Source organism: Oncorhynchus nerka, linkage group LG4 (genome assembly GCF_034236695.1).
Source record: "Oncorhynchus nerka isolate Pitt River linkage group LG4, Oner_Uvic_2.0, whole genome shotgun sequence".
NCBI classification, from domain to species: Eukaryota; Metazoa; Chordata; class Actinopteri; order Salmoniformes; family Salmonidae; genus Oncorhynchus; species Oncorhynchus nerka.
The window spans coordinates 82200017-82260964 of NC_088399.1; the positions used below are offsets into that span (position 1 = coordinate 82200017).

At 44.1% G+C, this 60948-nt stretch overlaps 1 protein-coding gene across 2 annotated transcripts; it reads right to left on the bottom strand.

The window, feature by feature from the left end:
- Positions 1-43767: 43767 nt before the first annotated feature.
- On the bottom strand, positions 43768-60687 carry dazl (deleted in azoospermia-like). Of its 2 annotated transcripts, none has more exons than XR_003863543.2 (10): positions 59770-60683; positions 58773-58895; positions 58263-58354; positions 58120-58171; positions 57939-58005; positions 57528-57661; positions 51285-51365; positions 50941-50991; positions 50523-50629; positions 43768-45534 (listed from the first exon to the last, which is right to left on the bottom strand). XR_003863543.2 is itself a non-coding variant. In XM_029658744.2 (10 exons), exons 1-9 carry the CDS (start codon positions 59770-59772, stop codon positions 50545-50547), a joined length of 648 nt encoding a protein of 215 aa, XP_029514604.1. In that variant the 5' UTR covers positions 59773-60687; the 3' UTR covers positions 43768-45534; positions 50523-50544. The 2 variants fall into 2 exon arrangements, 1 of the variants encoding a protein (XP_029514604.1); XM_029658744.2 differs by having other exon boundaries at positions 50523-50589; positions 59770-60687.
- Between the last annotated feature and the right edge of the window lie 261 nt (positions 60688-60948).

Genomic DNA, 60948 nt, shown 5'->3' on the forward strand with positions numbered 1-60948 from the left:
TCAGAACACAATGGAGGGAGTGTAGAGCCATCAGAACACAATGGAGAGAGAGAGGAGCCATCAGAACACAATGGAGAGAGAAAGGAGCCATCAGAACACAATGGAGAGAGAGAGGAGCCATCAGAACACAATGGAGAGAGAGGAGCCATCAGAACACAATGGAGAGAGAGGAGCCATCAGAACACAATGGATAGAGAGAGGAGCCATCAGAACACAATGGAGAGAGAGTGGAGCCATCAGGACAAAATGGAGAGAGAGAGGAGCCATCAGAACACAATGGAGAGAGAGAGGAGCCATCAGAACACAATGGAGAGAGAGAGGAGCCATCAGAACACAATGGAGAGAGGAGCCATCAGAACACAATGGAGAGAGAGAGGAGCCATCAGAACACAATGGAGAGAGAAAGGAGCCATCAGAACACAATGGAGAGAGAAAGGAGCCATCAGAACACAATGGAGAGAGAAAAGAGCCATCAGGACACAATGGAGAGAGAGGAGCCATCAGGACACAATGGAGAGAGAGAGGAGCCATCAGAACACAATGGAGAGAGAAAGGAGGCATCAGACACAATGAGAGAGAGAGGAGCCATCAGAACACAATGGAGAGAGAAAGGAGCCATCAGAACACAATGGAGGAGAGAGGAGCCATCAGAACACAATGGAGAGAGAGAGGAGCCATCAGAACACAATGAGAGAGAGAGGAGCCATCAGAACACAATGGAGAGAGAAAAGAGCCATCAGAACACAATGGAGAGAGAAAGGAGCCATCAGGACACAATGGAGAGAGAGGAGCCATCAGGACACAATGGAGAGAGAGGAGCCATCAGACACAATGGAGAGAGAGAGAGCCATCAGAACACAATGGAGGAGTGTAGAGCCATCAGAACACAATGGAGAGAGAGGAGCCATCAGGACACAATGGAGAGAGTGTAGAGCCATCAGGCCATCAGGACACAATGGAGAGAGAAAGGAGCCATCAGGACACAATGGAGAGAGAGAGGAGCCATCAGAACACAATGGAGAAAGAAAGGAGCCATCAGGACACAATGGAGAGAGAGAGGAGCCATCAGAACACAATGGAGAGAGAGGAGCCATCAGAACACAATGGAGAGAGAGAGGAGCCATCAGAACACAATGGAGAGAGAGGAGCCATCAGAACACAATGGAGAGAGAGAGGAGCCATCAGAACACAATGGAGAGAGAGTGGAGCCATCAGGACACAATGGGAGAGAGAGAGGAGCCATCAGAACACAATGGAGAGAGAGAGGAGCCATCAGAACACAATGGAGAGAGAGAGGAGCCATCAGAACACAATGGAGAGAGAGAGGAGCCATCAGAACACAATGGAGAGAGAAAGGAGCCATCAGAACACAATGGAGAGAGAAAGGAGCCATCAGAACACAATGGAGAGAGAAAAGAGCCATCAGGACACAATGGAGAGAGAGGAGCCATCAGGACACAATGGAGAGAGAGAGGAGCCAATTAGAACACAATGGAGAGAGAAAGGAGGCATCAGGACACAATGGAGAGAGAGAGGAGCCATCAGGACACAATGAAGAGAGAGAGGAGCCATCAGGACACAATGGAGAGAGAAAGGAGCCATCAGGACACAATGGAGAGAGAAAGGAGCCATCAGAACACAATGGAGAGAGAGAGGAGCCATCAGGACACAATGAGAGAGAGAGGAGCCATCAGAACACAATGGAGAGAGAAAGGAGCCATCAGAACACAATGGGAGAGAAAGGAGCCATCAGAACACAATGGAGAGAGAGAGAGCCATCAGGACACAATGGGAGAGAGAGGAGCCATCAGAACACAATGGAGAGAGAAAGGAGCCATCAGAACACAATGGAGAGAGAGAGGAGCCATCAGAACACAATGGAGAGAGAGAGGAGCCATCAGAACACAATGGAGAGAAAGGAGCCATCAGACACAATGGAGAGAGAGGAGCCATCAGGACACAATGGAGAGAGAGTGGAGCCATCAAGACACAATGGAGAGAGTGGAGCCATCAGAACACAATGGAGAGAGAGTGTAGAGCCATCAGAACACAATGGAGAGAGAGTGGAGCCATCAGAACACAATGGAGAGAGAAAGGAGCCATCAGAACACAATGGAGAGAGAGAGGAGCCATCAGAACACAATGGAGAGAGAGAGGAGCCATTAGAACACAATGGAGAGAGAGGAGCCATCAGAGCCATCAGAACACAATGGGAGAGAGAGGAGCCATCAGGACACAATGGAGAGAGAGAGGAGCCATCAGAACACAATGAGAGAGAGAGAACACAATGGAGAGCCATCAGAACACAATGGAGAGAGAAAGGAGCCATCAGAACACAATGGAGAGAGAAAGGAGCCATCAGAACACAATGGAGGAGCCATCAGAACACAATGGAGAGAGAAAGGAGCCATCAGACACAATGGAGAGCCATCAGACACAATGGAGGAGCCATTAGAACAGAATGAGAGAGAAAGGAGCCATCAGGACACAATGGAGAGAGAGGAGCCATCAGGACACAATGAGAGAGAGAGGCGCCACCAGGACACAATGGAGAGAGAAAGGAGCCATCAGGACACAATGGAGAGAGAGAGGAGCCATCAGAACACAATGGAGAAAGAAAGGAGCCATCAGGACACAATGGAGAGAGAGTGGAGCCATCAGGACACAATGGAGAGAGAGAGGAGCCATCAGAACACAATGGAGAAAGAAAGGAGCCATCAGGACACAATGGAGAGAGAGTGGAGCCATCAGAACACAATGGAGAGAGAGGAGCCATCAGGACACAATGGAGAGAGAGAGGAGCCATCAGTACACAATGGAGAGAGTGGAGCCATCAGAACACAATGGAGAGAGAAAGGAGCCATCAGAACACAATGGAGAGAGAGGAGCCATCAAGACACAATGGAGAGAGTGGAGCCATCAGGACACAATGGAGAGAGTGTAGAGCCATCAGAACACAATGGAGAGAGAAAGGAGCCATCAGAACACAATGGAGAGAGAGAGGAGCCATCAGAACACAATGAGAGAGAGGAGCCATCAGAACACAATGGAGAGAGAGGGAGCCATGGAGAGAGAGAGGAGCCATCAGAACACAATGGAAGAGCCATCAGGACACAATGGAGAGAGAGGAGCCATCAGAACACAATGGAGAGAGAAAGAGCCATCAGAACACAATGGAGAGAGAAGGAGCCATCAGAACACAATGGAGAGAGAGGAGCCATCAGAACACAATGGAGAGAGAAAGGAGCCATCAGGACACAATGGAGAGAGAGAGGAGCCATCAGAACACAATGGAGAGAGAGAGGAGCCATCAGAACACAATGGAGAGAGAAAGGAGCCATCAGAACACAATGGAGAGAGAGAGGAGCCATCAGAACACAATAGAGAGAGAGAGGAGCCATTAGAACACAATGGAGAGAGAGAGGAGCCATCAGAACACAATGGAGAGAGAGAGGAGCCATCAGAACACAATGGAGAGAGAGTGGAGCCATCAGGACAAAATGGAGAGAGAGAGGAGCCATCAGAACACAATGGAGAGAGAGAGAGCCATCAGAACACAATGGAGAGAGAGAGGAGCCATCAGAACACAATGGAGAGAGAGAGGAGCCATCAGAACACAATGGAGAGAGAAAGGAGCCATCAGAACACAATGGAGAGAGAGAGGAGCCATCAGGACACAATGGAGAGAGAGAGGAGCCATCAGAACACAATGGAGAGAGAAAGGAGCCATCAGACACAATGGAGAGAGAGGAGCCATCAGGACACAATGGAGAGAGAGAGGAGCCATCAGGACACAATGGAGAGAGAGAGGAGCCATCAGGACACAATGGAGAGAGAGAGGAGCCATCAGAACACAATGGAGAGAGAGAGGAGCCATCAGAACACAATGGAGAGAGAGTGGAGCCATCAGGACACAATGGAGAGAGAAAGGAGCCATCAGAACACAATGGAGAGAGAGAGGAGCCATCAGAACACAATGGAGAGAGAGGAGCCATCAGGACACAATGGAGAGAGAGTGGAGCCATCAGAACACAATGGAAGAGAGGAGCCATCAGAACACAATGGAGAGAGAGAGGAGCCATCAGAACACAATGGAGAGAGAGAGGAGCCATCAGAACACAATGGAGAGAGAGGAGCCATCAGAACACAATGGAGAGAGAGGAGCCATCAGAACACAATGGAGAGAGAAAGGAGCCATCAGGACACAATGGAGAGAGAGGAGCCATCAGAACACAATGGAGAGAGAAAGGAGCCATCAGGACACAATGGAGAGAGTAGAGCCATCAGAACACAATGGAGAGAGAGTAGAGCCATCAGAACACAATGGAGAGAGAGTGGAGCCATCAGAACACAATGGAGAGAGAAAGGAGCCATCAGAACACAATGGAGAGAGAGAGGAGCCATCAGAACACAATAGAGAGAGAGAGGAGCCAATTAGAACACAATGGAGAGAGAGGAGCCATCAGAACACAATGGATAGAGAGAGGAGCCATCAGAACACAATGGAGAGAGAGTGGAGCCATCAGGACAAAATGGAGAGAGAGAGGAGCCATCAGAACACAATGGAGAGAGAGAGGAGCCATCAGAACACAATGGAGAGAGAGAGGAGCCATCAGAACACAATGGAGAGAGAGAGGAGCCATCAGAACACAATGGAGAGAGAGAGGAGCCATCAGAACACAATGGAGAGAGAAAGGAGCCATCAGAACACAATGGAGAGAGAAAGGAGCCATCAGAACACAATGGAGAGAGAAAAGAGCCATCAGGACACAATGGAGAGAGAGGAGCCATCAGGACACAATGGAGAGAGAGAGGAGCCAATTAGAACAGAATGGAGAGAGAAAGGAGGCATCAGGACACAATGGAGAGAGAGAGGAGCCATCAGGACACAATGGAGAGAGAGAGGAGCCATCAGGACACAATGGAGAGAGAAAGGAGCCATCAGGACACAATGGAGAGAGAAAGGAGCCATCAGAACACAATGGAGAGAAAGGAGCCATCAGGACACAATTGAGAGAGTGGAGCCATCAGAACACAATGGAGAGAGAAAGAGCCATCAGAACACAATGGAGAGAGAAAGGAGCCATCAGGACACAATGGAGAGAGAGAGGAGCCATCAGAACACAATGGAGAGAGAGGAGCCATCAGGACACAATGGAGAGAGAAAGGAGCCATCAGAACACAATGGAGAAAGGAGCCATCAGAACACAATGGAGAGAGAGAGGAGCCATCAGGACACAATGGAGAGAGAGGAGCCATCAGAACACAATGGAGAGAGAAAGGAGCCATCAGACACAATGGAGAGAGAGAGAGCCATCAGGACACAATGGAGAGAGAGAGCCATCAGAACACAATGGAGAGAGAAAGGAGCCATCAGAACACAATGGAGAGAGAGTAGAGCCATCAGAACACAATGGAGAGAGAGAGGAGCCATCAGGACACAATGGAGAGAGAGTGGAGCCATCAGGACACAATGGAGAGAGAGGAGCCATCAGGACACAATGGAGATGGAGAGGAGCCATCAGAACACAATGGAGAGAGAAAGGAGCCATCAGAACACAATGGAGAGAGAAAGGAGCCATCAGGAACACAATGGAGAGAGAGAGGAGCCATCAGAACACAATGAGAGAGAGAGTGGAGCCATCAGAACACAATGGGAGAGAGAGGAGCCATCAGAACACAATGGAGAGAGAGAGGAGCCATCAGAACACAATGGAGAGAGAGGAGCCATCAGAACACAATGGAGAGAGAGAGGAGCCATCAGAACACAATGGAGAGAGAGGAGCCATCAGAACACAATGGAGAGAGAGAGGAGCCATCAGAACACAATGGGAGCCATCAGAACACAATGGAGAGAGAGAGCCATCAATGGAGAGAGGAGCCATCAGAACACAATGGAGAGAGAAAGGAGCCATCAGAACACAATGGAGAGAGAAAGGAGCCATCAGAACACAATGGAGAGAGAAAAGAGCCATCAGGACACAATGGAGAGAGAGGAGCCATCAGGACACAATGGAGAGAGAGAGGAGCCAATTAGAAGAACAGAATGGAGAGAAAGGAGGCATCAGGACACAATGGAGAGAGAGAGGAGCCATCAGGACACAATGAAAGAGGAGGAGCCATCAGGACACAATGGAGAGAGAAAGGAGCCATCAGGACACAATGGAGAGAGAAAGGAGCCATCAGAACACAATGGAGAGAGAGAGGAGCCATCAGGACACAATGGAGAGAGAGGAGCCATCAGAACACAATGGAGAGAGAAAGAGCCATCAGAACACAATGGAGAGAGAAAGGAGCCATCAGAACACAATGGAGAGAGAGAGGAGCCATCAGGACACAATGGAGAGAGAGAGGAGCCATCAGAACACAATGGAAGAGAAAGGAGCCATCAGAACACAATGGAGAGAGAGAGGAGCCATCAGAACACAATGGAGAGAGAGAGGAGCCATCAGGACACAATGGAGAGAGAGGAGCCATCAGAACACAATGGAGAGAGAAAAGAGCCATCAGAACACAATGGAGAGAGAAAGGAGCCATCAGGACACAATGGAGAGAGAGGAGCCATCAGGACACAATGGAGAGAGTGGAGCCATCAAGACACAATGGAGAGAGTGTAGAGCCATCAGAACACAATGGAGGAGTGTAGAGCCATCAGAACACAATGGAGAGAGTGGAGCCATCAGAACACAATGGAGAGAGAGAGGGGCCATCAGAACACAATGGAGAGAGAGGAGCCATCAGAACACAATAGAGAGAGAGAGGAGCCATTAGAACACAATGGAGAGAGAGGAGCCATCAGAACACAATGGAGAGAGAGAGGAGCCATCAGAACACAATGGAGGAGAGAGAGCCATCAGGACAAAATGGAGAGAGAGGAGCCATCAGAACAAAATGGAGAGAGAGAGGAGCCATCAGAACACAATGGAGAGAGAAGAGCCATCAGAACACAATGGAGAGAGCCATCAGAACACAATGGAGAGAGCCATCAGAACACAAGAGGAGCCATCAGAACACAATGGAGAGAGAAAGGAGCCATCAGAACACAATGGAGAGAGAGAGCCATCAGGACACAATGGAGAGAGAGGAGCCATCAGACACAATGAGAGAGAGAGGAGCCATCAGAACACAATGGAGAGAGAGAGGAGCACAATGGAGAGAACAGGAATCAGGACACAATGGAGAGAGAGAGGAGCCATCAGGACACAATGGAGAGAGAAGGAGCCATCAGGACACAATGGAGAGAGAAGGAGCCATCAGAACACAATGGAGAGAGAAAGGAGCCATCAGACACAATGGAGAGAGAGGAGCCATCAGAACACAATGGAGAGAGAGGAGCCATCAGGACACAATGGAGAGAGAAAGGAGCCATCAGAACACAATGGAGAGAGAAGGAGCCATCAGAACACAATGGGAGAGAGAGGAGCCATCAGAACACAATGGAGAGAGAAGGAGCCATCAGACACAATGGAGAGAGAACACAATGGAGAGAGGAGCCATCAGAACACAGAGAGCCATCAGAACACAATGGAGAGAGGAGCCATCAGAACACAATGGAGAGAAAGGAGCCATCAGAACACAATGGAGAGAGAGTGGAGCCATCAGAACACAATGGAGAGAGAGAGGAGCCATCAGAACACAATGGAGAGAGAGGAGCCATCAGGACACAATGGAGAGAGAGAGGAGCCATCAGTACACAATGGAGAGAGAGGAGCCATCAGAACACAATGGAGAGAGAGAGGAGCCATCAGAACACAATGGGAGAGAGAGCCAAGGACACAATGGAGAGAGAGGAGCCATCAGAACACAATGGAGAGAGAGAGAGCCATCAGAACACAATGGAGAGAGAGAGGAGCCATCAGAACACAATGGAGAGAGAGAGGAGGAGCCATCAGAACACAATGGAGAGAGAGAGGAGCCATCAGAACACAATGGAGAGAGAAAGGAGCCATCAGAACACAATGGAGAGAGAGAGAGAGCCATCAGAACACAATGGAGAGAGAGAAAGGAGCCATCAGAACACAATGGAGAGAGAAGGAGCCATCAGAACACAATGGAGAGAGAGAGGAGCCATCAGACACAATGGAGAGAGAAAGAGCCATCAGAACACAATGGAGAGAGAAAGGAGCCATCAGAACACAATGGACACAATGGAGAGAGAGGAGCCATCAGACACAATGGAGAGAGAGAGGAGCCATCAGAACACAATGGAGAGAGAGCCATCAGAACACAATGGAGAGAGAGAGGAGCCATCAGAACACAATGGAGAGAGAAAGGAGCCATCAGAACACAATGGAGAGAGAGAGGAGCCATCAGAACACAATAGAGAGAGAGGAGAACACAATGGAGAGAGAGGAGCCATCAGAACACAATGGAGAGAGAGGAGCCATCAGAACACAATGGAGAGAGAGAGGAGCCATCAGGACACAATGGAGAGAGAGAGGAGCCATCAGAACACAATGGAGAGAGAGAGGAGCCATCAGAACACAATGGAGAGAGAGAGGAGCCATCAGAACACAATGGAGAGAGGAGCCATCAGAACACAATGGAGAGAGAGAGGAGCCATCAGAACACAATGGAGAGAGAAAGGAGCCATCAGAACACAATGGAGAGAGAAAGGAGCCATCAGAACACAATGGGAGAGAAAAGAGCCATCAGGACACAATGGGAGAGAGGAGCCATCAGGACACAATGGAGAGAGAGAGGAGCCATCAGAACACAATGGAGAGAGAAAGGAGGCATCAGGACACAATGGAGAGAGAGAGGAGCCATCAGACACAATGAAGAGAGAGAGGAGCCATCAGAACACAATGGAGAGAGAAAGGAGCCATCAGAACACAATGGAGAGAGAAAGGAGCCATCAGAACACAATGGAGAGAGAGAGGAGCCATCAGGACACAATGGAGAGAGAGAGGAGCCATCAGAACACAATGGAGAGAGAAAGGAGCCATCAGAACACAATGGAGAGAGAAAGGAGCCATCAGAACACAATGGAGAGAGAGGAGCCATCAGAACACAATGGAGAGAGAGAGGAGCCATCAGAACACAATGGAGAGAGAGGAGCCATCAGAACACAATGGGAGAGAAGGAGCCATCAGAACACAATGGAATGGAGCCATCAGACACAATGGAGAGAAGAGCCATCAGGACACAATGGAGAGAGAGGAGGAGACACAATGGAGAGAGTGGAGCCATCAGAACACAATGGAGAGAGAGAGCCATCAGAACACAATGGAAAGAGAGAGGAGCCATCAGGACACAATGGAGAGAGAAGTAGAGCCATCAGAACACAATGGAGAGAGAGGAGCCATCAGGACACAATGGAGAGAGAGAAGGAGCCATCAGACACAATGGAGAGAGAGAGGAGCCATCAGAACACAATGGAGAGAGAAAGGAGCCATCAGAACACAATGGAGAGAGAGAGGAGCCATCAGAACACAATGGAGAGAGAGAGGAGCCATCAGAACACAATAGAACACAATGGAGAGAGAGGAGCCATCAGAACACAATGGAGAGAGAGGAGCCATCAGAACACAATCAGAGACACCATCAGGACAAAATGGAGAGAGAGAGGAGCCATCAGAACACAATGGAGAGAGAGAGGAGCCATCAGAACACAATGGAGAGAGAGAGGAGCCATCAGAACACAATGGAGAGAGAGAGGAGCCATCAGAACACAATGGAGAGAGAAAGGAGCCATCAGAACACAATGGAGAGAGAAAGGAGCCATCAGAACACAATGGAGAGAGAAAAGAGCCATCAGGACACAATGGAGAGAGAGGAGCCATCAGGACACAATGGAGAGAGAGAGGAGCCATTAGAACAGAATGGAGAGAGAAAGGAGGCATCAGGACACAATGGAGAGAGAGAGGAGCCATCAGGACACAATGAAGAGAGAGAGGAGCCATCAGAACACAATGGAGAGAGAAAGGAGCCATCAGGACACAATGGAGAGAGAAAGGAGCCATCAGAACACAATGGAGAGAGAGAGGAGCCATCAGGACACACAATGGAGAGAGTGGAGCCATCAGAACACAATGGAGAGAGAAAGGAGCCATCAGAACACAATGGAGAGAGAAAGGAGCCATCAGGACACAATGGAGAGAGAGAGGAGCCATCAGACACAATGGAGAGAGAGGAGCCATCAGAACACAATGGAAAGAGAAAGGAGCCATCAGAACACAATGGAGAGAGAGAGGAGCCATCAGAACACAATGGAGAGAGAGAGGAGCCATCAGGACACAATGGAGAGAGAGGAGCCATCAGAACACAATGGAGAGAGAAAAGAGCCATCAGAACACAATGGAGAGAGAAAGGAGCCATCAGGACACAATGGAGAGAGAGAGGAGCCATCAGGACACAATGGAGAGAGAGTGGAGCCATCAAGACACAATGGAGAGAGTGTAGAGCCATCAGAACACAATGGAGGGAGTGTAGAGCCATCAGAACACAATGGAGAGAGAGTGGAGCCATCAGAACACAATGGAGAGAGAAAGGGGCCATCAGAACACAATGGAGAGAGAGAGGAGCCATCAGAACACAATAGAGAGAGAGAGGAGCCAATTAGAACACAATGGAGAGAGAGGAGCCATCAGAACACAATGGATAGAGAGAGGAGCCATCAGAACACAATGGAGAGAGAGTGGAGCCATCAGGACAAAATGGAGAGAGAGAGGAGCCATCAGAACACAATGGAGAGAGAGAGGAGCCATCAGAACACAATGGAGAGAGAGAGGAGCCATCAGAACACAATGGAGAGAGAGAGGAGCCATCAGAACACAATGGCCATCAGAACACAATGGAGAGAGAAAGGAGCCATCAGAACACAATGGAGAGAGAAAGGAGCCATCAGAACACAATGGAGAGAGAAAAGAGCCATCAGGACACAATGGAGAGAGAGGAGCCATCAGGACACAATGGAGAGAGAAAGGAGCCATCAGAACACAATGGAGAGAGAAAGGAGCCATCAGGACACAATGGAGAGAGAGAGGAGCCATCAGGACACAATGAGAGAGAGAGGAGCCATCAGGACACAATGGAGAGAGAAAGGAGCCATCAGAACACAATGGAGAGAGCCATCAGAACACAATGGAGAGAGAAAGGAGCCATCAGAACACAATGGAGAGAGAGAGGAGCCATCAGGACACAATGGAGAGAGAGGAGCCATCAGAACACAATGGAGAGAGAGAGGAGCCATCAGAACACAATAGAGAGAGAGAGGAGCCATCAGAACACAATGGAGAGAGAGGAGCCATCAGAACACAATGGATGGAGAGAGAGGAGCCATCAGAACACAATGGAGAGAGGAGCCATCAGGACACAATGGAGAAGAGGAGCCATCAGAACACAATGGAGAGAGGAGCCATCAGAACACAATGGAGAGAGAGAGGAGCCATCAGAACACAATGAGAGAGAGGAGCCATCAGAACACAATGGAGAGAGAACACAATGGAGAGAGAAAGGAGCCATCAGAACACAATGGAGAGAGAAAGGAGCCATCAGAACACAATGGAGAGAGAAAGGAGCCATCAGAACACAATGGACAGGAATGGAGAGAAAAGGAGCCATCAGGACACAATGGAGAGAGAGGAGCCATCAGGACACAATGGAGAGAGAGAGGAGCCATCAGAACACAATGGAGAGAAAGAGGCATCAGGACACAATGGAGAGAGAGAGGAGCCATCAGGACACAATGAAGAGAGAGGAGCCATCAGAACACAATGGAGAGAGAAAGGAGCCATCAGGACACAATGGAGAGAGAAAGGAGCCATCAGAACACAATGGAGAGAGAGGAGCCATCAAGACACAATGGAGAGAGAGTGGAGCCATCAGAACACAATGGAGAGAGAAAGGAGCCATCAGAACACAATGGAGAGAGAGAAAGGAGCCATCAGAACACAATGGAGAGAGAGAGGAGCCATCAGGACACAATGGAGAGAGAGAGGAGCCATCAGAACACAATGGAAGAGAGAAAGGAGCCATCAGAACACAATGGAGAGAGAGGAGCCATCAGAACACAATGGAGAGAGAGAGGAGCCATCAGGACACAATGGAGAGAGAGTGGAGCCATCAGAACACAATGGAGAGAGAAAAGAGCCATCAGAACACAATGGAGAGAGAAAGGAGCCATCAGGACACAATGGAGAGAGAGGAGCCATCAGGACACAATGGAGAGAGAGTGGAGCCATCAAGACACAATGGAGAGAGTGTAGAGCCATCAGAACACAATGGAGGGAGTGTAGAGCCATCAGAACACAATGGAGAGAGAGTGGAGCCATCAGAACACAATGGAGAGAGAAAGGGGCCATCAGAACACAATGGAGAGAGAGAGGAGCCATCAGAACACAATAGAGAGAGAGAGGAGCCAATTAGAACACAATGGAGGAGAGGAGCCATCAGAACACAATGGATAGAGAGAGGAGCCATCAGAACACAATGGAGAGAGAGTGGAGCCATCAGGACAAAATGGAGAGAGAGAGGAGCCATCAGAACACAATGGAGAGAGAGAGGAGCCATCAGAACACAATGGAGAGAGAGAGGAGCCATCAGAACACAATGGAGAGAGGAGCCATCAGAACACAATGGAGAGAGAGAGAGGAGCCATCAGAACACAATGGAGAGAGAAAGGAGCCATCAGAACACAATGGAGAGAGAAAGGAGCCATCAGAACACAATGGAGAGAGAAAAGAGCCATCAGGACACAATGGAGAGAGAGGAGCCATCAGGACACAATGGAGAGAGAGAGGAGCCAATTAGAACAGAATGGAGAGAGAAAGGAGGCATCAGGACACAATGGAGAGAGAGAGGAGCCATCAGGACACAATGAAGAGAGAGAGGAGCCATCAGAACACAATGGAGAGAGAAAGGAGCCATCAGGACACAATGGAGAGAGAAAGGAGCCATCAGAACACAATGGAGAGAGAGAGGAGCCATCAGGACACAATTGAGAGAGAGTGGAGCCATCAGAACACAATGGAGAGAGAAAGGAGCCATCAGAACACAATGGAGAGAGAAAGGAGCCATCAGGACACAATGGAGAGAGAGAGGAGCCATCAGAACACAATGGAAAGAGAAAGGAGCCATCAGAACACAATGGAGAGAGAGGAGCCATCAGAACACAATGGAGAGAGAGAGGAGCCATCAGGACACAATGGAGAGAGAGTGGAGCCATCAGAACACAATGGAGAGAGAAAAGAGCCATCAGAACACAATGGAGAGCGAAAGGAGCCATCAGGACACAATGGAGAGAGAGGAGCCATCAGGACACAATGGAGAGAGAGTGGAGCCATCAAGACACAATGGAGAGAGTGTAGAGCCATCAGAACACAATGGAGGGAGTGTAGAGCCATCAGAACACAATGGAGAGAGAGTGGAGCCATCAGAACACAATGGAGAGAGAAAGGGGCCATCAGAACACAATGGAGAGAGAGAGGAGCCATCAGAACACAATAGAGAGAGAGAGGAGCCAATTAGAACACAATGGAGAGAGAGGAGCCATCAGAACACAATGGATAGAGAGAGGAGCCATCAGAACACAATGGAGAGAGAGTGGAGCCATCAGGACAAAATGGAGAGAGAGAGGAGCCATCAGAACACAATGGAGAGAGAGAGGAGCCATCAGAACACAATGGAGAGAGAGAGGAGCCATCAGAACACAATGGAGAGAGGAGCCATCAGAACACAATGGAGAGAGAGAGAGGAGCCATCAGAACACAATGGAGAGAGAAAGGAGCCATCAGAACACAATGGAGAGAGAAAGGAGCCATCAGAACACAATGGAGAGAGAAAAGAGCCATCAGGACACAATGGAGAGAGAGGAGCCATCAGGACACAATGGAGAGAGAGAGGAGCCAATTAGAACAGAATGGAGAGAGAAAGGAGGCATCAGGACACAATGGAGAGAGAGAGGAGCCATCAGGACACAATGAAGAGAGAGAGGAGCCATCAGGACACAATGGAGAGAGAAAGGAGCCATCAGGACACAATGGAGAGAGAAAGGAGCCATCAGAACACAATGGAGAGAGAGAGGAGCCATCAGGACACAATTGAGAGAGAGTGGAGCCATCAGAACACAATGGAGAGAGAAAGGAGCCATCAGAACACAATGGAGAGAGAAAGGAGCCATCAGAACACAATGGAGAGAGAGAGGAGCCATCAGGACACAATGGAGAGAGAGAGGAGCCATCAGGACACAATGGAGAGAGAGTGGAGCCATCAGAACACAATGGAGAGAGAAAAGAGCCATCAGAACACAATGGAGAGAGAAAGGAGCCATCAGGACACAATGGAGAGAGAGGAGCCATCAGGACACAATGGAGAGAGAGTGGAGCCATCAAGACACAATGGAGAGAGTGTAGAGCCATCAGAACACAATGGAGGGAGTGTAGAGCCATCAGAACACAATGGAAAGAGAGAGGAGCCATCAGGACACAATGGAGAGAGTGTAGAGCCATCAGAACACAATGGAGAGAGAGGCGCCACCAGGACACAATGGAGAGAGAAAGGAGCCATCAGGACACAATGGAGAGAGAGAGGAGCCATCAGAACACAATGGAGAGAGAGGAGCCATCAGAACACAATGGAGAGAGTGTAGAGCCATCAGAACACAATGGAGAAAGAAAGGAGCCATCAGGACACAATGGAGAGAGAGAGGAGCCATCAGAACACAATGGAGAGAGAGGAGCCATCAGAACACAATGGAGAGAGAGAGGAGCCATCAGAACACAATGGAGAGAGAGGAGCCATCAGAACACAATGGAGAGAGAGAGGAGCCATCAGAACACAATGGAGAGAGAGGAGCCATCAGAACACAATGGAGAGAGAAAGGAGCCATCAGAACACAATGGAGAGAGAGAGAGGAGCCATCAGAACACAATGGAGAGAGAAAGGAGCCATCAGAACACAATGGAGAGAGAAAGGAGCCATCAGGACACAATGGAGAGAGAGGAGCCATCAGGACACAATGGAGAGAGAAGGAGCCATCAGGACACAATGGAGAGAGAAAGAGCCATCAGAGAGCCATCAGGACACAATGGAGAGAGAGAGGAGCCATCAGGACACAATGGAGAGAGAGAGGAGCCATCAGGACACAATGGAGAGAGAATCAGGAGCCATCAGGACACAATGGAGAGAGAAAGGAGCCATCAGAACACAATGGAGAGAGAGAGGAGCCATCAGAACACAATGGGAGAGAGAGGAGCCATCAGGACACAATGGAGAGAGAGTGGAGCCATCAGAACACAATGGAGAGAGAAGGAGCCATCAGAACACAATGGAGAGAGAAAGGAGCCATCAGGACACAATGGAGAGAGGAGCCATCAGGACACAATGGGAGAGAGAGGAGCCATCAGAACACAATGGAGAGAGAGAGGAGCCATCAGAACACAATGGAGAGAGAAGGAGCCATCAGAACACAATGGAGAGAGAGAGGAGCCATCAGAACACAATGGAGAGAGAGACACAATGGCCATCAGGACACAATGGAGAGAGAGTGGAGCCATCAGAACACAATGGAGAGAGAAAAGAGCCATCAGAACACAATGGAGAGAGAAAGGAGCCATCAGAACACAATAATGGAGAGAGAGGAGCCATCAGGACACAATGGAGAGAGAGTGGAGCCATCAGAACACAATGGAGAGAGAACACAATGTAGAGCCATCAGAACACAATGGAGAGAGAGAGGAGCCATCAGAACACAATGGAGAGGAGCCATCAGGACACAATGGAGAGAGTGTAGAGCCATCAGAACACAATGGAGAGAGAGGAGCCATCAGGACACAATGGATGGAGAGAAAGGAGCCATCAGGACACAATGGAGAGAGAGAGGAGCCATCAGAACACAATGGAGAACACAAAGAAAGGAGCCATCAGGACACAATGGAGAGAGAGTGGAGCCATCAGAACACAGAACACAATGGAGAGAGAAGGAGCCATCAGGACACAATGGAGAGAGAGGAGCCATCAGAACACAATGGAGAGAGAAAGGAGCCATCAGAACACAATGGAGAGAGAGAGGAGCCATCAGGACACAATGGAGAGAGAGGAGCCATCAGACACAATGGAGAGAGAAAGGAGCCATCAGAACACAATGGAGAGAGAAAGGAGCCATCAGGACACAATGGAGAGCCATCAGAACACAATGGAGAGAGAGGAGCCATCAGAACACAATGGAGAGAGAGGAGCCATCAGAACACAATGGAGAGAGAGAGAACACAATGGAGAGAGAGAGGAGCCATCAGAACACAATGGAGAGAACACAATGGAAAAGAGCCATCAGAACACAATGGAGAGAAAGGAGCCATCAGGACATAATGGAGAGAGAGGAGCCATCAGGACACAATGGAGAGAGAGTGGAGCCATCAAGACACAATGGAGAGAGTGTAGAGCCATCAGAACACAATGGAGGGAGTGTAGAGCCATCAGAACACAGGAGCCATGGACACAATGGAGAGAGGAGCCATCAGAACACAATGGAGAGAGAGGAGCCACCAGGACACAATGGAGAGAAAGAGCCATCAGACACAATGGAGAGAGAGGATCATCAGACACAATGGAGCCATCAGAGCCACAATGGGAGAGAAAGGAGCCATCAACACAATGGAGAGAGAGAGGAGCCATCAGAACACAATGGAGAGAGAAAGGAGCCATCAGGACACAATGGGAGAGAGAGGAGCCATCAGAACACAATGGAGAGAGAGGAGCCATCAGGACACAATGGAGAGAGAGGAGCCATCAGAACACAATGGGAGAGAGTGGAGCCATCAGAACACAATGGGAGAGAGAGGAGCCATCAGAACACAATGGAGAGAGATGAGAGAGCCATCAGAACACAATGGAGAGCCATCAGACACAATGGAGCCATCAGGACACAATGGAGAGAGTGTAGAGCCATCAGAACACAATGGAGAGAGAAAGGAGCCATCAGGACACAATGGAGAGAGAGGAGCCATCAGGACACAATGGAGAGAGAAAGGCCATCAGAACACAATGGGAGAGAGAGAGCCATCAGCCACAATGGAGAGAGTGGAGGACACAATGGAGAGAGAGGAGCCATCAGGACACAATGGAGAGAGAGGAGAGAGAGAGAGAGGAGCCATCAGGACACAATGGAGAGAGAGGAGCCATCAGGACACAATGGAGAGAGAGAGGAGCCATCAGAACACAATGGAGAGAGAGAGAGGAGCCATCAGGACACAATGGAGAGAGAGAGGAGCCATCAGGACACAATGGAGAGAGAGAAGAGCCAATTAGAACACAATGGAGAGAGAGAGGAGCCAATTAGAACACAATAGAGAGAGAGAGGAGCCAATTAGAACACAATGGAGAGAGAGAGGAGCCAATTAGAACACAATAGAGACAGCCATGGTATATCAGACCATATACCACGGGTATGACAAAACATGTATTTTTACTGCTCTAATTACGTTGGTAACCAGTTTATAATAGCAATAAGGCACCTCGGGGTATATATGGGGTATATGGCTAATATACCACGGCTAAGGGCTGTGTTGCGTTATGCATAAGAACAGCCCTTAGCTGTGGTATATTGGTCATATATACAGTATGACCAATATACCTTCTCCTCAGGCCTTATTGCTTAAATATACCATGAGATGCATTTTACTCTGAACAAATATATAAACGCAAAATGCAACAATTTCTATGATTTTACTGAGTTAAGGTTCATTTAAGGAAATCAGTCAATTGAAATAAATTCATTAGGCCCTAATCTATGGATTTCACATGGTCAGGGGTGCACATAAGCCCAGCCACTTGGGAGCAAAGCCCAGACAAATCACAATTTGTTTTCCCCCACAAAAGAGCTGTATTACAGACAGAAATACTCCTCCGTTTAATCAGCTGTCCGGGTGGCTGGTCTCAGTATATGACTACAGTATGTCTGTGTGTATGGAATTTGTGCGTGTTTGAGGTGTGTGTGTGTGTGCATGCATATTGAGATGTGTGTGTGTATTGATGTGTGTGTGTAATTAGGTGTGTGTGGGTGTATTGATGTGTGTGTGTAATTAGGTGTGCGCGTGCATGTTTGAGGTGTGTGTGTGTGTGTATTGAGGTGTGTGTGTATTGATGTGTGTGTGTAATTAGGTATGTGTGTGTGTGTAGCCTGTCTGTATGCTTGTCATCCTCTCCCATTCCATCTCATTTGCATGGGCCTGGAGAGACACTAGGCTGAATAAATTAACTGAGCTACACAAAGATGTGTTAGCCATCTCATTCTCAATCTGTTCCCCAGATCATCATCTGGCCTGTTCTCTCACACACACACACACACACACACACACACACACACACACACACACACACACACACACACACACACACACACACACACACACACACACACACACACACACACACACACACACACACACACACTTCTCAGGGGAGGACAGCTCATAATAATGTCTGGAACGGAGCAAATGGAATGGCATCAAACACATGGAAACCATATGTTTGATGTTGTTGATACCTTTCCACTTATTCCACTTCAGCCATTACCACGAGCCCATCCTCCCCAATGAAGGTGCCACCAACCTCCTGTGATACCAGTGTTAATGTACATACATAAGCATGCACACACTTTGCCACACATACTCATCACATGGAAACAAGCGTTTTTTCTAACATTAAAATATCATACTAAAACACTGAATCTATAGGGATTCATCCCACCTCCCCTCTCTTCATTCTCTCCCTCTGGTCATAATAACAGCTGGAGATGGATACAATATGATTGTGTCACTAAACAGTAATTTAGGCATCATTATCTTAACACTCCTATTACACTAACCAGCAAGACATACACAACATATTTGGGTAATTCCCCCCTGCAGTGAAATAGGGAGGGGGTAGGGAGGAGTCATTTCATTTATACGTTTACCACATTGGCTTTAAGAGGGCTATCATTCCGCTCTGCCATGAGAACACTCTCTGGAAGTTTACAATGCCAGGTTCTGCCAGTGGGAATTTTGGATACCCACTCCTCTTGACTCCGTATGTCTTGACCGGTGGGACAGACAGAGGGACGGAGGAAGGTAAAATTTACGGTCCAGGTGTTAATCAGCACTTCACCATTAAGAACCACTGTACTCCAGAATGGGAATATTGATTTCTGGAATCAGAATTATGAGTTATCAAGGTTATCCAAATAGAACCTTGAGCTCCCAACGCTCCTGTAATCCTGACTGGTGTGGATCTGTGTGTGTCAAGAGTAAGTGGGTGGTGGGGATGATTACTCCCTCCCCAGGACATATTATACCTCCTTGACATTTCCCCAGTATCTTTTAATGACTAGCAGAGTGGAGCAGAGACATACGTGCCAACCACTGACTATAAAATAATACTCTCCTGAAAGCATAAAGTTTCCCACCGCTGAGGTATGAGACACACAGACACACACAACGCTGAGGTATGAGACACACAGACACACACAACGCTGAGGTATGAGAAACACAGACACACACAACGCTGAGGTATGAGACACACAGACACACACAACGCTGAGGTATGAGACACACAGACACACACAACGCTGAGGTATGAGACACACAGACACACACAACGCTGAGGTATGAGAAACACAGACACACACAACGCTGAGGTATGAGACACACAGACACACACAACGCTGAGGTATGAGGAAAGAGCCTGTGGGTTAGACTGCTGTTGGTCAGGGTCGTAACACACAGGATGCATCCCAAATTACACTCTATTCCCTACATACAGCACTACTTTTGACCAGTACCCATATTTCCCTGTATTTTTTATTTTACCTTTATTTATCGAGGCAAGTCAGTTAAGAACAAATTCTTATTTTCAATGACGGCCTAGGAACAGTGGGTAAACTGCCTTGTTCAGGGGCAGAACGACAGATTTGTACCTTGTCAGCTTGGGGATTTGATCTTGCAACCTTTCGGTTACTAGTCCAACGCTCTAACCACTAGGCTCTAACCACTAGGCTCTAACCACTAGGCTCTAACCACTAGGCTCTAACCACTAGGCTCTAACCACTAGGCTACCTGCCGCCATATGTTGGAAATATGGTGCAATGTGGGAGGCAGACAATCTGTGGGGGTCGGAGTTTGGAGCATTCGTAGAACAGGAAATGCTTGACTAAGTGCACCGAGTTCGGATGAACTGACTGAAAACACCCCAAGACATTTCTGTAGTCTAGAGAGTAGAATATTGCTCGGTCTGAATAGTGACTACACCAGTCACGTTTCAAATTCTATCAGTAAACCTCTTCATGCGTTTTCTACAGAGCTTAATATTAACACCTTACACACATTTTGATAGATTCACACAACACATGCAATCTCCTAAATCACTCATTCTGATACCTCAATATATCATCTGTTTTGATAGCTCAATATATGTGTGTTTTGATAGCTCAATATATCATCTGTTTTGATAAATCAATATATGTGTGTTTTGATAGCTCAATATATCATCTGTTATGATAGATCAATATATGTGTGTTTTGATAGCTCAATATATCATCTGTTATGATAGATCAATATATGTGTGTTTTGATACCTCAATATATCATCTGTTATGATAGCTCAGTATATAATGTGTTTTGATCGCTCAATATATCATCTGTTATGATAGCTCAGTATATAATGTGTTTTGATCGCTCAATATATCATCTGTTATGATAGCTCAGTATATAATGTGTTTTGATCGCTCAATATATCATCTGTTATGATAGCTCAGTATATAATGTGTTTTGAAAGCTACATTCAACAAACAATCTGAATAGCTGAATACATCAAACTTTGGAAGCTATATGCATCTTGGTCCCTGGCACATATGGGCGCACACAAAAGATCCACACCGCCTGAAGTTCCTATTCTGACTGACCTGCTTTATAGCCTTCATGGTCGTCACCAGTCAGAATAAGAACTGTGTTTCTTTCTCTACAGTGTCTCTAAAACTCAGCAGCTGACTTCAGAGCCCCAATGTGTCAGTTGAGGAGAGAAGCTTTAGTCACTGTGTGATCACACCTGACTCATTTTCCCACCCTCACTCTCCTCCTCTCTCTCCTTTTCTAACACATTTTCGCGCCCACTCTTTTTCTCCTTCTTTAATGGCCTCTCCCTCCATTTACTCACTCATATAAATGCAATATGCAACAACTTCAAAGATTTTACTGAGCTACATTTCATAAAAGAAAATCAGTCAATTTAAATAAATGAATTTCTATGCATTTCACATTACTGGGAATACAGATACCTTAAAAAAAGAAAGTAGTGGATCAGAAAATCAGTCAGTATCTGGTGTGACCACCATTTGCCTCATACAGTGCGACACATCTTCTTCGCATAGAGTTGATCAGGCTGTTGATTGTGGCCTGTGGAATATTGACCCACTCCTCTTCAATGGCTGTGCGAAAGTTGCTGGATATTGGCAGGACCTGGAACACACTGTCGTACACGTTAATCCAGAGCATCCCAAACATGCTCAATGGGGGACATGTCTGGTGAATACGCAGGTCATGGAAGAACTAGGACATTTTCAGCCTCCAGAAATGATGTACAGATCCTTGTGACATGGGGCCGTGTATTATCATGCTGAAACATGAGGTAATGGCGACGGTGAATGGCACGACAATGGGGCCTCAGGTTCTCGTCATGGTATCTATGTGCATTCAAATTGCCATTGATAAAATTTAATTGCGTTCATTGTCCATAGCTTGTGCCTGCCCATACCATAACCCCACAACCACGGGGCACTCTGTTCACAATATGAACATCAGCAAACTGCTCGCCCACACGATGCCATACACATGGTCTGCGGTTGTGATGCCGGTTGGAGGTACTTCCAGATTTTTGTTCAATGATGTTGGAGATGGCTTATGGTAAAGAGATTAACATTCAATTATCTGGCAACAGGTTTGTTGGAACTTCCTGCAGTCAACATGCAAATTGCACACTCCCTCAAAACTTGAGACATCTGTGGCATTGTGTTGTGTAACAAAACTGTTCATTTTAGAGTGGCCTTTTATTGTCCCAGGCACAAGGTTCACCTGTGTAATGATCATGCTGTTTAATCAGCTTCTTGATATGCCACACCTGTCTGGTGGATGGATTATCTTGGCAAAGGAGAAATGCTTACTAACAGGGATGTGAACAAATTTGTCCACAACATTTGAGAGAAATAAGCTTTTTGTGCATATGGAAAATCTCTGTGATCTTTTATTTCAGCTCATGAAACATGGGACCAACACTTTACATGTTTCATTTATATTTTTGTTCAGTGTATACATACATACATACATACATACAGCATACATGCATACATACAGAAAGTATTCATACCCTTTGACTTATTGTACATTTAGTTGTGTTACAGCCTGAATTCAACATTCACCCCTCTACACACAATACACCATAACGACAAAGTGAAAACATGTTTTTAGAAATCTTAGCAAATTTATTGAAAATTAAATACATAATTCTCATTTACATAGGTATTCAGTCAATACTTTGTAGAAGCATCTTTGGCAGCGATTACAGATGTGAGACTTTCCACACATAGATTGTGCAACATTTGCCCATTATTCTTTTCAGAATTCTTCAAGCTTTGTCAAATTGGTTGTTGATGATTGCTAGACAACCATTTTTAGGTCTTGCCATAGATTTTCAAGTAGATTTAAGTCAAAACTATACCTCTGCCACTTAGGAGCATTCACTGTCCAGTGTAGATTTGGCCTTGTGTATTAGGTTATTGTTAGGTTATTGTCCCGCTGAAAGGTGAATTCATCTCCCAGTGTCTGGTGGAAAGCAGACTGAACCAGGTTTTCCTCAAGGATTTTGCCTGAGATTAGCTCCATTCCATTTCTTTTTTATCCTGAAAAACTCCCCAGTCCTTAAAGATTCAAATCAAATCCATAACACAGTGGCAGTCGCTGCCGTTTAAGATGAGGGAGGACAATCATTTTTTTATGAGCATGGCCTTATTTCTGGATGAGCGTCATTCATATTGGGGCGGCAGGTAGCCTAGTGGCTAGAGTGTTGGGCCAGAAACCGAAAGGTTGCTAGACTGAATCCCCAAGCTGACAAGGTAAGAATATGTTGTTCTGCCCCTGAACAAGGCAGTTAGCCCACTGTTCCTAGGCCATCATTTTAAATAAGAATTTGTTCTTAACTGACTTGCCTAGTTAAATAAAGGTTAAATGAAAAAATAAATATCTATTCCAGTCACCCAGCTCAATGTAACATTGACAGGTTTAGGCTACTACATGATACTCAAATTGTTCCTATACCCATCATGAGGTTGCAACAACCTATGAATGAAAGTTTACAACGTAGGTGCATAGGTCGAGAGAACATTTGTAGTAATCAAGGTGACAGAAAGTGACACATTCAATACTACATTGCACACTTTTGCCTGCATCTAGCTGATCTAGTGTGCAATCAATAGTCCAACTCTGTCCTGTGGACCTCAAGGGGTGCACACTTAGTTTTTGCCATAGCACTACACAGCTGATTCAAATAATCAAGGCTTCATGATTAGTTGACTATTTGAATCAGCTGTGTAGTGCTTTGAAGAACAAAAAAAAACACATGTACTCCATGGGGTCCCCGGGACCGAGTTTGGGAAACCCTGCATTAGTCCAACAATTGCAAACAATACTTTCTATTGGACAAATTCAGGTATGTTTATACCCATTCTGTTCTGTTTGCTTCTGTTTATGAAAAATCCAATGGAATCGGTGGAATGAATACCCCCCTGATCACACGCAAACACAGTTCCCTTTCATTGCAGCCACATACAAACAGCATGATCACTTTGTTCATTTAACAATTCCTTCTAGCATCTACGCGCTCTCCTTCTCTCACCTTTTCCCTTCGCTTGTGGACTTCAGTGCACAACACAATTGTGACCAGGCAAAAAAACTTTCCAAGTCAAACCGTCATATCATGATCTCTACACACAGCCTACATCATTGTCAACATAGTTACTAGAATTAACCAGCTAGTAAACCTGCTACAATCATGCAGTACAGTGTACAGTCAGCAAGCAGTTTAGCAGTTATACCGTTAGTTATACCGGTAGTGGAGGCTCCTCTGAGGAGCCTCCACTGCCATAAGATGATGCAGCCACCACTACGCTTGAACATATGGAAAGTGGTACTCAGTAATGTGTTGTATTGGATTTGCTACAAACCAAACGGAAAAGACACGCTGCTGTGAAGCGTTCATTCATTTATACGGGTAAGAGTCAAGTTACATTTTCAGATATTATACGTTTCTAAACTTGTCAGAAAGTTGTTTTCATTGCAAGTTAAAGTGTACTGTTAGCTAGGTCGCAAACGTTAGCTTGCTGGCTCACTAGCTAATGTTATGTATGCATTAATGATCTGTGTAGTAATATTATTAGCATCTCAGAAAGACATTTTCATTGCTAGTTATAGCCTAATGTCAGCTAGCTAGTTAACATTGAACTGATTTAGTTAGCTTTAGCTATCTGCAGATTTCTACTACAGCATTTCATGCATGGTGGCTAGCTATGACAATCCATTTGTACCTTAGCTATGGGTTGGGATTATGGTTCATTTTTTAACTAGCTAGCTACATGTCTAAACAAAAGACTCCACTTTACCAGATTACATGACCGATCAAGTTAGCCAGGTTTGTCTGGGGGTGATGACAACCATCTATTGTATTTCATGTCTACAAAATAGTGACCCATCCATTTAGTTAGATGTGGCTAGGTGGTAGTTAAAACATTTCTTTCACATGACCTATCGATTTAGACAAGTGTATCTGGGTAATCTAATAATTCTAAAATATGTTTTATCTGGACACATCCTAGTTTTGATATTGCTGTAATACAAATATGAAGTAACCATTTCACTGTAGCATTTAAACCTTTTGTATCCTGTGCATATCAACATATCAGCTTTGATTCTATTTCACATAGTGTGTGTTTACCAGACACGGCGATGTGAAGAACAACATGACCTGCACCAAAGTCAGATTAGGATATGGGCCAAGGATTCGATAAAGTGTATTTTTACCTGTTTTTCCTTATTGTAGGCTACTACTTTCACCACTTTTAGTCTAGAAATCTTTGGTTGTTTACTACACTACCTTACTCACTCCGTTTAGCACATTTAACATATACGTTTTGCAAATTCATAAAATATTGTCCATTTGAATATTCGAACATAATACGAATTGTAATTAGTAACATATCATACTAAACGGAGAGTCTCGGATTTACGTACATAATATTACGAAATGCTCTGAAATCAGGTTGCAGAGATTGGGTGTATTGATACACCATCCAAAGTGTATTTCATAACGTCAACATGCTCAAAGGTATGTTTATTGTCTGTTTATTTTTTCACTCATCTATCAATAGGTGCCCTTCTTTGCGAGGCATTGGAAAACCTCCCTGGTCTTTGTGGTTGAATCTGTGTTTGAAATTCAATGCTCGACTGAGGGACCTTACAGATAATTGTATGTGTGGGGTACAGAGATGAGGTAGTCATTCAAAAATCATGTTAAACACTATTATTGCACACAGAGTGAGTCAAGGCAACTTATTTTTATTTAACCTTTATTTAACTAGGCAAGTCAGTTAAGAACAAATTCTTATTTACAATGACGGCCTACCCCGGCCAAACCCGGACGACGCTGGGCCAATTATATGCCGTCCTATGGGACTCCCAATCACGGCCGGTTGTGATACTACAGACCCTGGTTCCAAACTGTGACTTATTATTATGGGACTTGCATATTTTACTCCTGAACTTACAGTTGAAGTCGTAGGTTTACATACACCTTAGCCAAATACATTTCAACTCAGTTTTTCACAATTCCTGACTTTTAATCCTAGTAAAAATTCCCTGTCTTAGGTCAGTTAGGATCACCACTTTATTTTAAGAATGTGAAATGTCAGATTAATAGTAGAGAGAATCATTTCTTTCAGCTTTTATTTCTTTCATCACATTCTCAGTGGGTCAGAGGTTTACATACACTCAATTAGTATTTGGTAGCATTGCCTTTAAATTGTTTAACTTGGGTCAAACGCTTCGGATAGCCTTCCATAAGCTTCCCACAATAAGTTGGGTGAATTTTGGCCCATTCCTCATGACAGAGCTGGTGTAACTAAGTCAGGTTTGTAGGCCTCCTTGCTCACACACGCTTTTTAAGTTCTGCCCACAAATTATCTATAGGATGGAGGTCAGGGCTTTGTGATGGCCACTCCAAAACCTTGACTTTGTTGTCCTTAGCCATTTTGCCACAAATGTGGAAGTATGCTTGAGGTCATTGTCCATTTGGAAGACCCATTTGCGACCAAGCTTTAACTTCCTGACTGATGTCTTGAGAGGTTGCTTCAATATATCCACATAATTTTCCTTCCGTCATGATGCCATCTATTTTGTGAAGTGCACCAGTCCCTCCTGCAGCAAAGCATCCCCACAAGATGATGCTGCCACCCTCATGCTTCAAGGTTGGGATGGTGTTCTTCAGCTTGCAAGCATTCCCCTTTTTCCTCCAAACATAACGATGGTCATTATGGCCAAACAGTTGTATTTTAGTTTCATCAGACCAGAGGACATTTGTCCAAAAAGTACAATCTTTGTCCCCATGTGCAGTTGCAAACCGTAGTCTGGCTTTTTTTATGGCGGTTTTGGAGCAGTGCCTTCTTCCTTGCTGAGCGGCCTTTCAGGTTGTCGATATAGGACTTGTTTACCTGTGGATATAGATACTTTTGTACCTGTTTCCTCCAGCATCTTCACAAGGTCCTTTGCTGTTGTTCTGGGATTGATTTGCACTTTTTGCACCAAAGTACATTCATCTCTAGGAGACAGAACGCGTCTCCTTCCTGAGCAGTATGACGGCTGCTTGGTCCCATGGTGTTTATACTTGCGTACTATTGTTTGTACAGATGAACATGGTACCTTCAGCTGTTTGGAAATTGCTCCCAAGTGAAATAATCTGTCTGTAAACAATTGTTGGAAAAATGACTTGTGTCATGCACAAAGTAGATGTCCTAACCAACTTGCCAAAACTATAGTTTGTTAACAAGAAATGTGTGGAGTGGTTGAAAAACGAGTTTTAATGACTCCAACCTAAGTGTATGTAAACTTCCGACTTCAACTGTATTTAGGCTTGCCATAACAAAGGGGTTAAATACTTATTGACTACAGACATTTGAGCTTGGATTTTTAAAATTAATTTGTGAACATTTCTAAAAACATAATTCCACTTTGAATTTATAAGGGTATTGTGCGTAGGGCAAAGATAAAAATAATCACAATTGAATCACTTTTAAATTCAGACTGTAACACAACAAAATGTGGAAAAAGACAAGGGGTGTGAATACTTTCTGAAGGCAATATAAATATATATACAGTACCAGTCAAAGTTTGGGAACACCTACTTCATTCATAGGTTTTTCTTTAGTTTTTACTATTTTATACATTGTAGAATAATAGTGAAGACATCAAAACTATGAAATAACACATATGGAATCATGTAGTAACCATAAAAAGTGTTAGACAAATCAAAATATATTTTATATTTGAGATTCTTCAAAGTAGCCACCCTTTGCCTTAATGACAGCTTTGGTACACTCTTATTACCTTCCATTTGACATATGTTACTGATCAGAAGGCTTTCAAAAAGGGGAGCCGCCAGTTGTCCATCCCTGCTCTATGCCTTGAAGGAGAAAATGTTCAATCCAAAGCCAGGCCCATGTATCTGAGTGAATTAACAACTGTGACTAGATATAGTCTCTGAATGGAAATGAGTAGACAGACATGGTTATTTATTTGTCATTACTGTGTGGGAGTCATGAAGTCACAGAGGGAGAAATAATATTATTAATGGAAACTAAATTGAATTAAAGCGTAAATTTGACCGTGGGTTCTCTTCAATGTCAGCCTGAGAGACAGACAGATTCCTCACTGGACACATGCACACACAAACACTGTTTCTCTCACACACACACCACATCTTTGTCTCATACACACATGCGTCTACACACACAAATCCCATTGCTGGGAATGAAGTCTCAATCTTCACAAACAATCAGATAATCCTTCACTCGCTCTCTTGGTCTCTCTCCATGACACACACAACAATATGTACACACACACAAAAACAATAGTGAGTATCTTCCTTTATCCCCTCAGCAGAGCACTGCTATGCAGACATAAGGAGCTCATGTGGCATCAAGGAATTTACCATATAAATGACCTGCCTGTCTGTCTAGAGACAAGATGACAATACTCCCTAGCCTGAAATATATTGTGTGTGTGTGTGTGTGCACACTAAAGTGAGGTTGAGTGTATGCATTTCGCTACACCACAAGCATTTCACTACACCCGCAATAACATCTGCTAAACACGTGTATGTGACCAATACATTTGATTTGATGAGTTGAGTTATTTTTTATGTGTGTGCACGCATTTGCATCTACAGTACAGCATGGGCATGTGTGCTGCTCTAAGCTGGCTCCCATCCATCTCATGATAAGCTTAACAGAAATGGAGGAGGCTGAATTCAGAGCTGTTGTCTGGATGGTCATGACTTCCTCTGCTAGAGTTCCAAATGGTGCCCTAGTCCTTTTATAGTGCACTATAAAAAGCAACCTAGTTCCTGTTGTATATGGAATAGGGTGCCATTTGGGGTGCAACCACTGTCTGTATTGGGCTGGCTGCTGAATGTTCTGCGTATGTAGCAAATTCAACAACTGACTGACTCAACTTCCTGCATCCATTCCTAAATAGAGTGTGAGGGAAAGTTCATTTTAACATGGACAAAGTGAGGTTTAAAAATCCAGAAACATCTCCCTTTATCACACCCTCCCTCTCTCCCCAACTCTCTCTTTTCACTCTCTCTGCACAATCTCTTCTGTTCTGTCACAATAGCAGAATTAGTATATTTAGAACCCAGCAGCCTCATGGGACTTCTCATCAAACACTCCCAAAACACTGCTGCACAAAACACACACACACACAAAGACACACAGACTTCATTCCCTAAACACTGTGCAAAACATCAACTACAGTACTCTCTCATCTTCCTCTCATTTTCAGAGGTAGGAAGGGGGCGTGGATTAGTCTGAACTGTACAGCTGAATCTTTGGTACTGTGGGATGCCTACTCACTCACACAGAGATTATCTTGAAATATACACCCTGGTTACAAACCTTGGTCTTGAAGAGCTACAGAATTCCAAATTAGACTTCTAGCCACTTCATATGGTCTGAAATTGAAGCCCTTGATAAAGATGAGCAAAAATGACAGTATAAAATAATTCAAATACCGAGCTATATTGTATGCTAAAAAAGTTGGGATATTATATTATTTTATACTAGTACATTTCCTCAGAGAAAGACGGGTCATCATTCTAAATAAGAATTTGTTCTGTATAAATAAAGGTGAAATTAAGGTAAAAAATATATTTTTTAACAAGTACTACTTTTTTCTCCTGAAAAGGTAGGATGTTGATTTTCTGACCAATTAACTATTTATTTGTGGATTTGTATGTGTGCTTGGGGTTATTGTCTTGCAGGAAGACCCACTTGTGGCCAAGTTTCAGCCTCCTGGCAAAGGCAACCAGGTTGTTGGCTAAAATATCCAGGTACTGGGTAAAGTTAATGACGCCGTTGACCTTAACAAGGGCCCCAAGACCAGTGGATTCAAAATAGCCCCATAACATCAAAGATCCACCACCATATTTTACAGTAGGTATGAGGTTATTTTCTGCTCATGCATTCTCATTTCGATGCCAAACCGACCACTGGTCGCGTCGCCAAAGAGCTCTGTTTTCATGTCATTCAACAAAATGTAAACGCTTGGAGTTTGATAAATCTCATTGGCACATGGATTGGAATATACCAGTGCTTTGGTCAGGTGACATATAGATCTGGATAAATCAAATGGATTCCTGTCTAATCCTTTATGATGACTAGGGGTTGAATTGGAATTCACTACTGGAGCTAGGTGTGTGTGTGTGTGTGTGTGTGTGTGTGTGTGTGTGTGTGTGTGTGTGTGTGTGTGTGTGTGTGTGTGCGTGCCTGTCAGTATTCCCTACCTTCCTTCCCCAGCAGGAAATCCAGAAAGTGGTAGGTGTAGGCCACGCCCACCTTGGTCTCCACCTGCGGTCGTCGGAGGGTGGAGTAGATCTTCCCGGGACTCTTCTCCTCCCCAGTCCTCCGCAGCTTAGGAAGCCTGCAGCCCATCCTTCTGCAGGGAGAAAGAGAGGAGGGAGAGATAGAGAGGAGCTAGATTGAAAGGAAGAGAGTAAGCCAGGTAAGAAAGAGAGAGGTGAAGAGAATGAGATGGAGAGAAAGAACGGGAGAGAGAGAGGAGTTTGATTGAAAGGAAGAGAGAAAGCCAGGTAAGAAAGAGAGAGGTGAAGAGAACGAGATGGAGAGAAAGAGAGTGGGAGAGATAGAGGAGTTTGATTGAAAGGAAGAGAGAAAGCCAGGTAAGAAAGAGAGGTGAAGAGAATGAGATGGAGAGAAAGAGAGTGGGAGAGATAGAGGAGTTTGATTGAAAGGAAGAGAGAAAGCCAGGTAAGAAAGAGAGGTGAAGAGAACGAGATGGAGAGAAAGAGAGTGGGAGAGAGAGAGGAGTTTGATTGAAAGGAAGAGAGAAAGCCAGGTAAGAAAGAGAGGTGAAGAGAACGAGATGGAGAGAAAGAGAGTGGGAGAGAGAGAGGAGTTTGATTGAAAGGAAGAGAGAAAGCCAGGTAAGAAAGAGAGGTGAAGAGAACGAGATGGAGAGAAAGAGAGTGGGAGAGAGCGAACGGAGAGAGATGGAGAGAGAGATGGGGTGAGAGAGGGAAGAGAAAAATAATTAGCATAAAGATAAACTTGTTTCTAAATATAAACCCGTCACAGGTGTTGCATTATAGTATTAAACCCTGCCTCTGTCTGCCGTGAGAAACTATGGGGGATAATGTATCACAACGCATACACAGCTCGCACACACACAACCATGAACACGTACACACACCAATAATACAGGAATATGAATGTGTCAACCATTACATGGCTAGTGGCCTCAGATACGGGCATCCGCTAATCAAATCTGGGTGATTGGGAGCGACATGTTTGATCAGAATGAATTAAAGCAGAAATGAAACTCAGATGTCCTGCCCTGTCGACCATGACAACATTGGCACTGGAGGAGACGAGAGAAGGAAAGGAGGTGGAGAGGAGGGAAGGTAGGGAGGAGGAGGAGAGGAAAATAATGCAAAAAAATAAGGAACTAGGGAAGAAGAGAAGAGAGGAGATGAGGGTCAGAATGAAAAGGAGAGGAAATTGAGGAAGAGGAGAAGAGAGGAGATGAGGGTCAGAATGAAAAGGAGAGGAAATTGAGGAAGAGGAGAAGAGAGGAGATGAGGGTCAGAATGAAAAGGAGAGGAAATTGAGGAAGAGGAGAAGAGAGGAGATGAGGGTCAGAATGAAAAGGAGAGGAAATTGAGGAAGAGGAGAAGAGAGGAGATGAGGGTCAGAATGAAAAGGAGAGGAAATTGAGGAAGAGGAGAAGAAGGGAGATGAGGGTCAGAATGAAAAGGAGAGGAAATTTAGGAAGAGGAGAAGAGAGGAGATGAGGGTCAGAATGAAAAGGAGAGGAAATTGAGGAAGAGGAGAAGAGAGGAGATGAGGGTCAGAATGAAAAGGAGAGGAAATTGAGGTAGAGGAGAAGAGAGGAGATGAGGGTCAGAATGAAAAGGAGAGGAAATTTAGGAAGAGGAGAAGAGAGGAGATGAGGGTCAGAATGAAAAGGAGAGGAAATTGAGGAAGAGGAGAAGAGAGGAGATGAGGGTCAGAATGAAAAGGAGAGGAAATTGAGGTAGAGGAGAAGAGAGGAGATGAGGGTCAGAATGAAAAGGAGAGGAAATTTAGGAAGAGGAGAAGAGAGGAGATGAGGGTCAGAATGAAAAGGAGAGGAAATTGAGGAAGAGGAAAAAGAAAATGAGTTAAAGAAAGGATGCAAGGAAGTAAAGGAGGAGACAGGCGGAGGAGAGGAACAGAGTAAGAGAGGGTTTAGAAAGGAGGACAAGGGACATGGGGGTCTGTGGAAACGGGAGAGAAGAAGAGGAGAGGAAGAGGAGAGGAAGAGAGGAGCGCAGGATCCAGAAGTCAGTTGGGTGGAGTGGAGCGTCGTCAGGCTAATCCCTTGTGACAGTGTCGCTACGATATGACCGTCTCCGCGGTTACCGTTAAAATCCCTGTCAGATACGGCTGGTTAGAGCCGCAAGGAGAAGACAGTGTGTGTGTGTTAATGTGTGTGTGTGTGTGTGTGTGTGGTTTAAGTCACACTGAGCCAACACAGCAATGTGTGTGACACCCGACTGTGTGTGTGTTAATGCACGTCTTTCTCAACGTGTGTGTGTGGTTTAAGTCACATTGAGCCGATACGGAAAGGTGTATGACAACTCTCAGGTGAGTGTGTGTGTGAGGGTAATGGGGACTTATGCAGCCAAGCCGGGTGTGTAAATGTGTGTGATCAGTGTGTATCATGACACCAAGTCCCTTTAGGCCCACAGCAGCACAGACACAGACATTAATGCAACTAACGAGTCAAAGAGCCTGCATAGTCACAGTTTTACAACAAATAGCCTAACTCACTGGTGGTGACGAAGTGTGTGTCTCCAGCAGAGAGTAACATGCTCTAAAAGTTAAAAACTTCCAATGAACAACATAATAGATGCGTTTATATAATTCACCTTCCCTCTTCCTCCAGATTGTGTTCTCTCCTTACTCATTCAGGTACATTCGTGGAGAACATGCCTTCAATTTCATTAACCGTAAGAGGAAACTATGAGTGAGTGAGTGAGTGAGAGAAAGAGAGACACAGAGAGACAGAGAGAGCATAGACAGTAGGTATATATGTTGACAGTATGGGAGAGAATGAGAGGAGGGTGAGAGAAACCTCCAGACTCTCCAGTCAACAAGCATCATAGCACAGAGACAGGGGTCGTTTCAGCAAGCCAAGCCAAGCCACCATCTCAGATTGTTCTGAAATAGTTGATGTAGTTAGAAACAGATAAGTGTTACAGAAAAATTATTTTGCTGAAGTATTTATCTAATGAATGCAGATATGCATCTGTTGGTCACAGATATTTTTTCTTTAAGTAGGGGCGTGGATCAGAAAACCAGTCTGTATCTTGTGTTAACACCATTTGCCTCATGCATCTCCTTCTTGATCAGGCTGGTGATTGTGGCCTGTGGAATGTTGTCCCACTACCTCTTCAATGGCTGTGTGAAGTTGCTGGATATTGGCAGGAACTGGAACAAGCTGTCATTCATGTTGAACCAGAGCATCCTAAACATGCTCAATGGGTGACATGTCTGATGAGTATGCAGACCATGGAAGAGCTGGGACAGGAATTGTGTACAGATCCTTGTGACATGGGGCTGTGAATTATCATGCTGAAACATTGAGGTGATGGAGGTGGATGAATGGCATGACAATGGGCCTCAGGATCTCATCACGGTATCATGTGCATTCTAAGTTCCATCGATAAAATGCAATTGTGTTCGTTGTTCGCAACTTATGCCCGCCCATACCATAACCCCACCATGGGTCACTTTGTTCACAACGTTGACATCGGCAAACCACTCTCCGAAAACAACGCTATCCACGCCATCTGGCCCATCTGCCCAGTACAGTTGAAACCAGAATTAATCTGTGAAGAGCACACTTCTCCAGCATGCCAGTGGCCATCGAAGGTGAGCATTTGCCCACTGAAGTCAGTTACGACGCCGAACTGCAGTCGGGTCAAATCAAATCAAATTGTATTTGTCACATACACATGGTTAGCAGATGTTAATGCGAGTGTAGCGAAATGCTTGTGCTTCTAGTTCCGACAATGCAGTAATAACCAACGAGTAATCTAACCTAACAATTCCACAACTACTACCTTATACACACAAGTGTAAAGGGATAAAGAATATGTACATAAAGATATATGAATGAGTGATGGTACAGAACGGCATAGGCAAGATGCAGTAGATGGTATCGAGCACCGTATATACATATGAGAAATATAGGGTATGTAAACATAAAAGTGGCATAGTTTAAAGTGGCTAGTGGTACATGTATTACATAAAGATGCAGTAGATGATATAGAGTACAGTATATACATATACATATGAGATGAGTAATGTAGGGTATGTATACATTATATTAAGTGGCATTGTTTAAAGTGGCTAGTGAGACATTTTTTACATCAATTTCCATCCATTTCCATTATTAAAGTGGCTGGAGTTGAGTCAGTATGTTGGCAGCAGCCACTCAATGTTAGTGGTGGCTGTTTAACAGTCTGATGGCCTTGAGATAGAAGCTGTTTTTCAGTCTCTCGGTCCCTGCACCTGTACTGACCTCGCCTTCTGGATGATAGCGGGATGAACAGGCAGTGGCTCGGGTGGTTGTTGTCCTTGATGATCTTTATGGCCTTCCTGTGACATCGGGTGGTGTAGATGTCCTGGAGGGCAGGTAGTTTGCCCCCGGTGATACGTTGTGCAAACCTCACTACCCTCTGGAGAGCCTTACGGTTGTGGGCGGAGCAGTTGCCGTACCAGGCATGGATACAGCCCGACAGGATGCTCTTGATTGTGCATCTGTAGAAGTTTGTGAGTGCTTTTGGTGACAAGCCAAATTTCTTCAGCCTCCTGAGGTTGAATAGGCGCTAATGCACCTTCTTCACAACGCTGTCTGTGTGGGTGGACCAATTCAGTTTGTCCGTGATGTGTACGCCGAGGAACTTAAGACCCTGGTGAGGACAACGAGCATGCAGATGACCTTCCCTGAGATGGTTTCTGACAGTTTGTGCAGAAATTCTTCGGTTGTGCAAACCTACAGTTTCATCAGCTGTCCAAGTGGCTGGTCTCAGACAATCCTGGCTGGTCTCAGACGAGGTGAAGAAGCTGGATGTGGAGGTCCTGGGCTGGCGTGGTTACACATGGTTTGTGGTTATGAGGCCAGTTGGACATACTGCCAAATTCTCTAAAATGACATTGAGGCGGCTTATGGTAGATAAATTAACATTTAATTATCTGGCAACAGCTCTGTTGGACATTCCTGTAGTCAGCATGCCAATTGCACGTTCCCTCAAAACTTGAGACATCTGTGGCATTGTGCTGTTTGACAAAACTGCACATTTTAGCGTGGCCTTTTATTGACCCCCAGCACAAGGTGCTCCTGTGTAATCATCATGCTGTTTAATCAGCTTCTTGATATGCCACACCTGTCAGGTGGATGGATTATCTTGGCAAAGGAAAAATGCTCACTAACAGGGATGTAAAGTAATTTTGTGCGTATGGAACATTTCTGGGATCTTTATTTCAGCTCATAAAACATGGAACCAACACTACATGTTGGGTTTATCTTGTTGTTCAGTATATAAGTAACATCACTGAGTTACACAACCCATTTGTTATACTTTAGGATGGTTTAGACATAAAGTGAAAAAAATGCTTAATATAGTCACAATCAACTCGCATTGGCTTTGTGACAAAAATACTAAAAAGCCTTTGAAACAGTGGCCAGGTCAACAAAACCAAAGCATGGGGTGCTGTCATACCTGGTCCATAGCAGTGTTCATTTTGGCTCAAATCCTGGTCCAAGTGCTCAAGTCTGAGTCCACATTAACTCAAAATAAAGTTATTTACCCACTGAGATAGTGGCAAGAGGAATTTAGTCAATAAACTGAACAAGGTGTAGCCTTAACAAATGGTTAATAGTCCGGTCCGCAAGTAGCCTAGTTTTAGACCGGCCCGCAATATGTTTTAAGAATGTAAAATGTGGCACACCAACGCACAAAAAAAAACTTTGCACCAGTATTATGTGTCATATCTTTGGAACTGTAATCTCTCAAGCCCTTTTCACTAAGAAAAAGAGGGAGACTTGGCTACTTTGTCTACAGAACCTGGCTATGAAATGCAGTAGGGAACGTGGGAAGGTTGGGCGAGGGAGGAAAAAACATGGCTAGACTGTTGTTATCCTATTAAACTCAAGACGGCTATTGTTTTTACATTCATGAAGCAGCTTGTGTTTCTTAACCAGGGTAGCTAACTAGAAGGTGACTGGTTAGCTATGGGGAAGCAAGCGAGTCACCTACTCGATGTGTATAATCGGAAGCGGAGCCTGTCTGCCCACACTCATCGCTTGCTCCCCGCAGCTCACCAGCTGATGTAGGGTGTGTGTGTCTCGGGTGTGGCGCGTCGTTCCCACTACCGAACAGAACTGTGCTGTGCATCTGTGCTGCTAATATAAATGTTATTCATATTATTATTTTTATATTTTATTAATAATATTATTCATATTATTAACAGTCCACTTAGTAGTCCGATTTTAGTTACAGAGAATTTTGTCTTGTCTCGTTTTAGTCAACTGAAATGAAAAATCTTATTCATTAAGTTATAGTTTTTTCTGGGTCTATTTAGTCAGTTATAGTATCATCATTTGAAACTGAAAAATACGGTTGATGAAAATTTGTCACAATTTTTGTTGACAAAAGTAGCACTAGTCCATAGACCGCGTACAGGGTAAGAAAACCAATATGTAATTTTGTAATTTGGGTGAACTACCCCTTTAAAAATGTGGGGGATTCTAAGAAAGAAAGTTACTAGCAGGAACAGCACCATCTAGTGGTAAGAACGTGGTAATATCCGGATGTAGGAAGGGACATAAACCCAACAACTTCAATTACTAATTTCTCTGAACAGGGGAAAAAACATCACCAAAATCACTGAGAATACATTCCATAGGATGAAGAAACAATACTCGGAGCCACAGCCCCATACTACATTCTTGATGTTGAGGTGGGATTGGCGTGGGGTGTGGTTCTGCAGTTGGCTTTTGACAATTTCTTTGGATTCCTCATTCCTCATTGTTAAAAAATTGAAGTCCAAATCGGATATTAGGTACAATATTTATAGACGGGTTAGCTGAGAATGTCACAAAAAACAATGCACATGCTTCAATGGGGCAGAAGGCCGTGTGTTGTGATTCTGGATGGCCAGATAGCTAGCAGCAATGACAATAAACTCCATGTGGGGAATCGTAAGTGGCTCGTTTCAGTTGGTTTTATCTTGTTCTTGATACCATGTCTTGTTTTGAGGTGTTTTGACTGATGTCACATCTATGCTAATTTAGCTCAAATCCACTAGGTAACTAACCAACAACTGTAACGATGTCTTTGAGAGACAAGTGCTCACTGTGCAATTTCATTTTTGCTTTCAATAAACATTGGAGACTAAATATAGTTTAGATGTTGTCAACGATCTAATGCAGCCCCATCTGTTTTGCCCCATAGTTGTGCACACATCGGTTTGTTGCTAAACAACCAACCACTCTATTTAATGTTACACAGTTGATGTCTGAAGTTTACATACACCTTAGCCAAATACATTTCACCTCAGTTTATTCACAATTCCTGACATTTAATCCTAGTAAACATTCCCTGTCTTAGGTCAGTTAGCATCACCACTTTATTTTAAGAATGTGAAATGTCAGAATAATAGTAGAGAGAATGATTTATTTCAGATTTTATTTATTTCATCACATTCCCAGTGTGTCAGAAGTTTACATACACTCAGTTAGTATTTGATAGCATTGCCTTTAAATTGTTTAACTTGGGTCAAACGTTTCAGGTAGCCTTCCACAACCTTCCCACTTCTGGAATTGTGATACAGTGAATTATAACTGAAATAATCTGTCTGCAAACAATTGTTGGAAAAATTACTTGTCACTTACCAAAACTATAGTTTCTTAACATGACATTTATGGAGTGGTTGAAAAACGAGTTTTAATGACTCCAACCTAAGTGTATGTAAACTAAAGGCCACTCAGCAAGGAAGAAGCCACTGTTCCAAAACGGCCATAAAAAAAGCCAGACTACAGTTTGCAACTGCACATGGGGACAAATATCGTACTTTTTGGAGAAATGTCCTCTGGTCGGATGAAACAAAAATAGAACTGTTTGGCCATAATGACCATCGTTATGTTTGGAGGAAAAAGGGGAAGGCTTGCAAGCCGAAGAACACTATCCCAACCATGAAGCACGGGGGTGGCAGCATCATGTTGTGGGGGGGGGGGGGGGGGGGGTGTTTTGCTGCAGGAGGGACTGGTGCACTTCACAAAATAGATGGCATCATGTGGAAGGGAAAATATGTGTATATATTGAAGCAACCTCTCAAGACATCAGTCAGGAAGTTAAAGCTTGGACGCAAATGTATCTTCCAAATGGACAATGACCCCAAGCATACTTCCAAAGTTGTGGCAAAATGGCTTAAGGACAACAAAGTCAAGCTATTAGAGTGGCCAACACAAAGCCCTGACCTCAATTCTATAGAAAATGTGTGGGCAGAACTGAAAAAGCATGTGCGAGCAAGGAGGCCTACAAACATGACTCAGTTAAACCTCCTCTGTCAGGAGGAATGGGCCAAAATTCACCCAACTTATTGTGGGAAGCTTGTGGAAGGCTACCTGAAACGTTTTGACCCAAGTTAAACAATTTAAAGGCATTGCTACCGAATACTAATTGAGTGTATGTAAACTTCTGACCCCCTGGGAATGTGATGAAAGAAATAAAATCATTCTCTACTATTATTCTGACATTTCACATTCTTAAAATAAAGTGGTGATCCTAACTGACCTAAGACAGGGAATTTTTACTAGGATTAAATGTCAGGAATTGTGAAAAACTGAGTTTAAATGTATTTGGCTTAGGTGTATGTAAACTTCCGATTTCAACTGTACATAAAATGCACCGTTTGAGTTACTCCAGGAAGTGATGTTGCAGGCCAGCTCAGTGCTGCCCCTCTCACTGAGTCAGGCCGACTGGGGTACTGCAGGCTGCCATTAGCAAATAAATTATCGTTATTTCTTCTGAGTGCGATTTTAAATTAATAGTTTCCAGGACATACATCTGGTGTATTAGAAGCAATTATATTGCTACCATTATTTTCTTTAAAAAAAATGTTTTATTTACATGAAGATCGCCATTTTCCAATTTACTATAATGGGGGATCCTGTGTTCTGCAAACAATGCCTGGTCAGCCTTTAACTTCTGTGGCTTCAATGAGGGTGCAGTCGTTCTCCCCTTGTGTAGACAGACGGTAGTGGGGTCCTTCTGTTCACTTCTCTTTATGCTCTAGCAGCAGAAGAATGTCCCCTGCTGAGAATGCTTTTCCCATAAAGTAGTCCAACCACATTTTCCACTAATCCTGTAAAAGAGACTGCTTCCGTTATTAGAACACACAGATAAACTACAAACATACTCTGTCCCCTAGGCTTGTATTAAACACACTGTCTGCTAACACTGAGGGAGAACATTAAGGTTCAAGTGGTGCAGGAGGAGACAAGTTGTTAACTGGTTCTACTGTTGAAGTCCTTAACTGGTTCTACTGTTGAAGCTTTTAACTGGTTCTACTGTTGAAGACCTTAACTGGTTCTACTGTTGAAGACCTTAACTGGTTCTACTGTTGAAGCTTTTAAGCTTTTAACTGGCTCTACTGTTGAAGACCTTAACTGGTTCTACTGTTGAAGATTTTAAGCTTTTAACTGGTTCTACTGTTGAAGCTTTTACACTTTTAACTGGTTCTACTGTTCAAAACATTTATCTGGTTCTACTGTTCAAAGCTTTTAACTGGTTCTACTGTTCCAAGCTTTTAACTGGTTCTACTGTTCCAAGCTTTTAACTGGTTCTACTGTTCAAAGCTTTTAACTGGTTCTACTGTTCCAAGCTTTTAACTGCTTCTACTGTTCAAAGCTTTTAACTGCTTCTACTGTTCCAAGCTTTTATCTGGTTCTACTGTTCCAAGCTTTTATCTGGTTCTACTGTTCCAAGCGTTTATCTGGTTCTACTGTTCCAAGCTTTTATCTGGTTCTACTGTTCCAAGCTTTTAACTGGTTCTACTGTTGAAGCGTTTAACTGGTTCTACTGTTCCAACTGGTTCTACTGTTGAAGCTTTTAACTGGTTATTCTGTTCTGTTGGATCATAACTGGTTCTACTGTAGTTCTGCTGTTTAAGCTTTTAACTAGTTCTGCTACCTGTGTGGTTTGAAGAGTTGGGTTTAGATGATGAACTGCAGTCCCATCATAACTGCTCAGCACTACCTGTGGTGATAATTTACCCGTTGGCGTCATCATCATAATCTTACCACACGGTTAAGGTGAGGCATCTAAATCACCACAAAAAAATACAGAGCCCTTAGAAGTTAAATGAGCAAAGGAAGGCGGTATGAGGAAAGAGAGAAGAGCTGGAGAGAGACAGAGGAGGGCATCTCATTAAAGCAGCTCTTTTAACTGAGTTATTTTAAATGACAGCGCAACCAAACGCGGATTACACGCGAGGATAATCCGTCTGTGCTGTGGCACCGCTATCTTGGAACTCTTCTGGGGAGCGCAAACGCACAGAGAAACGCCATTCATCTTCCGCGGAGGGAGAGCGCGAGATGGGCACGCGGATGAAAAAGATTCGCACTAAATATGGAAGGGGACGCAGGAAGAAGAACAAAAATGTAAAAGGGGATTAGAGAGAGCATGGGAGAGTGTCAATGTGCTCCGAGGGAAGCATGATCCCTGAAGAAATAAAATAAACCTAAATGGGTATAAACTATAATGAATACGATTTCACACACCTGTTTGACGTTGATGAATTGCCTGCAAACATTGTCATCCAATTCATTTCAATGGGTAGCCTGAATCTAGTCTACTTTCCAAGAATAACACCAGACATATTGTCAAACACCCTATGAAAAAAAGTTACTTTTTATTTGTGGTGATTTACAAACTTTCTTAATGTATGCTACATTAAGAAAAACGCCAAAAGGGGGCCAACATGCGCCTGTGGGTTTTTTGTGCACCTTTCTCTCCTGCATGCTCAGGGCACGTGGCGAACTGCTGGTGTCCGTTATAACAATGGCAGTTTAGCAAACAGGAAAAGACAGATCGCTTACGCACCGAATCACACTCTTGCACATTTCTCTGCTCTTTCCATCTCTCCAGCTGCGCTTGACACAATTTACTCTGTCACGCATATCTGGGCTTGAGCCCTGCCAGAGACTGTGGCGTGATTGGAATACTATCCACAAATAGTCGCTGGCACATACATCAAAATCAATATTATACAGAGGATAATAATCGTTTACAGGTCTTGGCAGAACGTATAACCTAGAGTAGAACATTGGTCGGGTGTTAATTAACCGTTATTAACTGTTGTGACCAGAACTTGTGTTGTGGCCAAAAACGAACCCATGTAAGGGATCCTTCTCTAGACAATCCACAACTTCTCCCCTCTCTTTCCAAAAAGTGTACACTGTACAGTTGAGCCTACACACGTCTCAGACGTTTCCCAATAGTTTATTTTATCTTAGAGGCCCCAGATAGATGTTGCCAGTAGACCTACAACATTAATAAGTGATGAGAATACTTTTCGTTTCATCTAGGATAAGAACAACACCCGTGAACCTTGCCCTACATTTCCATTCCATCTTTACATTTCCATTCCATCTTAATGCACAAATGTAATTGGTTTTCAAAGAGCTGAGACAAACAACAAAACATAAACATACCCGTTTGGATGTTATCACGGGCAGAGAAGTCGAACCCAGCAATGAGCTCATGTGGTTACACCAACACACCAACAAACCCTCACACTCTTTCTGAGGTAACGGTGTGTTTCTCTGTGCGCCTGTCTGTCAATCCACAGTCGTCGGTGAGATCACCTCGGTTGAAGAGGCACTACCCGCGGTTAAGATCATGCTGCTCCGCTAACCGGAAATCCGAATCCTCCCTCTGACAACTGTACAGTACTGTATCCCTCCCTAAACCCGTGATATCAACTCCTCACACACACTCCGTTCACTTCTCCCCGCTCACTCCCTCCAATTATATCTCCCTCTATGTGTGTGTTTGAGAGCGTCAGCACGGTCTACCATTATGCTTCTCTCCTCCCTCTGCTTATTGAACCTTCGCTACAGTTGCAGAAGGCTGATTTAACCAGCAGGGAAGGAAGCGCAATAGTATGAATGAAGAGGAAGCCACAAAGAGTGAATAAAATGGCAAGCTCAATTACTCAATTATAAATGTCATAAGGGCATGTTATAGCAAGTGCTGTAGGTCTGTTTTAGCACTTGATCATGACTCAGTTTCATTACACATAAGTGTCACTGGACAGGGGAGTTTTGAGCCCCCAACACTCCGCCTGAACATTAACACGCATTGGTTCTGGAAGGGCTTGGAAACATAATAATCCTTATTTTGAGGAGTCTTCAGGCATAAGTGACATACGGGGATAATACAGTAAGAACAGGCCATGTTCTGAATTCTGTCGCTGTACATTTCAAAAGTTCTGAACAAATAGTAATATTGACTACGTCTGTCCTAGCTCGCTCATTAATATCTTAATAGAAATCACGAATTGCCTCATCCACTCGTCGTCCCCTTATGCAATAGTTTGTACATCTCAATTGTCAGTAGAAGCCACGTGTTTAAGCAAGTCTTCCATATCAGCTGTTTTTTTAAAGGCAGTAAATGAGGTTGAATGAACTGTTTCCCTGCCAGACAAGGCTCTCCGGATAGCCAGGTGTAGCAGCGGTAAAATGTTGGGACTACTGTTGGGGTAGCTTTGTGAGGGACCTAACAGTTTATGGGCACCATTTCTTCACAATTATAGTGCAATTAATGTATTGGTTTGTGTAGTGACTTTGTCATGCATTAAAAAATACAAAAAATACTGAGTTTGTCCGACCAAGATTTACATGCTAAAATCGCCACTGGACATAAGTTGTTTTTTTTGTTGGGGGGGGGGGGGGTCAGGGTCAACTAACTGTTGAGTTAGCATACACAAGGTGGGAAATTGGTTGAGCATCAGAAGTTTTTCTATTGTTATGTCAGTCACAGAACATGTAAAGTCCTTGGACTATAAGGAGCACGTTAGGTTGCTTTAGTCCTTTATTTAACTATGTCTGTATGGAAATTGAGTTTGTGGGACATTGTGTTCAGTCAGTCAGTCATGGACAGAAAAGTTGTTGATGTTGACAGACTCAAAGCGTGTTGATGGGTTTGTATGGAAGTTGTGAGAGGTTCGTGTTAGGCGTGGATCGCCGTTATAAATTCATATTTCATAAAGCCTATCAGACTACTCCATAATTCAGAGCAGCCTGTCTGTGAAGGGGGCAGGCCCCCCAGGGAGCATAGGTACGTACACCAGCATACTGCTGTCTGACAAAATGGTCTGTGACCAGAAGAGTCTGATTTGCCTTGACAGAAAAGCAGCTGTGACCAACCAGCAGCCACTTTTGGAGTGTATGCCAAATCAGGGAAGGACTAAGCTGAATTTCCCCAATAATAAATGCTATTTTATGTTGCAAAGCATTTTGCTAGGTGTGCACTAACAAAACCACCCCGGGTCACAAATTGTGTTATAGATCAAACTGCGTACCTTCCCCAAAGCTGACTTAAGTTAGGTTCAGCTTCATACTTCAATTTAGCTTTGACCATAAAGGAATCGTAGGACTTTGGATCACACTCTGAGTCTTGACCAACAACCAATTTCAGATGGCAACCAGTCCAGTGAAGACAGGAGCACTTCTGCACAACAGTAGACAGAAAAATACTTCAGAACAGTGTACTCATCTGGGAAATAAAGCTCCAAGGGTCATGGATTGAAACTGGGGGAGAAATGTCCACTTGAAAATTGGACTGCTGGTATACAGTACAACGGTCAAGAAACAATTACAGCTTTCAGTAAAGTACGAGTGTGTGATTACTTCATTCAAATTTATTTGTAGATATCTTTTTTTTTTAAACAAAATCCAAACCTTAAATTGTTAACATGAACACCTCAACAAGAACACCTCAACAAGAACCCAACTTAAACCAGTACAGTGATCTAGAAAAGCTCTAACCATCATATTCCCATCAACATGATTAGATTCCTTTAAGATCAATGGCTAGGTTACATCCCAAATGTTACTTTCGACCAGAGAAGTAGTGCACTATAAGCAATAGGATGCCATTTTAAACAAATTTGGGTACCGAATAGCATGGGTCATAGCAGGAGAATTGACAAAGAAAACTAAACCAAGAGATCCATGACAAGGTACAACTATGCATGCCGAGGGTACATTTAGAAGAGGTTATCCAGGGCAGGCAAAACCTTAGGTCCACATACACCTGGGAAAACCGCTGGATGTTACGGATATGAAATCCCACCCATGACCCGATGTATCCAAATGTTATCCCATTTAACCCATTGGCCTGAAACGTGATTACATCAGGGTTTTTCATTCATGAAATCAAAATGACACCATCTCGGGAAAAAACCCTCTTCTTAAACACACAATAAAATCAGTGCAACAATTTCTCTCAATAAAGTGAACTTCAAACTGTAGTGATGGAACACATTGCTTTTAGTTATGTCCTTAATTTGAGTGAATTAAAATTTTAAAAAAGATTTCCCGACCCAGGCTGCATTATAAAAGTAGTTTATCAACACCTTCATGGGAAATTGACGCAGTGATTTTTCTCTTGGAAGAGCTGGAACAGTCCAAGTCAACTCCCCAAATGGCACCCTATATAGTTCACTACTTTTGATCAGAACCCTAGTCAAAAGTAGTGCACTAAATAGGGAACAGGGTGCCATTTGGGACATAACCTAAGAAACATTGACCAGTGCCACAATAAAAGGATCCATAACTTTGGAAACAGCAACACTCGAGATACCAGTGCATCCCAATTCTAAATAAACCCCTCATAACAGAAAAGCAGGCAGGCACTTGGAATACAGTGATGAAAAACAAAATGGTGACTAAAGTAGCTTATTAAGACAGGAACAAAAAAAATAGTAACTGAAATATGTGTTAGTGTTGTGCCCAATGCTGCCCTCATAATAATTCAAGCACTAGTTTATCTTAAATTGAAGCAGTATGGGGATGGAACGTGAATTAATAAAGGGAAAGTTAATCGATCTCACTATTCTAAAGATGAATTTACTGTATTACAAATCTATGTACAGAGAGGCCCGCTAAAAGCTTAAACCCAAACAAACCGACATTAAAATAATTTCAACATAAATAGTACAAAATAAAATATAAATATGCACAGGTGAGCGTAAAAGTCTTTTGGTTTGGGACAATCAAAAAACCCAACAAAAACCACAAACTAAAAAAAAAGAAGAAAAAAGAAAAAGTGACACCACACATTGCCTTGTGTTATGAAAATGCAGAGGCACCAAAATTACTTCCTCTCTTCCCTGCGTGACAGTGGTTGAGGTGGTTTAAAAGCGGTCCAAACCCCAGGATCGTGGTTCTAGCCAAGCCAATCATGGAGCACAGTCAGTGACCACGCCCATCAGGTGCAAGTGTTGAGCCGCCACGGTCGGTGTGTTAAAATGGGTCTCAAAGCGAGCGAGGGAGGGATGTCAGGGAGAGAAAGCATCCTGGTAATGTATAGTTTAAGTTTGTTGCTTCTAGCACTCCAAAGGCCAGGATGTCATCTTGTCGCAGTGCAGACTGGCACACATCACCCCCTGTGGTGGACAGAAAACAGACAAAGCATTCAGCCAACCATCAGCTAGGATTATAGGGCTTTTTCAATTCCATTTTTTGATTCCTCACATCCTCTCGCCTTCTCAAGACTCATTGGATGAGACGGTCAGAGGTCCCTCTCCTCTGACCATCCAAGCCAATGGGTTGAGAAGTAGGCGATTCTTTCCTTTAGTTGTCAGATTGTGTGGACAGTTCTAGTATCTCAATTGGTCTTTTCTCAATTCCTCGCATTCTCTCTCCTCAAATTGCATTCAGAATGACCTTGGGTCCATCTCCTCCAATACGGTTGAGAAAGAAGCGAGGAATCGCGGGAAGACAAATTGAGATACTAGGACTGGCCAGTCTGACAACAAGAGGATAGAAGGTTCTTCAGGATGGACAGATTGTCATCATCTATAACAGACAATGCTTCTTAAAAAAAAGAAGAAAGAACTGCAGACAATTCACTTGGAGCATTCAAATCAGCACTTAACACAATCACTAAATACTAATATCTTTGTGAGAAGAAATCACTGCAAACTGGAGGTAGAGAACAGAGATGAGTTGTAAGAACAATGAAGAGATGGTCAGAGACCATAGAGGAGAAAGGAAAGACGCATAGAAAGCGCTAAAACAGCGGGAGGTCTGTGTGTTAGCACCTGGTACAGGGGGTCAGTGTGTGTATGAGCACCTGGTACAGGGGGTCAGTGTGTGTATGAGCACCTGGTACAGTGGGGGAGGGTCAGTGTGTGTTAGCACCTGGTACAGTGGGGGAGGGTCAGTGTGTGTATGAGCACCTGGTACAGTGGGGGAGGGTCAGTGTGTGTATGAGCACCTGGTACAGGGGGTCAGTGTGTGTATGAGCACCTGGTACAGTGGGGGAGGGTCAGTGTGTGTATGAGCACCTGGTACAGGGGGTCAGTGTGTGTATGAACACCTGGTACAGCGGGGGAGGGTCAGTGTGTGTGTGTGTATGAGCACTTGGTACAGGGGGTCAGTGTGTGTATGAGCACCTGGTGTAGGGGGTCAGTGTGTGTATGAGCACCTGGTTCAGTGGGAGGGTCAGTGTATGTATGAGCACCTGGTACAACAGGGGGGGTCAGGGTCAGTGTGTGTATGAGCACCTGGTACAGTGGGGGAGGGTCAGTGTGTGTATGAGCACCTGGTACAGGGGGTCAGTGTGTGTATGAACACCTGGTACAGCGGGGGAGGGTCAGTGTGTGTATGAGCACCTGGTACAGGGGGTCAGTGTGTGTATGAGCACCTGGTACAGTGGGGGAGGGTCAGTGTGTGTATGAGCACCTGGTGTAGGGGGTCAGTGTGTGTATGAGCACCTGGTTCAGTGGGAGGGTCAGTGTATGTATGAGCACCTGGAACAGCGGGGGGGTCTGTGTATGTATGAGCACCTGGTACAACAGGGGGGTCAGGGTCAGTGTGTGTATGAGCACCTGGTACAGCGGGGGGGGGGGGTCAGTGTGTGTATGAGCACCTGGTACAGGGGGGGGGGTCAGTGTGTGTATGAGCACCTGGTACAGCGGGGGGGGTCAGTGTGTGTATGAGCACCTGGTACAGGGGGTCAGTGTATGTATGAGCACCTGGTACACAGCGGGGGGGGTCAGTGTGTGTATGAGCACCTGGTACAGCGGGGAGGGGGTCAGTGTGTGTATGAGCACCTGGTACAGGGGGTCAGTGTGTGTATGAGCACCTGGTACAGCGGGGGGGGGCAGTGTGTGTATGAGCACCTGGTACAGGGGGGGTCAGTGTGTGTATGAGCACCTGGTACAGGGGGGTCAGTGTGTGTATGAGCACCTGGTACAGCGGGGGTCAGTGTGTGTATGAGCACCTGGTACAGCGGGGGGTCAGTGTGTGTATGAGCACCTGGTACAGGGGGTCAGTGTGTGTATGAGCACCTGGTACAGCGGGGAGGAGCACCTGGTCAGTGTGTGTATGAGCACCTGGTACAGGGGGGTCAGTGTGTGTATGAGCACCTGGTACAGCGGGGGGCAGTGTGTGTATGAGCACCTGGTACAGCGGGGGGGGGGTCACCTGGTGTGTGTATGAGCACCTGGTACAGGGGGGGGGTCAGTGTGTGTATGAGCACCTGGTACAGGGGGGGGTCAGTGTGTGTATGAGCACCTGGTACAGCGGGGGGGTCAGTGTGTGTATGAGCACCTGGTACAGGGGGGTCAGTGTGTGTATATGCTAAATGCATATTAGCAAAGTTAACCAGCACATTGGGATTGAGAACAATGCGACGGAGGCCGCAGCAGCAGAGAAGCAACAGCCTAATTATCTAAGAAAATGGAGGAGAGGAAACCAACTTCATTAGGTCTATAATTAATAGCCCAACTTAAAATGTGCCTGGCTTTATAAATCATTCATATATATCTACAGAAATAAAACAGATCTTGCTTCTGTTGTCTGTTTGAGTGTTTGTTTAAGAGTTTACTGATTCCATGAGCACCAAGCCTCATGCAACGGCAAAATGCAGGATAAAGCAATTTAATACATTTGTCTGTTATTAAATCTTTGCTATGCTGTAATAAAGGCTTGAAAAAATAACAAAATCAGTTAGAATAGACTGATATTACTTATTTATTGTTTACGCTGTTCAATACCAGGCAGAAAAATATTGTAAAACAGCACCTGTTGGTCACACACAATATACACGCAGCTCTCGCTCATACACCCTCGTCTATCGTGATCTCCTTATTGTTATTACAATTAATATGATCATAATATTAAGTCATGTTGTTATCATTAGTACGCTTTGTATAACAGCCTTGATTTCAAGGTTTAATAACAAATCGGTAATCGGCATTTTTGGACGCCGATTATGGCCGATTACATTGCATTCCTCGAGGAAACTGCGTGGCAGGCTGACCACCTGTTACGCAAGTGCAGCAAGGAGCCAAAGTAAGTTGCTAGCATTAAATTTATCTTCACATAATCACTAGTTAACCTAGTAATAGCATCAACTATGTAGTAAACTAGCTTGTCCTGCGTTGCATATGATCAATGCGGTGCCTGTTAATTTATCATCGAATCACAGCCTACTTCGCCAAATGGGTGATGATTTAACAAAACCGCATTTGCGAAAAGAGCACAATCGTTGCACGAATATACCTAACCATAAACATCTTTTGCCTTAAAATCAATACACAGAAGTATATTTTTTAAACCTGCATATTTAGTTAAAATAAATTAATGTTAGCAGGCAATATTAACTAGGGAAATTGTGTCACTTCTCCTGCATTCATTGCACGCAGAGTCAGAGTATATTAAACAGTTTGTGCTGCCTGCCTCATTGCAAACTAATTTGCCAGAATTTTACATAATTATGACATAACGTTGAAGGTTGTGCAATGTACAGCAATATTTAGACTTAAGGTTGCCACCCGTTTGATAAAATACAGAAAGGTTGCGTATTTCACCAAAATAATAAATGTTTTGTTTCGAAATGATAGGTCATTAATATGGTCAAATCCGGAAACTAAGGCTCATTCGTATCTGTGTGTTTATTATATTAGAATTAAGCCTATGATTTGATAGAACAGTCTGAGCGGTGGTAGGCAGCAGCAGGCTCGTAAGCATTCATTCACTCTTTACTGCATTTGCCAGCAGCTCTTAGCAATTCTTGATCATAGCGCTGTTCATGACTTCAAGCCTATCAACTCCTGAGATTAATATTGCCAGCCTATAGTGCCTTTTAGAACATCCAATAGTCAAAGGTATATGAAATACAAATGGTATAGAAAGAAATAGTCGACGCGTCATAATTCCTATAATAACAGCAACCTAATATTTCTTTACTGGGAATATTGAACCACCAGCTTTCATATGTTCTGAGCAAGGAACTTAAACGTTAGCTTTTTTTACATGGCACATATTGCACTTTTACTTTCTTCTCCAACACTGTTTATGCATTTTTTAAACCAAATTGAGCATGTTTCATTATTTATTTGAGACCAAATAAGATTTTATTTATGTATTATATTAAGTTAAAATAAGTGTTCATTGTTCATTCAGTATTGTTGTAATTGTCATTATTTCATATATAAAAATGGTTGATTAATCGGTTTCGAAAAACATAATCGGTCAACCTCCATCCTATACCCTCCTTTTTCTTTATCTCCAGTAGTTTCCACAACTAAGTCAAATGTCTTCCACAGATCCGACTTCCCCTTTCCCCCAAGCAACCAGTAAACATTCGCCCATATCCAGTTTATTTTTCACGTCCTCTGCATCCATTTTGCTGTCACGTGTTACTGTGTTGAGTTTGTTATAGCCAATTTATTGATGTGATAATGATAGGCTATAGGTCAGGCCCATTGTTTTTTTTATTTTAAAACCTTTATTTAACAAGGCAAGTCGGTTAAGAACAAATTCTTATTTTACAATTACGGCCTACCCCGGCCAAACCCTCCCCCAACACGGACGACGCTGGGCCAATTTTACACCGCCCTATGAGACTCCCAATCATGGCCGGTTTTGATAAACCCAGATTTCAAACCAGGGTCTGTAGTGACGACTCTAGCAATGAGATGCAGTGCCTTTTCAGTCAGAAACAAGAAACTAAATGGCTGAAATGATGTAGCAGCTTCAGCACGGAGAGCGCAATAAACACTTGCTGTGGTGCCTTTTCACTGCAGTAGGGAGGAGAGCGAGACAACGTGCGCAAGTCACACAGACCCTCTTTTTGAACAGCGTGACCATCGAGTAATTTGTGTGTCTTAATTATTTAATCAAACAGTGTGCTTAAAGCTTCAGTCAATCTAGTTGCATATGTAGTTGGTTTTATTCAAACACATAGGGTGTTTGTCTATATGGAAAATTAAGTTTAAAAAAAGACCAATCGATTGATCAAAAGAACAGGACGACTCGGTCGACCAAGATTTTCTTTTGTCGTGGACAGCCCTAGCGGGAGGGTCAGGGTGTGGGTGTTCACCTGGTACACTGGGAGTGTCAGGGTGTGTGTGTATGCGCTCACCTGGTACAGGAGGGTCAGTGGGCTACAGCAGAGTCAGCAGAGTCTGGACTCCACAGTCCACAAAGTTCTGGAAACGGTGCACCACATCACATCAAATAATGAGCCGGCTGAAACAACCACAGTGAACCTTAACACAGGAGCTATTACCGCAAAAATACCATTGAAGAAAATCCGTCATCCTTAGCCTACACATTAATTACTGATACAGACTGGCGGATGGTACTGTTTGTGAGCTCAAAAGGACTCACACCAACACAACAATATAAGCTTTACCAAACACTGCCACCCAGTGGCCATTACTTGACCAGCCAACACAACGGTACAAACATTCCAATCAGTTCAAATACAATTACATATCTGGTCATGCATTCTTAACAGTAACCAAAAGGTATAGTCATTCAGAAGACGTGAGCGTCACCTGGTTGACAAGCCGTGTCCTCTGCTCCCCGGTCCAGTGTGGTGAGGCGTACTGAGGGAGGAGCAGGGGGTCAAAGGTCAGACATAAAAGAACACATAAGCATCCTTTTATTCCTCCACTGGGAATATGGAGGATGTGGAGCAGGTGGGAATGTCTATCACGCTATGTTACAGTATGTCAGATGTATGTAGGTGGTCTAGGCATCTAGCATTTCACACATGTATATTAGTTTAGTATATTATATTGTTGATACTCAATGTGTCATGTTTTATTGCGTGTTTTCTCCAGAGGACAATAAAGTTGTTTTATTAATAGGTTCTTTGCCTGTACAAGTGTGTGTTTACCTGGTACGCGTAGGCGGTTTGTGAGTAGCTCATGGGCATCTGTGGCATCATGACTCCTTGAAGGCCGTTATACGAGTAAGGCTGAGAAAAGAGGGAAAAATTAATACTATAATATCTATATTGCCTCGGTGTAAGATATAAGATGGTCAACTGTCAATCTGGTGTAATTTTAGGAGCACTTGTGTAGTTTTCTTGGGCCATGTTTAGCAGAGCACAGCTTAGTGGAATGTTATGTAGAAAAAAAACATGCCTCTGACATCTAGAATAAGGAATCCCATCAGCTCTATTCAGGACATTTCTATTTGCAACGTCCAGTGTTTACCTACTGAACATGGTGGGCAGATGCACTTTTGGGACCACTATTAGTCCAAAAGTGTGAACTGATCCAAGCCCATCTTCAAATCAAACTTTTTTGTTACATGCGCTAAATACAACAAGTGTAGACCTTAGTGAAATGCGAACTTACAAGCCCTTAATCAACAGTGCAGTTCAAGAACAGTTAAGAAAATATTTACCAAATAGACTAAAGTCAAAAAGAAATACGAAGTAACACAATAAGAACAATGAGGTCATATACAGGTGTACCGGTACTAAGTCAGTGTGCAGTGTACAGGTTAGTTGAGGTAATTTGGACGTGAGGGTGAAGTGACTATGCATAGATAATATACAACGAGCAGCAGCACTGTACAAAAGGGAGGGTGGGGGGGTCAAAGTAAATAGTCCAGGGGAGATTTGATTAATTGTTCAGCAGGCTTATAACTTGGGGGTAGAAGCTGTTGAGGAGCCTTTGGTCCTAGACTTGGCGCTCCGGTACAGCTTGCCGTGCGGTAGCAGAGAAAACAGTCTATAACTTGGGTGACTGGAGTCTGACAATTTTATGGGCTTTCCTCTGATACCGCCTATTATATACAGTTGAAGTCGGAAGTTCACATACACTTAGGTTGGAGACATTAAACTTGTTTTTCAACCACTCCACAAATTTCTTGTTAACAAACTATAGTTTTGGCAAGTCGGTTAGGACATCTACTTTGTGCATGAAGTAATTTTCCCCAAAATTGTTAAGACCAATCATTTCACTGTATCACAATTCCAGTGGGTACAGGTGCTGAGTCAGTGTTCAGTGTACAGGTTAGTTGAGGTAATTTGGACATGTAGGTGAGGGTGAAGTGACATACATACACTAAATTGACTGTGCCTTTTAAACAGCTTGGAAAAATCCAGAAAATTATGTCAAGGCTTTAGAACCTTCTGATAGGCTAATTGACACCATTTTAGTCAATTGGAGGTATACCTGTGAATGTATTTCAAGGCCTACGTTCAAACTCAGTGCCTCTTTGCTTGACATCATGGGAAAATCAAAAGAAATCAGCCAAGACCTCAGAATTTTTCTTTGTAGACCTCCACAAGTCTGGTTCATCCTTGAGAGGAATTTCCATACGCCTGAAGGTACCATGTTCATTTGTATAAACAATAGTACGCAAGTATAAACACCATGAGACCACGCAGACTACATACTTCTCAGGAAGGAGACGCGTTCTGTCTCCTAGAGATTAACCTACTTTGGTGCGAAAAGTGCAAATCAATCCCAGAACAACAGCAAAGGACCTTGTGGAGATGCTGGAGGAAACCGGTACAAAAGTATCTATATCCACAGTAAAAATGAGTCCTATATCGACATAACCTGAAAGGCCGCTCAGCAAGGAAGAAGCCACTGCTCCAAAACCGCCATAAAAAAGCCAGACCAGGGTTGCAACTGCACATGAGTTGCAACTGCACATGGGGACAGTGCTTTTTGAATAAATGTCCTCTGGTCTGATTAAACAAAATAGAACTGTTTGGCCATAATAACCATTGTTCTGTTTGTAAAAAAAGGGGGATGCTTGCAAGCCGAAGAACACCATCCCAACCGTGAGGCAAGGGGGTGGCAGCATCATGAGACTGGTGCACTTCACAAAATAGATGGCATCATGAGGATGCAAAATTGTGGAAATATTTTTATTTTATTTAACTAGGCAAGACAGTTAAGAAAAAATTCTTATTTTCAATGACGGCCTAGGAACAGTGGTTTAACTGCCTGTTCAGGGACAGAACGACAGATTTGTACCTTGTCAGCTCGGGGATTCGAACTTGCAACCTTTCGGTGACTAGCCCAACACTCTAACCACTAGGATACCCTGCCACCCCATATTGAAGCAACACCTCAAGACATCAGTCAGGAAGTTAAAGCTTGGTCGCAAATGGGTCTTCCAAATGGACAGACAAGGCTTTAGAAGCTTGCCTGTCCATGCATACTTCCAAAGTTGTGGTAAAATGGCTTAAGGACAACAAAGTCAAGGTATTGGAGTGGCCATCACAAAGCCCTGACCTCAATCCTATAGAAAATGTGGGCAGAACTGAAAAAGTGTGTGCGAGCAAGGAGGCCTACAAACCTGACTCAGTTACACCAGCTCTGTCAGGAGGAATGGGCCATAATTCACCAAACTTATTGTGGGAAGCTTGTGGAAGGCTCCTCAAAACGTTTGACCCAAGTTAAGCAATTTAAAAGGCAATGCTACCAAATACTAATTGAGTGTATGTAAACTTCTGACCCACTGGGAATGTGATGAAAGAAATCAAATCTGAAATAAATCACTCGACTATTATTCTGACATTTCACGTTCTTAAAATAAAGTGGTGATCCTAACTGACTTAAGACAGGGAATGTTTACTAGGATTAAATGTCAGCAATTATGAAAAACTGAGTTTAAATGTACTTGGCTAAGGTGTATGTATGTAAACTTCCGACTTCAACTGTAGGTCCTGGATGGCAGGAAGCTTGGCCCCAGTGATTGACTGGGCCGTACACACTACCCTCTGTAGCGCCTTACGGTCAGATCCCGAGCAGTTGCCATACCAGGCGGTGATGCAACCGGTCAGGATGCTCTCGATGGTGCCACTGTTGAACCTTTTGAGGATCTGGGGACCCATGCCAAATATTTTCAGTCTCCTGAAGGGGAAAAAGTTTTGTCCTGCCCTCTTCACAACTGTCTTCGCATGTTTGGACAATGATAGTTTGTTGTGTATGTGGACACCAAGAAACTTGAAACTCTTGACCTGCTCCACTACAGCCTCAATGTTAATGGGGGCCTGTACGGCCCACCTTTTGAGGGAGAGGTTGGTGTCCTGGCCCAACACTGCCAGTTCTCTGACCTCCTCCCTATAGGCCGTCTCGTCATTGTCGATGTCATCAGCAAACTTAACGGTGATGGAGTCGTCTTTGGCCACGCAGTCGTGGGTGAACAGAGAGTACAGGAGGGGACTAAGTACACACCCCTGAGAGGACCCAGTGTTGAGGATCAGTGTGGCAGACGTGTTGTGGCCTACCCTTACCACCTGGGGGCGGCCTGTCAGGAAGTCCAGGATCCAGTTGCTGAGGGAGGTGTTTAGTCCCAGAGTTCTTAGCTTAGTGATGAGCTTTGTTGGTGTTGAATGCTGAGCTGTAGTCAATGAATAGCATTCTCACATAGGTGTTCCTTTTGTCCAGGTGGGAAAGGGCAATGTGGCGTGAGATTTCGTCATCTGTGGATCTGTTGGGGTGGTATGCAAATTGGAGTGGGTCTAGGGTATCCGGGAGGATGCTGTTGATGTGAGCCATGACCAGCCTTTCATAGCACTTCATGGCTACCGACGTGAGAGCTACGGTAATCATTTAGGCAGGTTACCTTCACTTCCTTGGGCACAGGGACTATGGTGGTCTGCTTGAAACATGTAGGTATTACAGACTCGGTCAAGGAGAGGTTGAAAATGTCAGTGAAGACACTTGACAGTTCGGCCGCACATGCCTTGAGTACACATCCTGGTAATCCATCTGGCCCAGCAGCTTTCTTAATGTTGACCTGTTTAAAAGGTTTTCACGTCTGCTACCGAGAGCGTTATCACACAGTCATCCAGAACAGCTGGTGCTCTCGTGCATGCTTCAGTGTTGCTTGCCTCAAAGCGAGCATAGAAGGTATTTAGCTTGTCTGGTAGGCTTGTGTCACTGGGCAGCTCGTGTGTGGATTTCCCTTGGTAGTCTGTAATAGTTTTCAAGTTCTGCCACATCTGACAAGTGTCAGAGCCTGTGTAGTAGGATTCAATCTTAATCCTGTATTGACGCTTTGCTTGTTTGATGGTTCGTCTGAGGGCATAGTGGGATTTCTTAAAAGCGTCCGGATTAGTCTCCCACTCCTTGAAAGCGGCAGCTTTAACCTTCAGCTTGATGCGGATGTTGCCTGTAATCCATGGCTTCTGGTTGGGATATGTACGTACGGTCACTGTGGGGACGATGTCGATGATGCACTTATTGATGAAGCCGAAGACTGACATGGAACCCAAACCGGCTGCGCGCATGCGCTATCGTGCATAAATGTATTTTGTTCCCCTACACCAAATGCGATTACGACACGCAGGTTAAAATATCAAAACAAACTCTGAACCAATGACATTCATTTGGGGATAGGTCGAAAAGCATTAAACATGTATGGCAATTTAGCTAGTTAGCTAATTTGTCCTATTTAGCTAGCTTGCTGTTGCTAGCTAATTTGTCCTGGGATATAAACATTGAGTTGTTATTTTACCTGAAATGCACAAGGTCTTCTACTCCGACAATTAATCCACACAACACTGCCAACCAAATCGTTTCTAGTCATCTCTTCTCTTTCCAGGCTTTTTCATGTTTGAACTTATATGGTGATTGGCATCTACACTTTTATCACAACAACCGGCAAAACATTTTGTCTTTCAATCACCCACGTGGGTATAACCAATGAGGGGATGACACGTGGGTACCTGCTTCTATAAACCAATGAGGAGATTGGAGAGGCAGGACTTTCAGTGCGATCTGCTTCAGAAATAGGAATGACTTCTATTTTAGCCCTTGGCATCGCAGACGCTTGTTGGCGCGTGAGAGCAGTGTTGGTGCAATAATTGAATAACATGGATTTCTACATTTATTTTGCAACGCTCGCGCACGCGACGTGTCTGGTCAGCATGTGAGGTGGTGTACTCCTCAATGCCATTGGATGAATCCTGGAACATATTCCAGTCGTAGCTTGCAAAACAGTCCTGTAGTGTAGCATCCGCGTCATCTGACCACTTCCGTATTGAGGGGGTACTTCCTGCTTTAGTTTTTTCTTGTAAGCAGGAATCAGGAGGATCGAATTATGGTCAGATTTGCCAAATGGAGGGCGGGGGAGAGCTTTGTATGCATCTCTGTGTGGAGTAAAGGTGGTTTCAGATTTTTTTCCCTCTGGTTGCTCATGTGACATGCTGGTAAACATTTGGTGAAACTGATTTAAGTTTGTCTGCATTAAAGTCCCCAGCCACTAGGAGCACCATTTCTGGGTGAGCATGTTCTTCTTTGCTTATGGCCTTATAGAGTTGGTTGAGAGCGGTGTTAGTGCCAGCTTCGTTCTGTGGAGGTAAGTAGACGGCTACAAATAATATAGATGAGTACTCTTGGTAAATAGTGTGGTCTACAGCTTATTATAAGGTACTTTACCTCAGGCGAGCAATACCTTGAGACTTCCTTAATATTAGACATCTCAGACTAGCTGTTATTGACAAAGACACACACCCCCACCCCTCGTCTTACCAGACGTAGCTTCTCTGTTCTGTCGGTGCATAGAAAAGCCCGCCAGCTATATATTATCCGTATCATCGTTCAGCAACATCTCAGTGAAACATGATATTACTGTTTTTAATGTCCCGTTGGTAGGATAATCTTAATCGTAGGTCATCAATTTTATTTTCCAATGATAGCAAGAACAACGGATGGCAAACGTGCAGTGGGAGTTTACTCGCTCACCTACTGATTCTCAGAAAGCAGCCCTATCTGCGGCCCCTTTTCCTGTGTCTTTTATTCAAGCAAATGACGGGGATCTGGGCCTGTTCCAGTGAAAGCAGTATATACTTTTCGTCGGACTCGTTAAACGAAAAAGTTTCTTCCAGTCCAAGGTGAGTAATCACTGTTCTGATGTCCAGAAGTTATTTTCGGTCATAAGAGACAGTAGCAACAACATTATGTACAAAATAAGTTAAACAAAACGCAAATTTTTTTATTTGTTAGAAGAATGTAAAACATTAGCCATGTTCTTTGGCACCATCTTGCAACAGTGTGTGTTCTTAAAGGCACCCTGGGACCTGGTCAAAAGTAGTGTACTATATAGGGAATAGGGTGTCATTTGGGACCCAGCCAATGGCTTTGGGGTGATGCCAGGGCCTTACCTGGATGTAGGGATTGCCCCCGTTGACTATAGGTGAGGGCTGAGCCACGCCCACAGGAGAGCAGCAGGTGCAGTAGATGTACTGGGAGGGGCTCATCCAGGGGACCTGACCAACCAGGTGAGACGGCATGGAACCTGGGCGGGGCAAACAAACAGAATGCCAGATCGCACAATGCCTAGATGTGGTCAGCTAACCACATCATTTGATGTAGCAATTTTGATGTCTGACTGCAGTCGATGACCTGGCACGCCACAATTGGTTGATGCTATGCAACATCTGCAATGTAGATGACCTGGAACACGTTTAGCCACAACCCAGACTTCAGCAGTGGCAATAGAGTACAAAAGACAAGGTCAAATAGCTACTACAAACACACAGATTAACAAAATGAACACAAGTGAAGCAACTCACGTGAGCTCCTTTCCTTCATGATTGCTGGACCCAGCTTCAGTTTCCGCCCTTTAAAACTTATCTGTTGCTGCAGAGTAAACAAGGTGAAGAGGAAACACATTCGCTTGTGATTAGAATAAAGGCAAAATTTTAAAGACTTGACTCCATTTAAGATGCATTATGTTAAATAAATGGTTCTTACGTCAACGATGGTTTGGATGTCGACATCTTCATTGAAGTAAACAAATCCATACCTACACAAAGAATGACATTGTTCCATATAAGGCCAGGTTAATTTGAATGGATCCAATTGCCTTGACTAAAGCCTACAAATTTGGGACTCACCCTTTACAGATGCCGCCGCGGTAAGTGATGATTTTCACTTCCTTCACTGCACCAAATCTCGCAAAGAAGTCCCGGATTTCATTCTCATCCACCTAAAAAAAAGGGCAATATGAGCAAGTTAGATGTTGACTTTATTGTATCCATTAGGGAATTATTTTTGGTTTAGGATCAGTTTAATTCCAGTGAGCAGGCCAAATTAACAGACTATCCCAGTGAAACATTCTCATCCCCTCCAAAGCACACTTAATCATAGACAACGCAACTTCCCATGTGGAGGCTCTGCATAATAAGTAATCAAATCAAAGTTTATTTTTCACTTGCACAGGATACAGCAGGTGTCAACGGTACAGTGAAATGCTTACTTGCAAGCTCAGTGTAGGGGTCAATATCAAAATAGAAAAAATGTAAATAAAAAAATAATTATAAAGTCAATACAAGTATACTTAAAAAAAAAAAATGGAAATGCCAGCAGAAAGACAAGAATATACACTATAGCAGTTAGTTATTCACCTTCATGTCGATTCCTCCAACAAAAAGTGTGTTTGGTGTCATTCTACCTTCAGGTAAAATATAACCATTTGACAGCTTCAAATTTAGGGATGTCTGAAATCCATCTCTCTGTTTCTGAATATCCTGGAATAAAGAGAAAATAAATATTTAATTGGTCACTAGTTCATTTGCCTGGCACTTTTCTATAAGCAACCACAACAGCCTGCTGAAGAAGTTGGCAGAAAGATATTAGCCAACTACTGTAGGCATCCATTGTTGCCAGTACCTGAGTAGGCGTCAATCATCAAGATAGATAAAATTAATCTACTGACCTAGCTAGCTAGCTCAGACACATATGAAAGGCGCTAGATAGCTAATATCCTGGGTAAACTCAATCACTCTAATATAATTTCAAGGCAAGCGGGAAATCGTTGACAATCATGAGCACAATCCACTTATATTTCAGCAATCAGGATATTGTCATTGTCCGACAGTTCCCGGCTAGGTAGCTAGTTCCCAACCACTTAATAGAAAAACGGATTAGTCCCAAGACATTTTTATTAGTCTGTGCTAACTACAACTTCGACATATCAACTAGCTGCCTTATGAACGAGTATATTTTAGTGCCAGGGCCCTGGCTAGTTAGACTAGGAGGCACCCACCATCACCAGAGCTGGTAGCTAGCCATGTCAACTACCTACCTAGCTATAAACATGCTTAACCTTGTAATAAACTGGCATATCAACTGGTTTAATCAAGCATACTAGTTAGTATTTTAGATAATGACCTAGAAATGTTTCACTTGTAGCTTACAAGTTCGCTAAAGTCAGCGAACTTTAACTCGCTTTTGCGAGAAATTTGACAGCGAAAAAATATCACAGTTCGCTAACTTGATCCGCGTATCAGAAAACTGTTCACTAGACGTTGTAGAGACCGGGCAATTAGTTCACTAACATATTGAAAATATATGTATTGTGGTTGGATCATTGCCAAAACACAGATTTAGCTAGATACTCACCATTTCTAAAACCGTTAAAACAGAATAAATTAAACACGCTGCCGCGCAAACTTTCCCCGCTTCAAGTGCACGAAAAAAAAAGTTGAAACTAATGACTGTCAAAAAGTCACGCCCAACTCACTTGCTGAACCTAATTGGGATGTTTCAAAACGTAGACAAGGGGTGTTTTTCCGAATGTTTTTATGATCTATAATGGTTTATACGGGTAATTTAGTTCCAACTTTGCTAAAAACAGTTGGCTATATTTTAAAGATTTACAGTATTTAATGGTATACACTTTTATTGATAAATAACAACGTCTGATATCGAGAACCTAGTTTACAACCCCCTCCCAGATGTGAATCAATGGTGTGATACAAAAATGAGAAGTGTTTCTGTTATGAGATGCGATATGAGGTAAGTTTCACAAAGATCAAGTTTGTAGCTGTTTAAAATGTGTGGAAAGTAAAAGTATACGTATCCATCCAGCTTCAGCTTCATTATAAAAAAAAAACAGAAATGGCAATCAATTCCATATTTGATTAAATATAAATCAGTCAGATGAGGATAAATCGAGCTGCCACATATTGGTATTGCTCATGCATAGCAGGTAGAGTGGCATGCAGAGAAGGGTTCGACTGCAGCCAGTAAACAACAATGGACCTGATCGAACAACTCAGCGCTTCTGCTCTTTTCTGTCCATAAGAAACAAATGGATTGGTGGAAGAGGCAGGGCAGGGCAGGCCAGGCCAGGAGCAAGGAAGGAGGGTGTGGTCAAGCAAGGCATCCCCAGAGGCTAAATGTCTTAAGGTTTGTATCAGAACAGGCCTAGATTAGTTTCACCTTTTTCTTTCCCCGACATGAGTTTGTGGTGTTTAAAAAATTAAAAAAGTTTTAAAAAACTTCATAAAAATTATAGCTCACAAATGTGCAGGAGGAGAGGGGTGGGGGCACTGAGGAGTGCATTCACATATATCTACACACTTTCATACACACAAGTTTTTGTATTTTTTATTATTTATTTATTTATTTGTTGTATTATTTATTTATTTTAAATGTTGCTTCTCCCCTTTCCTCTCTTCTAGGTCTGTCCCTGGCCTGTCCCACAGCTTCCTTCAGTGATGGGTTGTGAGTGGCTCTGTTGATGATTGACTGTCTATTGTTGATTGATGTCAGTCCAGACGTAGTGATTGCTTATGT

Coding starts and splice junctions, on each gene's coding strand:
- dazl (XM_029658744.2), bottom strand. Junction 58,006..58,119: donor ACATCCAAACCATCGTTGAC/GTAAGAACCATT, acceptor TTTACTCTGCAG/CAACAGATAAGTTTTAAAGG. Junction 50,992..51,284: donor AAACCGCCTACGCGTACCAG/GTAAACACACAC, acceptor CTCCTCCCTCAG/TACGCCTCACCACACTGGAC.